At 61.4% G+C, this 66,547-nt stretch overlaps 4 protein-coding genes across 9 annotated transcripts in view; 2 read left to right on the plus strand and 2 right to left on the minus strand.

The window, feature by feature from the left end:
* Window positions 1–23,817: 23,817 nt before the first annotated feature.
* Window positions 23,818–36,749, minus strand: TMEM130 (transmembrane protein 130). Of its 2 annotated transcripts, none has more exons than XM_045826018.1 (8): window positions 36,446–36,749; window positions 31,793–32,098; window positions 29,933–30,092; window positions 29,217–29,383; window positions 28,910–28,994; window positions 27,551–27,753; window positions 25,523–25,635; window positions 23,818–25,055 (listed from the first exon to the last, which is right to left on the minus strand). In XM_045826018.1, exons 1-8 carry the CDS (start codon window positions 36,528–36,530, stop codon window positions 24,906–24,908), a joined length of 1,269 nt encoding a protein of 422 aa, XP_045681974.1. In that variant the 5' UTR covers window positions 36,531–36,749; the 3' UTR covers window positions 23,818–24,905. The 2 variants fall into 2 exon arrangements, with proteins under 2 accessions (XP_045681974.1, XP_045681967.1); XM_045826011.1 differs by having other exon boundaries at window positions 23,818–25,091.
* A 1,888-nt stretch (window positions 36,750–38,637) lies between these two features.
* NOP16 (NOP16 nucleolar protein) lies at window positions 38,638–42,213 on the plus strand. Its single transcript, XM_045826317.1, has 5 exons — window positions 38,638–38,841; window positions 38,926–39,034; window positions 39,700–39,769; window positions 41,157–41,263; window positions 41,790–42,213. Exons 1-5 carry the CDS (start codon window positions 38,735–38,737, stop codon window positions 41,931–41,933), a joined length of 537 nt encoding a protein of 178 aa, XP_045682273.1. The 5' UTR covers window positions 38,638–38,734; the 3' UTR covers window positions 41,934–42,213.
* A 2,533-nt stretch (window positions 42,214–44,746) lies between these two features.
* ARL10 (ADP ribosylation factor like GTPase 10) lies at window positions 44,747–52,376 on the minus strand. Its single transcript, XM_045830188.1, has 4 exons — window positions 52,096–52,376; window positions 51,268–51,469; window positions 48,122–48,297; window positions 44,747–46,526 (listed from the first exon to the last, which is right to left on the minus strand). The coding sequence occupies exons 1-4, from the start codon at window positions 52,276–52,278 to the stop codon at window positions 46,353–46,355; spliced, it is 735 nt and encodes a 244-aa protein (XP_045686144.1). The 5' UTR covers window positions 52,279–52,376; the 3' UTR covers window positions 44,747–46,352.
* Window positions 52,377–55,592: 3,216 nt separating this feature from the next.
* The window catches only part of KIAA1191 (KIAA1191 ortholog), a 12,746-nt gene continuing 1,791 nt past the window's right edge, over window positions 55,593–66,547 (plus strand). Inside the window, exons 1-7 of one of the 5 annotated variants that reach the window (XM_045828945.1) lie at window positions 55,593–55,795; window positions 56,736–56,848; window positions 57,147–57,251; window positions 59,847–60,025; window positions 62,564–62,690; window positions 64,651–64,775; window positions 66,517–66,547. The exon at window positions 66,517–66,547 is cut by the window's right edge and continues 73 nt beyond it. In XM_045828945.1, the coding sequence (XP_045684901.1) occupies window positions 59,876–60,025; window positions 62,564–62,690; window positions 64,651–64,775; window positions 66,517–66,547 (433 nt within the window). In that variant the 5' untranslated portion in view covers window positions 55,593–55,795; window positions 56,736–56,848; window positions 57,147–57,251; window positions 59,847–59,875. The remainder of the gene's footprint in view (window positions 55,796–56,735; window positions 56,849–57,146; window positions 57,252–59,846; window positions 60,026–62,563; window positions 62,691–64,650; window positions 64,776–66,516) is intronic. The other 4 variants (XM_045828944.1, XM_045828946.1, XM_045828947.1 and 1 more) reach the window with 4 other exon arrangements.

The raw sequence follows: 66,547 nt of genomic DNA on the forward strand, positions 1-66,547 counted from the left end.
ACCAGGAGAGGAGGGCGGTTCCCTGCAGGGAAACCCCAGGTGCCGCCGTTACTAAAAGAGGGGACGGAATGGCCACTGTCGGGCGGCGCTGCCAGCTCTGCTGGGTGAGCCACACCCCCCGGAGGCTGAGCAGAGGGGACCCCAAGGGCAGCCGTCACACTGAGTCGGGGCTCAGGCAGGGACGGGACCTGAGACACCCCTGCACATTCCAGAGCCTTCCAGAACCCCATCCACCATCTCTCCCCCAGGTTGGTGGGAAAACTGTGAACGCCAGCAGGGTCGAGGAGGTCAGGGGGCGACGGCCGCAGAGACAGGCTTGGTCTCGAGGAGACGGGACAGGTGTTGGGGGTCAGCTTTAAGAAGGACAGGAGGCTCAGTTCTGGGGCGGAAACGGGAGGGGCGTGAGTGAGGGCGGGGCCGGCCGAGAAGGCCCGCAGTGGGCAGCCTGCACACCATCGTCCGCTACGGGGACGACTCTGGGAAGCAGATGGATAAGTAACTGAGGAACCAACGTCCACCAGCCAGGCTAATCTCGACAAATGGGTCTGCACCTGTGCCCCCCACAGCCCCAGAACCCAGAAGCACCTGGCAGGCCTATCCGTTTGGCGCCTTCCACAGCTGGGCCCCGGTATCCCCTGGTTCGGGACAACGAGGCATTTGGATTTTTTTAAGTGACAGAATCTGGAAGCTAATTAGGCCATTACTCTTCAAAGATTTAATTTGCTTTGATGGGCCAATCTATAATCATATTTCCAAAGAGCTTCTATTTAATTACTGCACAAAATGAATAAGGTCCTCCAGCAATTTGTGTTTGATAAACTCACCTCCCGTTTTAGCTCCTGAGACAAAGGAAGGCGTGGGGGGGGGGGGGGGGCTGATGGGCGGGGCGGAGGCGGGAGCTGACACCATGGGGACAGGGGTGGGGACCGTGTGGCTGAGCCCTGAGACCACCGCAGGGAGGGCCGGTGGAGAAGGTGAGGCCCCGCTTCCCTCTGGAAGGGATCTACGGGTGTTCGGGGGCTTCTGTCCCTAGAATGGGAGCCCCACGTGGGCAGGGATCTGACGCCCTGTTTTCCTGCCATAGCCCACGTGTCCGAGCAGAGCAGCTACGGCAGCTCAGCAAACACTGCCGACCCCTCGGTCAGGAAGACCCCACTGAGGTCTGCGTGCAGCCTTGCCACCCGAGGGAGACCGGTGCGGGGGAAAGCAAGGTGTTCATTTGGACCGTGGCTCCCGGCCACCTGAGCACCCAGGGAGTCCCTCCCAGGGTCTCCGGGGCTGCGGTGTCGAACCGCCCAGCATTCACACTCCCTCTGAGAATGACGGGCACCCTTATTTTGTTTCGAGGGACCACCCCGCCCCCTGGATTCTGTCTTGGTGGGTGTTACGGGCTGAACTGTGTCTCCCTCCCCGCTACCCACAAACTCATGTGTTGAACCTCTAAGCCCAGCGCTTCAGTGTGTGACCTCATTGGAAACAGGGTCGCCGCCACCGATGGCATTAGTCACAGGAACGTCGGGGAGTAGCCCGGGCCCCCGATCCAGAGGTGCCCCCGTGAAAAGGGGAACTCTGGGCGCAGGCACACACTCGCACACACACACACACAAGGCCGTGTGAACACTGGGGTGAGGCTGCCGCAGGCCTAGAAACCATCCGAAACTGGGGGCACGGCCCGGCGGCACCTCGATCTTGGCCTTGGAGCCTCCGGAACTGTGAGACAACACATTTCTGGCATTTAAGCTGCTCTGTTTGTGGTGTGTTTCCTGGCGGGCCTGGGAAACCAAACACAGTGGGGGTGTCCATCTCACTGCCCTCACCTGCTCGGCCAGGATGCTGCCCGGGCCCCTCCCTGGAGTGCACACCCCACGGCTGCCAGTGAACCTGGCCGGCCCCCCGGTGGGCAGGGTGACTCTCCCGCAGGAACCTTCCTTCTACTTCCCCTTCAACTCTGTGAGCTGCCCCCAGACTCTGCTCGTAAGGAAGGCATCTTACCTCCTAATAAGGTGGTGGGGAGGGATTACTCTATCAAAGTTTTTTTCTCTTGCTGGCGACCCCACATTCCTGCATGCCGATCAAATGCCAGAGCCACAGCGCTGCTCCCCCGTCGGGTCTCCAGGTGGGGAGGGTGGGCACGTGGGGGGAACCTCCCTGCACATCCGGGTTGCCCAGGGGGGGACCACCCTCCCTCTGGCCCAGCCGTGCATGTCACGCCACTGGTCTTGGTCACACGTGTGTGGCGGGGATGCCGCCATGAAGGAGGCGGCACTAAGAGAGAGGGCGAAGCAATTTCTATAGAGCAGGGTGAGCGTGGTGACAGGGAGTAAAGTAGGGGGGCCCGTGGAAGCCCCCATGGGAGACCCCTAACTCAGTGAGGGCAGGGAGGTGGTCAGTAATGGGGAGGGAGCAGGGCTGGCCAGGTGGGGCGAGGTCGGACCCAGGGTGACCAGCGTCCGGGTTTCCTGGGCCTGTGCCGGGAAGCCCCGCACTGCGGGCCCGGCTGATCTAGCCCTCCTCTTGGCTCCCTTCACCCCTGCATTCCCAGGGGAGAGGGGGCCGTTCGAGGGAAGGAGTCTGGGCCACTGCGTGACTGCATGGAGTAGAGCGCCCACACAGCCCACGGCGGGCTGAGGCGTGAGCGAGAAGTGAACCTTCACAGAGGGAGGTCACTGAGGTGCGGGCGCCTCTCGGAGGCCAGGAGGAGGCGGCTGAAACAAGGGCTTCCAGCGGCTTCTCAAGCACAGGCCTCAGCCAAGCAAGGAGAGGGAGGGAACGTCCCTCCCTCAGTGCTTCCTGACGTGGGCACCGAGGACCCCCAGGCCTGCTGGGTGCCTTCGCAGTGTGGGGGTCCCACAGGCGGTCGCTGCGACAGAGGCAGGCCCACACCGTTGGCATTCAGCAGAGCACCGTTTGGGGGCGTGGGGTTTTGAGGAAACGAGACTGGAGGGGACCCCACGGCCACACCCCTGTGACACGCAGAAGATGGTGGTGCCGGAGCCTTCACTACTCCAGCACCGGGAGAGGGCAAGTCTCGTCTGTTTGAAGCCACCAAGCTTGCGGTCACTCATCGCAGCCTCAACGGGCTGACAGGCACATCCCCACTTTACAGATGAGAAAACTGAGGGCCGAGCACACATCCCTAAGCGGAGAGTCGGGATTTGAACATGAAATGTCAACACCCCAGCTCAGGCTATTGTCTGCTGTCCTGCCTCAGAAGGAACGCCCACTCTCCAGGGACACCGGGGGTGGGACAGGCTGAGCCCTGTGTCTATCTCAGTCCGGGTGTTCCAGGAAATGGACCCCGAGACAAGACTTGGGCGCTAACGCCCTCCTGGCAGGTGCGGCCCCGGGGGGGGGGGCCCGGGGCGGTGAGAGCGAGGATGGAGAGACCTAAACAGAATGGCCACGGGGGAGGCTTCCCGACCGGAGCCGGCTTTCCAGGGAGGAAAGGAGAGAGTTCATCTCCCAGCTCCATCTCTTCTCCTATCTCCTTTGGCCAAAGTGGCTCCCATGGGGGGTTAACTCCCCCACACCCTGGGGGCGTCAGCTGGCACCTCCGGGTCACTGCCCGGCAGGCCCGAGGCCACGCACTCACTGCAGGAGGCCAGGGTGGTGGCGTGGAGGGGCAGCTGCCTACATGGTGTGGAGCGTGGAGCAGCGCCCCTGTCCCAGGGCCCAGCAGGGGGCCCCCAGGTGACGCTGTGGGCCACCGTCTGACGACAGTGCCCGCGGGGCTGTAGGTAGGTGGGGTGGGGAGCGCTGCCTGGCCGCACCCAGCCAGCGAGGGGACTGGTGGGACGGTGGGACATCTGCTCGGGACGTCTGTTCGGCAACAGTGGGTGAGCGACTCGGCGGTGATTCACGTTCTGCTTCCCTCGGGGCTGAAATCTGCCAAAAAAAAAAAATCCTGCGTGAAACACCAGCGGGCAGTGACTCGGAGCAGCATGAGCACCCTCCACGCTCGAGGTGCGAGGCGCCGGGGGGGGGCGTGGAGGCCCTGTGGGGGGCCACAGAGTGGGGGGGGGCTCCTGTTCCCAGCCGCCCCCCCCACTCTGTCCCCTCCGAGATATTTGCAGCTTAGACTTGCACACTTGCTGTGGGAGGCAGCGGGGCCCAGAGACGCCGCCAGCTCGCAACGGGGCTGCAGCACGACCCCAGAGGCGGCCCTTCCGATGACGGTCGGTCTGCAGGGACGCCGAGCTGTGTCAGGACAGTAAGGGGGCTTCTCCGAGGAGAGGTGCCCACCCTTGCTTGGTGTCAGGGACAGGCCACTCAGCCCACGCCCCTGGGTCCGGGTCCACAGCTGCTGCCCAGCCCTGCACTGGGGAAGGGCTTCGGGCAGGGGCCGGGCCCACACCTGCACCGAGGGGCAGTGGTCCCCACCATCAAACAGGCACCTGCTCCCAGGAAGGTGCCCCCTGCAGCCCCTCTGGTGGACATGGGTCCAGAGAGGACACAGGCCCACCCAGCAGCGCACAGCAAGGCACAGGCACGGCCCAGCCTGCAGCTAGGGCTCGGTCCCCATCCCAGGCCCCCCCTTGCACCCCAACATGGCTGCTGAGGTTGTCCAGGGAGGAGGGGTGGGGCCCGTGGGCACCGTGCTCCAGGCTGGACCCCGGAGGACAGAGAGGAGCAGGAGAGCCGCCCCCACGCAGTGCCCCGTCCCCCCGCCGCCCCCGACGTCGAGCACAGCTGGACGCGGTCTGGCTGGCTGTCGTGGTCGTCATCGGCCCTGGTAACGAGCCAAGGCTGATACTCGAGTGCCATCGCCATGGAAACCGTGAGTCGGGGCCACGCTGAGCAGCGCCAAACATGCCAGGGGCCCTCCGGGCCTCTCGCCTGCCAACGGGAAGGCGACACCTGGCTGGAGGCATCTCCTGGGGACTCATTAACGGGGTGGAGAGGGGGCGGCAGGGAGGGGCGGGTGGGGGAGCAGTGGGGAGGGGGAGAGAGGGGACGAAGGTGGAGCAGCAGCACAGTCTGGGACCAGCCCGGACGGCCAAGCTCAGACCACGAGGGCCGAGGGGTCTCTCCTGCCACGCAGCCTGGTCTGCCCCTTGGGGGACGCTGGAGGCCAAACCCCCAGAGAGCAGCGCTCCAGGCGGGGCCTTTCAGCAGTGATGGGGAGTCGGGGGGCTCCGGATCACGGGTTCAGCCTGCGAGGCCACCCGGAGCAGCGGTGTGTTTCCTGGGGTGCGGGGAGGTTTGGGGACTGGCCTGGGATCCTGTAGTGGGTCCTCGCAGGGGCCAGGAGGCTGAGAGGGGGAGAGCCCTTCCAGCCCATAAGCCCCTTCCGGCTCGCCCTCAGCTGGTGCACAGGCAGGAGCCCGGGCCTGGGCCCAGCCGAGGGCAGCCCTGCCCCCAGCCCTGCCCCCAGCCCCGCCCTGGGCACCCAGGTCGTGCTGGCCAGTCAGCCCCCGGCTTCACGGTACACGGCTCACCCAGGTCAACCTCGTTACCACACCCTGCGGTGTTTCCTTCTGCCCCGAGGTCCGGAGCCTGACCCTTTGGAAAATGAGACAGAGCCCACCCCAGAGAGACCCTGGCTGTCTGCAGACCCCCAGCCCGCAGGCGAGCTGTGGGTGAGGGCTCACTCGGGTGACATTCCTCGCGTGTCCTTGCGGATGAGGGCTGAGGAGGGAGGGGCTACAGAGCTCGGAAGGGGGAGGACTGGGCTTTGGACCCGGGACTTGGTGATTCCGGAGGAGCACTGTCAGCTGCTCTGCCCCGGAGCTCGGCCAGGGGGCTGGGCCACCTGTGGGAGCCGCACACCTGGACACAGTGCGGCCCCATTGTGCGCAGGTCTGCAGGCTCCCCGAGGCCAGGGAGTTGCGGAATGCCGGGGGACAGCCCCCTTCTGTCCTGAGCCGCAGAGTGGGGGACGGGCCAGGGCACTGAGAACTTCGGGGTGCAACCCCTCAGCTGGAGGAGAGGTGCTCCGACCCCCCCTGCAGGTGTGCCGAACGAGCCACAGAAACTTAAACGTCCGCACTGCAAGGAGGGAGAACTGAGCTTCAGGTGCCGGGTCCAGGAACAGAACCGGACCCCCTTGCCCCACGAGCCGAAGGCCCGAGTCGGAAGTTGTAACGAATTCCTTAATCAGAGCCAACTTCGTGCTCGGCCGCCCACCCACCCGCCCGCGCGTCCCACTAAGCCTGCACGGCGTTGTTGTGTTGCTGCGGCTGCGGCGGGCGGGCTGGAAGAGCACATCCGAAACGAGATTACATCTTATACAAGTTTAATGCGCCATTCTCGCCATTTACAATGCGGCTCTATTAAAATAGCAGGGAGGGGAAAATTGACTCTCCGAGCGCGGTGTGGAGAGAATAGATCACTCGTGAAATGAATAATATATTAACAGAATAATGATGTTGCTTCTCATATTAATCGTATATATCACAGGATTCTCAGGCTGTCAGCAGAAGTTAGTTTAAAAAAAAAAAAAGGGGGCGACTTCTAGTTTTCCAGCCGGAGATGGCTGAGGCCCACGGGGGTGTGGCCCCTGGCTGCCTGGCGGTCACGTCGGTTATGGAGCAGGTTTTCGGAGCCAGCCGACAAGGCAGCTGAGGACCTGGGGCCTCCCCGAGGTCGCGGGGATGTTGTACGCAGGCTGCACCTCGGTACCAGCCCGTCTCCTCTACCAATGCCACCTGTTTGCCCTGAGGGTACGAGAAACACAGTGGCAGGGGATCCCCTGCGCACCCACCAGTCAGTGCGGCTGGGATGAATGCAGAAGCTCCGGCACGAGCAGGCATGGGCCCCCCAGCTGGGCCTGCACGCAAGGAGCATCCAGCTGTGTTTGTGTGTGTTGCAAATGTGTGTTGGATGAGCGTCTGGCGAATCGATATTTACTCCCCAGCACTCTAGAGAGAGAGAGAGCCAAGCTGCTGTCGAGCACTCACAGTAGGCCAGGGAGCACACACAGTAGGCCAGGGCGATGGGGGGCATGGTGGGGGGGTGGCGATTATGGGGCCTACCCCACCTGTACGCACAATGTCCACACAGAGGCAGAGCGCGGAGACCTCGGTCCTCAGAAAACATAAACCAAGGTCAGGGTTCAGGGGGTTCTCCCTGGGGAGGAAATACAGGTGAGGAACGGCCTTCAGGGGGACAAATTAGACATCAGGGGAGAACACCCCAGAAAAATTCCTGCCGGAGCCCTTGGAAACTCGTGCCCTCAGCATCTGGCTGCCTGTGCCCCTCCTGCAGGCCCGAGGGGACCGCCAGGGTCTGAGCTGGCCGGGCTGACATCTGATTGTTTAGAGCGCGGAGAAGAAAGGCCCCCTCCCCGCCCCACCCCTGCTGCTCAGAGGAGGAGCAGAAACCTGGGGGGGGGGCAGGGAGCCCCGGCCCTGTCAACTGTGACTCGTGCCCCACGTTCTCTCAGTCACAGTCAGCTGCGTGGGCGTGCGGCCGGCACCCTCCCGGCCTCGTCTCTGCTCCTGCTCCCAGCCAGTGGGTGGGGGCTGTGAGCTCTTTCCCACCTCAGAGATGAGAGAAAGGACCACAGACAGCCCGGGAAGGGTTTACTCCACCTGGGAGGTCATCCCTCGGCCAGCTCCGGTGGGGGGGCAGAGGAGGACAGGTGTGTTGAGTCAGGTAGGGCCTCCGGGCCAGGGGTGAGGCTGGACCAGGCAAAAGCGTGAGCAGGTGCTGAGCCCGCGGGCTGGGGACTCACCTTGTAGGGTACAAACTGCTGGGTTTTGCCCCCCTCTCCAATGGCGGAGGATTCGGAGGCGGTGAAACACGCCCACTCCTGACCCACGCGCACTCCTGACCCACACAGCCCTTCCAACCACCGCCAGAAGTCATGTCACCTGAGATCATCGGTGGGCACTGCCGTTGCGCCGTCCAACGTGCTCAGGGGCGGTGTCCCCAGGGTGTGGGCAGCCCCCTGTGGCTGCGGCCCTGTCTCCAGCAGCGCCCCCCGGGGTGGGGCTGGGAGGGTGCTTGGGGCGGGCATGGAGGTGCTCACGGAGAGCCCATCTGGGTCGCTGTGACTTGGGGCACAACCCTGGACTCTCCCGTGCGACGGAGCCTGCCGGCCGTGGGTGGCCGGGACCACGTCTGAGCGAGGAGCCCCGCCCCGCCGGGCCGGCCCCACCCTGGGAGAAGGGGGGCAGCAGGACTCGGGCCGAGGGGTCAACCCCGTCTGTGGCAGCCTAACCTCCCCTCACCCCAGGGAGTCCCGGCTCCAGTGTCCCCAGCCACTGCAGGGCAGCCCAAACCCCGGGCGTGGACCAAAGTGGCTCGTGGCCACGGAGCACAAGCTCCCTGGTCCCCGGGCTGCCGTGCAGCCGGAGGCAGCCAGGAAATCAGGCCGAGCACCGCGGAAGTCCCCTCGCCCCTCCTTGCGCGCTGGGAGAAGACGGCCCCCAAGGAGGTCTCAGGCCGCTGGTGGGAGTGGATGTGAGCGGAGACAGAGAGCCGGTCTCAGGCTGCGGGTGTGGGCAGCAGGCGCGTGGTCCCAGAGAGTTGTGGGTTGGGGGGGGGGTGCCGTCTCCAGGTAGAGGAGAAGGAAAGAAACCCCACCTCCTGCGGCTTTCGCTGCAGGAGTGCCCACCACTCCTCTGCTCCCTGGGATGGACCGGCCATCGGCGTCCCCCCAGCTGCAGAGCTGAGGACACCGGCTATAGTCCCGCCTCCTGGAGGGACGAATGGGGCAGCTGGGGCTCCAGAAGGACAGCAGCCGGCCTCGCCGGCCCCCGGCGGGGCAGGGCCGCACTGGCAGCAGGACCAGGCTCCCCCGACACCCAGCCCAGCCTCTCTGGACTGTGCCAGTGAAATCGTCCAGGGAGACTGTGAAGATGACGTGGGAATCTCTTGGCGGGGGTGGCACTGGGGTTTTGTCACAGCCTGAGGCCCTTCCCTGGGCGGTCAGGGCCGAGATGCTGCCGCCCGGAGCTCCGCGCCCCACCCGTGGGCTGCACACACCCCGAGAGAGTCTGGAAAGGCCGCCTTTCTGAAGCCGGTCCTGGGCCCTCTCCCCGCGGCCCACCTGGCCGACCTCTTCTCTGCAGACGGCCCCCAGGCCGCACCGAAAGGACCCGAAGTTCTCAAAAACGGAGACTATTCCCCCTCCCCTTCCCCGGGCAGCCTTTGAGGAGCGACCCCTAGCCCCCCTCCTGGGGTCTAGTCTCTGTCCTCTGCTCTGCCCCGGGCCCCTCCTGGCTGTCCTCACCATCCTGGGCGCTGGGCACCTCCGTTCATTTCACCTGCCCCCCCACCCGGCTCGGCCGTGAACTCCACGTCTAACGCAGCCTCACCTCCCACCCCGGTCCTGGGCCTCTGGGCCTGCACCTTCCTTTCCGGGACCGCCTTCCCCCAGGGGCCCCTCAAGGAGCCTGGGCCCAACTGCCTCGCTCGGGCGTCCACCGGGGCTGCTGTGGGTGCACGGCCAGTGTCTGCACGGCCAGGACGGGCAGGTCACCACGGGCAGGCAGGACAGCCGAGGCCTCCTGGGCCCCTTTGCTCAGAAAGGAGCCGGAAGAGGAGGAGACGGGGAGGGGTTAGCTGCCCACTGGGTCTCCGCTGGCGGGACCGGGGCTCCAGGGTGGGCCCGAGGGACTGGAGGAGGAGGAGGAGGGATTCTAGCCTGGTCTCATAAATGGTCCTCGGCTGCTGCCGGACCCGTGAAAAGCCTAATTCCCACTCACCTAGAACTTTCCTGGGCTCATCCCAGCTATCAGGCATCAGACAAGCCTGCCTGGGAAAGGGTGGGCGGTGGCTTTTGTGAACATGTCTTCTGGTGGCAAACGCACTTGTTTTCATGGCTCTGCATGCAGACCAGCCTCACTGGCAAGGGGGAAGAGCCTCCTCCCACCCCCCCCCCTGCCCCCCACCGCCGGCTGGGCCAGTCAAGGTTACCGGTGAGGCGCTGGGAGACCAGCTGTCCAGACGCCGGTCCCCGTGCACGGGCCTCGGGGTCTGCAGTGGGTCCCTGTCACATCTGCGGGAGTCGGGGTAAAATTTTCCATCCCAGGGAGCTACCAGCTGACTCTCTCACGGCGCCCCCGCCCCCACGTCCCAGCTGCCCTGCCCTTTAGCCGCGCGCCGGAGCTGGGGTGTATTTTTGGAAACCGGTCCCTGGGTACAGAGCCTGGAGAGTGTGGATAAGGGGCGGGCAGGCCGCTGGAAGGCGGTGACAGGTGGCCCGGGGGGCACAGGACTAGGCAGGCTGTGAACAACGTGGAGGGGGAGGGAGGAGGGACAGATGCTGGGAGCAGAGCGCCCCCCTCCCCCGCCCTGGAGGAGGGGATGGCAGCCCAGACGCGCCCTCCAGGCTGCAGGTCTCCTAGGCCTCCGAGGGAAGTCCTTGGTGAGGACGCGTGGTGAAAACGGGGATCAGAGTGAACCCCCCCGGCTCAGACACAGCCCCGCAACTCCGCCGTTCAGCGGCCTGGAGCGCATGACACAGCCGCTCTGAACCTGGGTGTCATCTGTGACATGGAGGTCGCCCTACACCCCGGCACGCCCCCCGGCTGCCGGGCTGTGGTCCGCGCTCAAGCAGACAGTCGGCACAGGGCAGTTGGCGACGGGCCTGGCCCATACGGGCCCGAGCTCACGTGAGTGTCAGAAGTATCCCCCCAACTGCACCCGTGGGGACGCACGGCAGTGAGGGTGGTGGAGTCACCTGCTGTCCCCCACGCCCCCCTCCGCCCCCGAGCTCCACTGCAGTGAGGAGCCGGAGCACCAGCTCTTCCCACTTCATCCCAGAACCGAGTGGCTCCTGCACGCCTGCTGACCGAACAAACACAGGGCGTGTCCCAGCCCCACAAATGTGGGGAGGGTCCCACGTGTGTCTGCCCGTCCCAGGAAGAACTCCCAAACCACCAGCGGCCGTGGACAGCACTTGCGACGTTACGAAGAGGACAGAGTGGAAGCCCCCACATCTGGACACAGTAGTAGCGACCGTCTCGGGGGCCGTTGTGTGGATTGAAGGACTCGAATCAAAGAACCGGCGGGAGCCAAGTGCTGTGTGCGTGTGCACGGCTCAGAACGTTCTCGCTGGGACTCCGGCTGCCCTCACGAGACAAAAGCGCAGCCAGCCCACCCCCCAAGGGCAGATCCTGGCCCTTCCCCATGCGGGCGGGCGTTACAGAGACAGGCAAAGCCCCCGGGGGGTGCCTGCTCACCTTCCATGCCCGGAGCCTCCTCTGATGCCCGGTCGCAAGACGGGTGTTCCAGGTGTGAGAGGCCTGGGTGACCCTCCCACACTCTGACCCCTGCTGCCCGCTGAGGTCCCCTCGTTGCCACTCAGGTTGCCCAGAGGGGACTCTGAGCGAAACAGGGAGACTCAGAGGGTTTGGGGCGGAGACCACGGAGGTTTTAATCCGTGTAGGTTTTAACAGGCTGAGACGGACAGTGCAGAGACGGGACCCAATCCACTGCAGTAACCCAGGGAGGAGACGGTGAGGACTCGGGCCAGGCCAGGAGCAGGTGAAATGGGAGGAAATGAGCACATGCTGGATACATTACCATGGTTGTCAGAGGCGGTTATTGGCAACTAAGTGCGGCGTTTGAAAAAGAGAGAGTGGTCCAGGGCGACCCCGAGGTTTGGCCTGAAACACCGGAGGATGGGGTTGCCATCAGCTGAGGCGGGAAGGCTGGGCGGGGCAGGGTGCGGGGTCCGAGCGGAGAAGAAACTCGAGCTTCCCCCAGGCCCCCGGTTGGGAGCTGGGTTCAGGAGACGGGCAGCGGAGTGACGGGCAGGGGAGAGGGAGACGCAGCGACCCTGCCCACCCCCTGTCCGCCTGCAGAGACCCCCAGGGAGCCTGCGGCACGGCGCCTTCTCACCGCCAGCAGGAAGCACCGCCCGGAACTCCCAACGCAGCCGCCCCCTAAAAGGCGCCGTGGACCCCTGGCCTGGCTCCGTTCTTCCTGACGGGCGCCCCGTCCTCTCAGCCCCGAGCCTGCTGGGTCACTCTGCTCGAGGGCACGGCTGTCCCGGTGAAGACCCAGAATCCCTCCCCTTCAGGAGTCAGTGTATCCATCCTCCCGTCGCTCCTTCCCCATGCTCAGCATGTAGCTCCAGCTCTCTATAATTCATCAAAAAGGTCGCACATAATGAGCTCAGCTCCCACTCTGCAGCGGGGGCCGGCAGCTCCCCTCAGGAACGCCACACCTGGGGCAGGAACCCTTAGATCCTGTTGTCCTGAGGCGGGCGGTGAATCACCTGTGACTCAGGTGTCAGGCTGAGCCAGTGCTGCCCCCCGCCTTCCGGGGGACCAGCCGTGTGCAAGGGGCCAGGCTGGGGGGCTTTCATAGAAGCCTCTCACTTAATCCTCCCGACCGTGCCAGAGGGAAGGCGCCCACAGACCCACTTTGCAGACGTGAAAACTGAGGCCCCGAGAGGCTTAGCATCTTCTCCAGGGTCTTCTTGTGGGTGTCTACTGAGGAATCCGCCTCCGCCGGAGCCCCTGGGCGGCGGTCTCTGAGCCCTTGGAATGAATGCCCTGCCTGCTAAGTGACCTTGTTTACCCGGGGCCATGGGGCTGTGCCAGAGGGTCTCACCGTGTGAATGAGGGGACCCAGGCCGTGTTAGCCCCATGGAGCTTCGCCTGCAGACGGGCTGGAGACCAAGGTCGGCCGTGTGGGCAATCAGCCTGGGGCCCCCCGGGGTACAGACTCAGGCACCGAGGCTCATGGGGCTTCCCTGGTTGGCCGCATCCCACCGCACTGCCGCAGCAGAAGTGTATTTTCTCACTGTTCTCGAGACCGAGTCCGAGATCAAGGCGGCAGTAATAACAGGGCTGGTTCCTTCCAGGGACTCGGAGGGAGGAGCTGCACCGCCGGTCTCCCAGCTTCGGGGGGCGGCGCCCTCTCTGCGGCCCCTCGGCTTCCGGCCTCGTGATCTCCCCTCCATCTTCCCTGTGCGTCCCGGTGTCCTCCCCTCTTCCAGCAGGACGCCCGTCATCGCATTCAGGGTCCGCCTGAATGCAGAATGATTCCCAACGAAGTGTGTCTGCACAGCCCCTGTGTCCAAACAAGGTCCCGTGCTGAGGTGGGAGTGGGCCACCACCCGGCACTCGCGCCCGATAAAATCCCGCCTTGGCATCTCATTGCGGGGGAACCGCCCCACCAAACCCTCTGTGGGCCAGGCGCTGGGCTGGGTGTGGGAGCGGCCCAGACGTGGCCCGTGGCCTCACGACCCGGGAAACTTGGGGACCGGGCAGGTGGCGGGACCAGGTGCAGATGGAGGTTCCCTGCGCGCCAGGACACGCCCCTCTGCCCTGCGGCCCCGCCTCCCCGGGAGGGGCGCGGTCCAGCCAGTCCCGCCAGAGAGAGCCAGACCCGGTTCCAGAGCCGCGCCCCGGCTTCCCCGGCGCAGGAGCTCAGGAGGCCGACGTGCTCGTGAAAGTCCCCGAGAGACGTCTGCGGGGCTCCTCCCCTCCCCGCCTCTCCGGCACCCGAAATAGACGGAAACGAGCCGCTCCTGGCAGGGCCTGGGAGGAACTCCACGGCGGGAGTGGAAGCTGGCGGCGGCATCCAAGAGCTGCCTGAACGGAAAGGGGTTTCTAGGACAACACACCTCTAGGAACGGGGAGCGTCGGCGGCAAAGCTGGGGGCGCGGGGGGGGGGGGAGGTAAGCCCGCCGCCGGGTGTACCCGTGCACGTCCGCTGACAGACTCGCTGTGCGCGCACCTGCGCGGGTGTGGCAGCTGCACAGGTGTGTGTGTGTGTGAGCGTTCAGGCGAGCGTGGGGAAGGCAGCCAACATCACAGCGCAGGCTTTCTCCTACCGTCCGCCTGCCCGCCAGCCCCTCCCGTCACCCCCACGCCCACCAGCCTGCTGGAGTCACCTTGCCTGTCACACTTCAGCGAAACCGGCCTTGGCCCCTGTCCAGGGCCTGGGAGGGCCGCCAGCCTCGTGGCACTCCCTGGGGATTCTCCGCCGGCTGACCTGGCTCCAGGCCCGCCTGGCGCTCGGTGCCGGCTTCTGCCGGATCCTCCATCTGCCCAGAGACGGGTCGTCCAGTGCCAGCCGTCCCCTGTCCAGGTGTCACCCTCACAGAGCTGCAGGGACTCGCTGTGGGGGCGGCTTTTTCCGGCTCCATCACAGCCTCTGACATCTTTAGACCGAAATAAGGCAACCCTGAGAGCTGGCCTGGGCAAAGCAGCCCCCTCCTCACCCCTGTGCCGACCTGCCGAGGCCCTCTGTCACCAGAATGGCCCATCAGGGGTTTGCCCACCCCCAAAGACAGCCCACCCCCACCCCACCCCATGGGAATCCTGCCAGGTCTTTACGCTTGCTGCACCACTGGGCCGGGACCGTGGCCCACCCCCAGCCCTGCTCAGGGACACCCGCCCAGCCCTTCCCAAGGAAGTCCCTCCCGTGGTCTTTGTAGAAGCTCAGCCTGGAGACACCTGCTGGGGTTCACCCTGACCTCCAGCCTGCGTGCTGAGATTCCAGGGGTGTGTGCGCCGGGCAGCCTGATCCCAAGCCCTTCGCCTCCAGAGGGGAAACTGAGGCTGGAGACAGCACCCGCTCGCCTAAGCCATGCCCTGAGCTGGCGTTCCCAGAGAACGGGGAGCCCCGGTCTCCTGAATTTCTTGGCCTGACACGGGAGGGTGTGCATTTTATAATAAGAGAGAGGCCATGCTTAACTGCAAGGCAAAGAACGTCCTAACTGTGGGATTCCAAGTAGTGTGAGACTCCCTGCCATTCTTGAACATTCACTCATTCGAGAGGTGTCACAGGTTGCTCCCTGTACCCCAAATGCAGCGCGCTGGGCACCGTGGCGCACGAGGCAGGGGTGGTGCATGCCCTGGTGGAGCTCACCATCTACCTGGGCAGAAAACTCAAAGAATTAACTGCGATAAGAATGTCATTGTTGGGGTAGGGAACGAAAGAGGGTGGTGGGGACCACAGAGGAGGGGCAGCGACCTAGCAGTGAATTGATGTTTCCGACCCCACGCAGTCAGGGGGAGGGCGGGCGGGTGGGGGGCAGGGGGGAGGTCAGGCAGAGGGAGCAGCCGGCAGGGCCAGGGCGGGGAGGCGAGGGGTCTGGAGCTGACAGCAGCGGCTTCCCTGCAGGAATCTGCTGGCCACATGTGGCTTTTCAGTTTCAATCAGTGAAAATTAAACAGATTCAAATACGCTCAGCACTCACGAGCCACCCCGCATCAGACAGCGCGAGGGCAGGATGCAGAAAATTATCATCTTGGGGAGTTGGGGGGGTCGGCCTGGCTGGCCCCCGAGCGGAGCTACCCTGCGCAGCAGCCGGTGGCCACATGCGGCGGCTAAGCGCTGGAAATGTGGCTGGTGCCACGGAGGAACTGACTCTCAAATTAATTTTAGCTGAAATTTAAAAACGGATCTTTAATTCAGTCGTTGGGAGACTCTTCATTATATTTGGAACAACGCGGGGATGCGCGTCTATTTTTCCAACTGCATATTTTATGGAATCTAAATCCAGAGCGGGCTCACATGCACCGCGCGAGGAGAACCCACGCAGCGGGTGGCAGAGACGCGGCGTTGGAAACACAGATCAGGACAACAGAGGTGCATCGTCTCCCAGTAAACTTCAGAGTGCCTGCGTGGCGCGGGATGATATGTGATCGGCACCACGTTGAAGATATTATTAAAATAATTTGGCTGGTTTCTTTTCATGTGTTTCAGTGTGAGCATTAGAAAAGGTTAGATGGCATCCATGGCTGGAATGTTCCCGGGAGGACAGCGTGGGAGTGGGGCTTAGGAGGGGAGGGCGAGGGAGGGGCGCTGGGCTGAGAGGTATGCAGGGGGTGAGGGGGGCGGGTCGGGTGGGTCGGCTCAGCACAGAGCTCGGACTTGTTCCTGGGTAATAGGGAGCCACAGCAGGTGGTTGAGCAGGGCAACGGCAGGGTCGAGAGTGTATGCCTCCGAAGGACCCCTCTGGCAGCTCTGGGGAGAATGGGGCAGCCGGATACCCCTGGGGAGACCATGGTCACCGAGTTCACCAGACATGCTGGTGGCTTTGATTAGGACGGTGGCTGCTGGGACATAGTAACGCTGTCTGCCTCCCTTTTAAGGGGAATTTTTGGGCATTTCACCCAAAACATCCGCTTTTCATCTCATCGGCCACCCCCACCTGGTGGGCTCCTGGGTGTTCACGTAGCTGGGCTCGTGGCGGTCCAGAACGAGACAGGGACCACCTCCCTAAGGGACGTGGGAAAGACAAAGGCTGGGTGGGCAACCAGCCACCCGCACCGAGGGGAAGCCAGGAAAAAGACAGAGAGGCCTCCGAGGGGAGCGCGGGGTCTGCGGGCATCCAGAAGGAGGGGCTGCTGCCCGGGGCCCAGGGCTGCCGAGCGCCAGGCAGGGGGTGAGCTGAATGCTGCAGGCAACGGAGCCCGGCTCCCAGGAGGCGCCAGAGGAGCACTGAGGGAAACCTGAGGGAGGGCTCAGCCTGGGGAACAGCAGGGATAACCTTGGGAAGAGCACTTTCAGGGGGCGGGGCTGGAAGCCCGGCTGCCGGGAGCAGTGGGACGGAGGGGAGTGGGGCCCGAGTGGGCGCACCTCTTCCCAGGAGTTCAGCTGGGGGCGGGAGTCAGACCAGGAGAGGGGCTTTGGTGGGAGGCAGGCGGGTGTCCCATCAGCTCTGAGTCCCAGGACCGGGCATCCTTGTTATTGTGTCCAGCCGACAGGTGAGAAGATTAAGGCTTCAAGAGGCAGCCTGATGGCCCAGGTCTCCAGAGGGGCCTGAGGTCGGCACTGGAGCGCGCCCTGACCCCTCGGGCCACCCACGGCCTGCCTGGCTCCACCGCCCCCCCCCCCACCCTCACCCTCTCCCACCCCTTCCCAGCATCCCATTTGTCTTCAATGAGCCGGCTTTTTAATAATCGCAGTCGGCCTTTTATGAACGAAACAAACCAAAACGGCAGGAATTTTTTTTTAACAAAAGAACTCATTGAATAAGCAATGGGCTTTTCTGGAACTATTTTTAAAGATGGAGCTGCAGGCTGGGCTGCGAGGAAAATCACCGAGAGCGATCTCCTGAAGGTCACGCAGCACAGAGGGGACATCCAGAGCCGGTGGGCTCCTCACAGGCCCCCAGGAGGAGCCCCATCAGAAGACAGAGGTCCTGGGTGCAACTCCTAAAACACAGCTCCATCTGGCCCCCCCATCCTCCACCGCGTCCCTAGCCTGGTCCCTCCGGCTGGGCGACTCTGGGGTCCATAAGCCCCAGTCCCCGTGTCCAGGACAAGGCTGGCTTCTGCCACACTCTGGGCTGCACGCTTTCCAAAAGGAGATGCCCTGACTCCGCCCACCCCTCCACGGCTCCACACCGTCCTTTCCCCACCAGGCTCCCACCGATGACTGTTCGGATCAGTTACCCCCACCCTGTACTGCCCCCGGCCCCATGCACATGGCTGCCAGAATTTAGGGCATATTCACCACATACCCAGGAACCAAGAGCTCAGACCTGGTCCCCGCCCTCCAGGAACTCCCAGGAGGAGTGGGGCCAGCGTCCCTGGGAGCACATCCCCACACCTAATTCCCACCCACGTCCGAGGCATTAGCTCAGGGGAAACGGAGGCTCGGAGAGGCCGGTGGCTGCATGTGGCTGAGCGGGGCCTCAAACCCTGGCTTCTTTCTGTCTGCAGGGTTCCAGCCTTCCTTCCACAGTGCGGGGAGCTCCCTCTCCCCCCAGAGAGCTCTGGTTCAGGGGGCTTGGGAGGTTTTGGAACTTGTGTGAGGACGTGCCTGGGAGGTGCCGCCTGCTGGGTTTTTGTCGGCACCAGGTGAGGAAGGGTCACTCTGGCTTTGCGTGCCAGTAGCCCTGGCCGTCTGGGCCCCAGTGTCCTCAGCTGTAGCTGCGGGTGACAGTAGAGACTATTAATACCCACTGGGTCCTCACGGTCACATATATCCCTACGGGGACACCATTATTTTACTCAGTTGAGACAGGGAAAATGAGGCACGTCCCGGGTCACAAAGCTTGCGAGGGTTCGAGCCCAGGCAGCCCTGCCTGGCTTGCCTTTCAGGGCCGTTGGGAGGAGTGAAGAATGGGGGAGACAAGCCTCGAACCCACGGTTCACTCTCTCTGCCCTGCTGTCAGGCCTCCTGGCGCCCATCCTTGGAGCCTGGGCGCCCCCTGGTGGTCAGAGCGGCCCTTGCAGCTCAGCTTCCCTCCTCCTGGTCCTGCCCAGGACAGGTGGGCCCCTCTGAAGGCCTGATGAGCAGGAGCCGGGACCCCAGCGCAGAGCCACGTGGGAGCCAACAAGCCAGATAGCCAACTCCTAGCGTGCCACCCACCCCCCAGCTCTTTGACCTTGGGCGAGCTGCTGGGGCAGGAGAAATCCCTGAGCTGTTCATTGGTTTCCTTCCTGTCGCCTTTCCCCCTACCCCCTCCCCCCGCCCCTGGTTCCGGGAAGAGAACAGGCCTCCCTCCCTCTTCCTGTGCCTCCTGGTCTCTATGTCTCCGATGCGCATCGCTCCCCGGGTCCTTGGGTGAGTGTGAGGGGTGGCTCTGGGACAGCTGGGCTGGGCTGGGCTGGGCTGGGCCGCTAGGAATCACTGGGTCTTGTCTGCTTGGGCAGAAAAGCACTTTCCCCACCCCTGGGGGCCCTGCCTAGAACCCGAGGCAGGTGGCAGGCCTCCGAGGTCCCCTGCTCTGACCTCCTGAGACGGACATGCAGCCGACGGCAACCATGCCCACGTTGCTCGTGCAAGAGCAACGGATAAGGACAGATCCAGACTCAGTAAGAGAGATTTTACACAAAAGCACTCTTGGGAAGGGGGAGTCAACTCTGGCAAGAGGGAGAGTGTTCTAGACACCAGGTCTAGAAGCTGCTCGAGAGCTATAGGCAACAAGAGGTTCCCTTCCACGGAAAGGAAGAAGTGTGTGCGGCAGGAACCAGGGGCAGGGGCTGAGGGATGGATGACCAGGGCGCTCTTCGCCCTGAGACCAGCCTGTTCCTGGGGGTCTGTCTGCTGGCTCCATGGGGGGCCCAGTCTCGGGGGTCTGGAGGAAGGCGAGGAGCTTAACCAAAATTTGGTTCCATCCCTGATGACCGGTGGAAACAAGCAGTTCGGGCAATCGTTTACGAAGAAGGAAAGGGGATTTTGAGGTCTGTACCTGGCCTTGTCACAGGTACACTAGGTCATATGCAGAAGGAGGTTCTTTGCCATAACCCGTTTTCCAGAATAAAAAGGTTCTTTTGAACCGCCGTCTTCCAGGAGCACACGGGACGCAGGTAACACTGTTCTCACCAGTGGGCTGGCTCTGAAAATAGCAGGAATGCCCGTGGTGTCCACAGTGAAATACAAGAACGGGGAGACCACAGGCGCTGACCTTTCTCCTAGTAATTGTTAAAATCTGCAAGAAGCGTGCACGCGGCCACGGGCAGAGCTGGTGTGGCCGCTGCAATCAGGCACCCGCTGGGCTATCTGCTGCTGTCTCTGCCCCCCTCCCTGGGGCTCAGGGTTCAAGAGCGCCTCCCCAGGAAGCCCGAGCCTGGGGAAGCTCCGTGGTTTTCAGCCGGGAAAGCCACACTAGTCACCAGAATGCCCGTCACTGTGGTCTGGGCCAGGGTCAGGACACTCGGCCTCCTCGGCACCAGGCCCCGTGCTGGACGCCGGCCAGGCCTCGGGCTCTGTTTTCCAGGCAGAGCACGAGGGAGCAGCTCCGGAGCAGCAGGCGCTGCCGCCCTGGCCCCTGGCGGTCAGTGGCTGTTGCTGTGGTTCCTGGCTTGCGACAGTCGCCCACAGGATGGGAAACCCCGAGGGGACAGGCTTTGCTTTGTTGGAGGCTGCGGTCCCAGTGACAGTTTGCTGAATGCAGAGGGCTGAGCCCCCAGGGCATTGGGGGTGTCTTCCAACCCCAGGGGGGAGGGGGAATTCTGTGCGCCCAGGGCTGGAGGTATACGTGGGCGGGGTTCCAGTGCCAGACTGAGAGTTTGGAGGGGCTGCTAAAGGTTATGGGGAGGCGCTGAGGGTTTTGAGCAGCAGAGTGAGCTGGTCCTCGGATCAGCCCTGTGTAGGGTCAGAGGCTGCGGTTTCTGTTTGAGAGCAGATGCAGCGCCTGCCCCACCCCCCTCCCGCACCAGCCTCCTCCAGGATCAGGCTGGGGGTGGCCCGGTGCCCGGCCATATGCGTACTGGGGACCTGGGCGCGAGGGGACTGGTCTGAAACTGCAGCCCGAGTGGGAACGACTGAATCTGGAAGGGAGGCTCAACCTTCCAAGTCGATGCTCTGCTGCTGGTTTCCCCTCAGAAGTGCCTTTAGCGCCCCCTGCTGCCAGTGCCTGGAAGCACACTGGAGCTTTCGGGGAAAGAAAATGAAAAGAAAGGCAGAGCGCCCCCACACCCCATCCCGGCAAAGCCGCTGCACCGAGGGCTGTTGGCTAAGCACCGTCGCCAAAATACTGACTCCGTACATGCCTCTCATGACTGAAATGCGCCCGACACGCTTGCCATCCTCGTCCTCTCTGTCCCCGGGCAGCGCTCACCGGCGACCTCGGGTAGGACACTGCGGGAAGCATGGCCAGGCAAGGCTGCCACCTGCTGGTCACACTGGGCGCTGCCGGCAGACGGCCTGTCGGGAGCGGGTGCCTGGTGTCCTGGATCAGAGCTGCGGGGAGCGGCAGCCTTTAGGGCTCCTCAGAAGGGCCCTTTCCTCTGGCTGGAAGGAAGCAGAGTCTCCAGTCTCCCTTGGATCCCTGTGGGCCTCTCGAGGGAACAGCTCCAGGGGCCCGGGAGCCTTTTGGGCGCCACAAGTTGGATTAAGCCCTCAAAGTAATGTATTTCAAAGCATAACATAAAATAATAGGATTACAGAGGAAACCAATTATACTGACTTGTGGGTATCAAAACAGTGATTGTACTGTATCTACTTAGTGAACTAAGCTCCAGCCGCAGGCAAATGCCCGCAGTGCTTTGGGGGCCGCCATCAGCACAGACGACGGTGTGAGATCCCTCCGCAATCAGAATGTGGTGGGAAAACGCCGGTGACTTCCACCAGCGCCAAAGTCATAGCCACCGCAGACCCCACCTCCCCTCTTTGCCTAGATTTATGGTGGAAGGGAATGCCACCATTTCGTTAAAGGTTTTTAACACCGAAGATGCCATTTCTTCCGTTAAAGTTTGTGGATTCTCTCCATGGACCCCTTGGGGGTCAGGCACCCCAGGTTAAGAGCCCCTGGCCCAGACCCCGCCTGGTGGCCCCCCACCCCTCCTCAGCACCCTGGCCAGCTGCCAGGCAGGCCCCAGCCCCAGCTTGCTCCTCCGGGCTCTGGCACACCCTCCACATCCCAGCTGCCCCTCCCAACCTCATGATCCCACCTCCTCGACAAAGAACGAGGTGTCCTCTGCAGGGCCAGCTGTGGCTTCCTGCCCTGGGGACAGACAGACCTCAGGACTGATTTCCGAAATGCCATCACAGTTTGGGGCAGCTCTGGGTCCTCTGGGCAGGGAAGAACACCCCACACCCCAACAGCAGTCCCTCTCTCTAGGGTACAGGCCAGAAGACCTCCGGGTCCCGTCACCTGGACATGACCACGCAACCCAGACCAGAGCTTGCAGGTCATTTGTCCTTCCAGACAAGCTGGGGAGACATCACATCCTTTCTTTAGAATCTTGTCTTTCCTCTCCGGTTGCTGTGAGGACTGAGTTTTTCTTGGGGAGGGGGTGCCATTCTTCACCCTCCTTGCCTTGATGATATTTAATAAGCACCTACTGTGTGCCAGGCATTGTTCTGGGGGCTGCGACTAGAAATAATGAACTCAGAATGCAAGGGCCCTTTTTCTTGGAGGTTTTATTTCATGGAGGGAGACAGATGCAATAAATAAATTCATAAAAGTAACAGTATGTTAGAAAGTGACCGGTGCTTTCTGGGGTGGAGAATGTGGGGTACGTGAGGCGGGGAGTGCTGGGTCAGTGTCACTGAGCAGGTGACGTTTGAGCAGATGTGAAGAAGGCGAGGGGGGAGCCCCATGCATGTGCAGGGAAAAGCCTCCAGCAGGGGGAACAGCCACAGCAAAGCCCCGAAGAACACAGAGCTAAGGGGATGAGCAACGGGAATGAAGTCTTCAAGGTCAAAGGTCAAAGGGTCAGGTCACCCAGGACTTGCAGCCACCGGAAAAACTCTAAGCTGGGAGGTGATTGCGGGTTCAGACGGAGGAGGACGCGGTCCTGGTGTGGTTCTGAGGACACTGTGGGCAGGGTGAGGGGACAGTGGGACAGGAAGGCTCCGCAGGGGCTGGGGAGACCAGAAGTGGTTGTGTACAGGCTCTGGTTTGGAGCACTTCCTGTTGGATGGACTTGACTGTGACAGATGGAGCCACCAGAACAGACACGGGGAAAGTGTACGCGTTTCCCGTGGCCACCGGCACGCCAGACAACGGAAACCTGTTCTCTCCCGGGGCCGGAGGCCAGACACCAGAAATCAAGGGGTTTCAGTGAATCGTGTCCCTCCAGCATTCCTGTGTTGCCTCATCAGCCCCAGCACCCCAGAACACGGAGACGGGGCCACTAAGGGGGGTCAGGTTACAACCCGGCCACTCGGGTGGCCCAGATCCAGCAGAACTGGTGTCCTCACAGGAAGACGAGGTTAGAACACGGACCCACGGAGGGAAGACGGAGTGAGGACCCAGAGAGAAGGCGGCTGGCTGTCTTCAAGCCATGGCAGAGGCCCCAGAAGGAACCGGCCCACCAGCACCTTGATCTTGGACTTGCTGCCCCCAGAACTAAATACATTCCAGCTGTGTGAGCCGCCCAGTCTGTGGTTTGCAGCCGGAGCGGACTAGCACCGTCGGACCTCGGAGGTGCCGTGGGTGTGGCTGCGGAACGCCACAATGAAGCGAGTTGTGACCTCTTCTCCGGCGAAAGATCTGGCCTACCCTTTGTAAAAACCGCAGCATTGGTGACGCGCAGCCAAGTGAGGCGCGATAAACCGATGTGTGCCTGCACGAGTCTGTCCCCTGCCGCCCCCAGCTCTGGTGGCGGACAGCTGCCCACCGAGTTGGTGGGGGTGGGGGGTCAGAGGTGGGCCTCATGTGGCAGCCTCTGCCCCGCGTGCCAGTGATGCTAAAGCCCCAGAAAGTTCCGCAGATGGCTTGTTCCCTCAAAGTGGGGTTTTCCCAGAGTGGCGCAGCATGGGGCAGAGGCAGGGTCCGCTCCCACCTGTGTTCCGCTTGGGGTGCGCCTGCTGGGTGCTGGGTGCTGCGGGTGGTGGGAGAGCAGCGGTAATGAAGAGAAGCACCCAAACCTCTTACAGGAGGAGAAGAGCTTAGGAAGGGTGTCCACACAGAGGGTTCCAGTCCAAGGGTGGTCCTGGGCCCAGCAGGGTCCGCGGGGCTCTTGCTAGAGATGCAGAATCTCGGCCCACACTCCAGCTGCCCTCATGAGGACGGGTCACTGAGCGAGACCTCCCTCGCTCTTCATGTACGTCCGGGTCAGAGAAGCCCTGCCGGAGACCGGGGTTCTCACACCTCACTGGCGCACCGGGGTCCGAAGGCCCGTGGACACAGGGGCGCGGCCCCCTCCCCAGGTGTGGGCGGGGCCTGAGGACCTGCATTTTCAGCAAGGGCCCAGGCCTGGTGGACTGGATCCGCTGGATCTAGTCTGATCCAGTGTCAGACTTGGCTGCACCTTGGTCGCCAGGGGGCGCCTGGACCCTCCTCCAAGAGACCCTCGCCAGACCCTCCTCAGAATCTGATTGGCCGGTGACGCGGAGGGAGCCGCGGTCTGAGAATCATGGACCGAGTCTTGGGGCCCCAGACAGCAGCTCCATCCTGTCACTTCATGGAAGGGACATCCTGCGGCGGCGGAGAACCACTCAAACGGGCGTGCGTGGGGAAGTGAGAGCCCCGGGCCGCCCCGCAGGGGAGAGACTATACACTCACAGCACACACACTTTATTCGGCGATGACGGCGTGTTTCACGAGCATGAGCTGCGCGACAGTGTTTTCTGCACAAAGCCTGAGCGCGGAGGTCTACAGCCGCTGAGTTCCCGCCCCACTCCCTGCCCCCACCAAACTGAGGCCCCGGTTGCTCCCAGCACCCCTGCACGGTTGGCTGGGGCCTCACTGCGTCTCCGCTGCCCCCAGAAGCCGCTCCCTCCAGCTGCTCCGCCTGCCCCAGCCACTGGGCTGCAGGCGAGAGCACCCGGCTCGGTTCCCCTGCCTCTCCCTTCTCGGACCTCCAGGGGGCAGCGGGGCAGCAAGACCACCGTCCCCTCCCAGGGATTCCAAGTCCCCACCAGCTCGACTTCTCTTTGCTTCAAGGCCTTCTTCTCAGTGGGAGTTATTAGCGTGGTCTCAGTGTAAGAGGGCGCCATTTATAAAAGCACTTTGCACTCGCCAAGTATTAGCCCCGCCCCCACCAAGCAGGCAGGGAACAAGGTGTCCTTCCGGTGGGACCAGGGAGCCGCAGGGACAGTGCACAAAGGGACAGACCAGGACCCAGGAGCTGTTGGGCCCAAGTGGAGAAGGTCAGATTTCATCTTAGTTCCAGTTCGGAGTACGTCCCGGCGACCGACTGAACTGATGCGGAGAAAACCACTGGAGATGTCCTCGCGACACACGTGTGTGTGCCCACCTGTCTCTACGCGTGGCCTTTCACGATGCATCCCTAGCCGTCTGTCACCTTCCTCCTAGCTCTCGGGGCTGCCTGGGGGCGGAAGGCTGGAACCCCACGTAGACGGCGGACGTGCCAATGCGCGAGGGTGGGGCAAGGGGCAGCCAGGCACGCCCGGAGCGAGGACGGGCCGCGTCAGAGCGCAGCGTCCGCCCACTTGGGGCCTCTTCAAAGGTTGGGGCTTATGTTGGTGGCTGCGCTGCACAGATGAACAGACGGCTGGGGGTGTGACGAGGGGGGCTCGTGGCAGCGGCTGGACTGTACAGATGGTTGGTCGGCCGGGGCGGACCCCTCCTGCTGCACCCAAGCGGCCGGCTGGCAGTCAGTAAAGCGGAGAGGGGCGGGGGGCGCTCACACCGTGTAGGTTTTGACCGGCTTGTAGAGGGGCGGCAGCAGCCCGTGGCTCTCACGGACCACCTCCAGGTACTCGGAGGGTGTCTCCAGCAGGAAGGGCCCACAGCACATCTGGCAGCACCTGGCCCCCGTGGGCGGCTCCGGGTTCTTGTCAGACACGGGGGAAAAGTCAAAGTCAGCCACCTGGGACGAAGAAATAACCCCACGGGTCAGTCGCCCGCCCACACAAGGTGGCCTCCCAAGCTTGGCTGCCTGGCGGCAGCGTGCACTGAAACACCTTTCTGGTCCCACCTAGCGCGTCACTGTGCCCTGGGCGTTTCTGCTCCCCGGGGCTCCCTCTGCAGGTGGCCCTCCCCCCGCCAGCTCGTGGGCCCAGCTGCCAGGCAAGGGGCGAGCACAGGGGGTAAGTCAAAAGGGAAGGAGCCAACTCAGCCATTTCCCCTGGTTTGCAGGTGCCTTTTGCGTACGCCTCCCCGAGCCCCACGGCCTGGCGCTGGGGTCCAGACCCCTCCCACGCCCTCTGGCCCAGCCCCCAGGTCCTCTCCACACACCCCCGCTCCATCCTCATCCTCTCAGGGCCCGGGGGCCCAGCCCCCACCCTCCCGAGCACCCACCTCCACCATGTCCTTCTGGTGAGTGGAGCTCCTCAAGGTCATGTACATGATGAAGGCCAGCATCACGGTGAAGAGCGTGGCACAGGGGAAAGCGAAGACGGCCGGCTGGATGCCTGGGAGGGAGAAAGCAGAAGTCACGGACCTCGGTGTCCGGGCTGCACGCCGGCTCTCGGGAGGCCACGGTGGGGGCGGGGGGAGAGAAGAGTCACCCCCACCCCACCCCACCCTGGAGCTTTTTCCTTAGGGGCCTGCCTCCCAGCTGGGCAGCTTCGAGAGGCAAAGCCAGGATTCCACGAAAACCAAGTCGGCATGGGTGAGGGTCGTGGAATAGGGTGCGTCCACAGGTGTGGACAGTAACCTCCAAGAGCTGCAGCTCAAGTCCCCACCCCTGGGTGCTGGCCGGACTTCGTGACTGGCTCCTAGTGAACAGCATAGGACGGGGGTGGCGGCTCAGGACTTCCCAGTCCAGGCCACGACAGACATCACAGCCTCCTCCTGGCTCTCCCTCGGCGGCTGGCGGTGGGAAGGGAGGCCACACTGGGAGGGCCCCGAGCCCCGCCCCCCACTGCCCTCCCCTCTGTCGCAACTTCGTGCCCTCTGGACGCCCTGGGCTCGCTCACCGATCCTGGCGTCAGGAAGCCTCAGGGCAGAGCAGGAAGCGCCCGGGGTCTAAAGGTAGGCGGCCCTGGGTTCAAATCCTGCCTCTGACCAGGCTACCTGATGCTGACGCCGCACCTGGAGCCTACCACGGGGATGCGATCAGGTGAGGTGCGAAGGTGCCAGGTGCACGGCAGGCGATTAGCAGGTGCGAGTTCCCCCTCACTCTCCGCTCGCCTCCGCCTGCTGGGCGTTCCCTGCCTACAGACACCAGCATACACCGTGAGGGCGTTTCCCGAGCAACGGTGGTATGGATGACCCAGACTGCTGTCTTGTCCACCAAATTCAGGGTTTTCCTGGGAACTCAGTACCCAGGAGGCGCTGGGGGAGGCAGGGCCCCAGGCCCCCAAGGGCTCCCACGGGTCAGAATCTGCCTGTCCCGCCAGCTCAGCCAGGGCCTGGAGTGGGGTGCGGGGCCTGGGGAGACTGGAGGGGCCAGGGCCGCTGGGAGGGCTCCCCCCTTTTGTACTATACAGGGGACCTGCCTGGGCTTCTGGGAGATCATCCCCGAGGGGTTTGGGACCCACCCCTCTACCCCACGTAGGGAAGCACTCGTCTTGGGTCACAGAAGAGCCCCCATGGAGACCAAAGGGAGAACCTCATGCGGTCACCCGCGGCTGCGGCCCTGAGCCAGCGTCTGGGCCTGGTGACGGCTGGGGGAAGGGTGCTCAGGAGTGAGAGGGACCGTGCCACGCACTTCCTGAGCCGCTCACACTCCCCGGGGACCCACGACAGCCCCACGCGTCCCAGTCACCCCTGAAGATGCTGGCTTGAGTGGCGGTGACCCTTCCCTGGCGGACAGAGACCCTGCACTGGGCGGGGGACGGATGGGGCTGCATTGCGGTCATGGAGGCCCATTCCGTACGGGAGTGTTCACGTTGGGGACATGTGTGGCGTTGGTAACGTGGAAGGGACGTTGATGGCAATGCTGGGGACAGCAAGCGAGCAGAGAGGCTGGGGTGGCATGGCGGGGGTGGCATTGGTCCAGTGGCCAGGGGCTGGCAGGAGGGGCGTGAAGGAGGGTGCGGATGGGAGTGGCGATCATGGAGCTGCCTGCTGGTTCTGGACGGAGCTGGAAGAGCGGTCAGCGGTGCGTGTGGCCACGGCGGCAGCAGTGCCGCTCCAGTGGCTGGTGGTGGCTGAGGCGGCTGTTGGTGCTGCCGGGGGTGTGGTGTCGAGGGTGGCGCTGGCAGGAGGATCGGTGGTACCGGTGGAATTGGCCCAAGAAGGGTGTGGGCAGTCGGCCAGTGGTGTCGGTTGGGGTCAGTGGGGCTATTGATGATTCTAGCGTTGAAGGGGGTGGTTGTGGACGGCTCGGCCCGAGCGGCCTGGGGGCAGGTTGGCCCTGAAGCGGAAGGGGGGGTCACTTACTGGAGGGCCACACCCGGATCCTGTGGTACTGGTGCGTCTTGCTGATGACATTCTCAGCCCAGATGCTGAAGCAGTAGTCCCCGGGGGCCCGGAAGACGTGGGTCAGATTGTAGGCCGTGCTGGCCACGGACACGGGGTGACACTCCCCTTCTCCCAGCGGGAGGCACTTGGGCTTGAGGCGCCAGCACACGGTCAGCGGGGGGCTGCGGGGAGATGCGGGCGGTGGTCGGAAATGGCTCCGAGGGGAGTGTGAACACAGGCCAGGTGCGAGAAAGGCCAGGTGGCCATGAACTTCGGTGTCCTTCCCAGGACAGAACAGCCAGCTGTCCTGGCCTCCACTTCACACCTTTCAGACCGGGGCAGAGAAGAGTGTCTGGAGACGGCCTCGGGCCCCGAGGGGATTCTGGGCCAGCGAGACAGACAGAGCCACGCACAGACGGCTGGACGAGGCAGCACGGATGCCCAGCGACACGCGTGGTGTGCCGTGTGTGCGTCTCCCAGAGGGGGTGACACCTGCGGGGGATCTGAGAGGCCGCCTCGGCTGGCGGTGGGTGTAAAGGGGACAAGAGCGTTCCGTGTCACCTGCCTGCCGCAGCAGGGGCTCAGATGCCGCAGACGCAGGGCCACCTGAGGAGCGTCCAGTGGGAATTCCCGTCTTACCCGACGCCTGGCTCGAGGGAAACACACGCTCAGCACGCCCACGTGTCCTCCCACCCCGTCTCCGGGCGGGGGGATGGGGTTCCTGCCTCCAAAGTGCCCCCACCAAGCTTTAGTAGCCACGCCAATCCCACAGCAGGTCTTTCTCCTTCCGCGGCCACGGCCACGCTGCTCCTTCTCCGTCCAGCCCCGCCTCCCTTGGACACGCCCCCATGGGGCGGGGCTGGGGGGATCGTCCCCACCAGAGTCCCTGCAGGGCTGGGCCCTGACTGCTGCCCCCTGCAGCTCCTTCTGTCCTCGCGAGGCAAACCCTCCCGGCCTCTCTGTGTCCTGTCGCTTGCTGCAAACTCAGTTTAATGCCTTTCTTGCCAAGAGCTGGGCCACATCCTACGCGAGATGGCTCGCTTTCCAGGCGCCTGGGACGCAGACCTAAGTCACATACAGAGGGCCGTTCATTCACAGGGGTGGTCCCTCACTGCCATTGCCCTGAGGCCCACACTGCAGACAGCCCCGAAGGGCCCGTGCTCCCTCCCCTGGCCCCTGAGCCCACAGCCCCGGCACAGACGAGGGGCTGGGGGGCATCATCCCTCTGAGAGCCCCCAGACATGGGGCGCGTCAGGGTGAGGAGGGTCTGAGGATCTCCCGAGGGAGAGAGTGGGCTGGGCTGCGGGCCACACACAGAGCCCTCTGGGGTTCACTTACCTCCCCAGGAAGTTCAAGGTCACTGTCATCTTTTGGAAGGTCTGAATTTGGTTGGGCCCCAAGACCTGGATGCCTCGAAGAGTCTCTGAAAGGCAGAGGACCCCATTCACCCTGGTGGCTCAGGGCTCCCGGAGCCCGGACTGTGGGACCGCCCCCTCCCACTAAAGCCAGGGAGAGATGGGTTCCAGTGTCCCTTCCCTGCGCAGGAGACCGAGGCACAGTCCACTGTGCCTTGTGCCCTGGACCAGAGGCCGATGTGGCCAGGCAACAAGAAGCCCTCCGCCCGCACCAGCCCCCCGAGACCCACCCTGCAGCCTCAGCGAGGCGGAGAAGTCCCCCGTCTTCTGCACGACGCCCTTCCCAGCGTGCAGCGTGGCCTGCTCCCACTCTGCCACCACCTGCAGCCTCACGGTGAAGGTCCCGACGATGGAGTAGTTGTGATAGACCACCGGGTCTTCCGTCACCATCTGGGTGCTGGAAGGCGACAGGGAGGAGTCAGAGGACAGGAGTGACTCATGGGACTTCTCAGAGTCAAGGGTGGCTGCACCGTGACACGCCCTGGCTACCGGTTCCTCATGACGTACGGGCTCAGCAGTGGGACTGGGGGCACTCAAGCGGGTGAGAGGTCTCCCCTGTGCACTGCCCTTGCATGAACTTGAGGTGTCTGTGACCTGCCTGACCCCCGCTCCCCGACCTGCCTCCCGCAGCCGGGCTTGTTTGGAGAGACGTTTGGGAAATGAAGCCACAACGGGTCCCTCCAAAGTCAAATGGGGAAAAAAAATCCTTCCTACCTTGACCTTTTTTAAAGGGCCATTTGGGGCACCAGCGGCCTCTGTCAGCTTGCAGGCTCACCGCTGGTCCCCGTGCACCCCGAGCTCAGCACAGAGCAGGGGCTCGAGGAGGGCTCGGAGTGGGAGTGAGCGGGTGAGTGAAGGCGGGGGGCAGTGCAGAGCACCCCGCCTGGGAGGACAGGGCCACGACCTCGGGCCAAGGCCTTGGGGCTTCCTGGGGGGAAGGACGTACCCGTCTCCAAAGTCCCAGCTGTAGAGAAATGAGGCCGTCTTGAAGAAGCTGCTGGGGTCGTGGAGGAGGAAGGACACTTTAAGGACCGTCTTGGTGAGATAGGAGCTGGGTCTGGGCAAGGACAGGTTCTGGGTGACAGTGAGGTTCCCCGCAATGAACTCTGGGAGAGAGAGGTGGAGGGAGGGTGAGACCACTGAGATGTCGAGAGGGCAGAGCCAGCAGTGACCTCACCTGCCCGCCTGCCCAGCAGCCTCCCCCACCTGACCTCCCTGTCAGAGCTGGGTGCCTGTGAGAGGGGACCCTGCGGGTCGCTGTGCACAGAGGCCCCTGTGTCCCCGAAGTCACTGCGCCTGCTGTGCGGACCTGCTGAAGACATACAGCAGGGGTGACATGCATCGCTTCACGCCTGCACCCCTTTCACGGGGACCCCGAACTTTCTGGCACAAAAGATGCCCAGAATCAAGAGGAAATGCACAGGCTTTGGAAAGGAACTTCTGGGAAATATGTCAAAGGATCAGGTGAGCCTTAAAAATGTGATCAGCCTTAAAAATGTGATCATCACGGATGCATCTCCACACCCAGCATTCAGGGCCAGGGAAGGACCTCCGCTCTGTGTCCTTCTCTAAAACAAACAAAGAGAAGCCCTGGCTGGTGTGCCTCAGTGGACTGAGCACCGACCTGAGAACCAAAGGGTCGCCAGTTCAATTCCCAGTCAGGGCACGTGCCTGGGTTGTGGGCCAAGTGCGTGAGAGGCAACCATGCAGTGATGTTTTTCTCCATCTCTTCCTCCCTTCCCCTCTCTCTAAAAAGGATAAATAAAATCTTTTTTTTATTGAAGAGCTGATTTTTTTAACCACAAAAGCGGAAAGTAAGGTGTGCTTAATCATGCTCATTTGCAAAATGCTGAAAAGTGGGATGAAAAGCAAAGAAGCACCCTAGCACTCAAACACAACCATTGTTGACACTTTTGAAGAACTGCAAAGTGTTGGTGTGTGCATGTGTATATGTTTATTAAACACACTTGATCAAATTAGTGATACAATTTTGTCTTGCTTTTTAAAGTTTGACGAGCATGGGTGCTCTCCAGGACATTACAAACTCTAGGTAGAGGTCATTGTTATTCATGGTACAAATTATACCAGGATCCTTAACCCTTTCCCCTGTGACTGCATACTTAGCTTGTTCCTGTTTCCCTCTACTATTATTAACACCACTACAATGAACACCTTTGTGCATAAGGCACCACCCAAACGGAAGTTTATTTCCTGAAGATAAACTTGTTAAGAGATTGTGAACTCCAAGAGAGCAGGAACTTCTTAGAAGGAGAAAAGAGGGTGAGGGAGAGAGAGAGAATGAAGGTGAGTGGGCTAAAGAGTAGAATAATGGGCCCTGGCTGGCATAGCTCAGTGGATTGAGCTTGGGCTGCAAACCAAAGCATCGCAAGTTCGATTCCCAGTCAGGGCACATGCCTGGGTTGCAGGCCACGGCCCCCAGCAACCGTACACTGATGTTTCTTTCTCTCTTGCTCTCTCTTTCTCCCTCCCTTCCCTCTCTAAAAATAAATAAATAAATAAAAATCTTTTTTAAAAAAAAGAGTAGAATAATGGATCCCCGTGAATCAGCTGCTCCCCAAGGGGCTGGAGTAACTTGCACCCCCAGTGGCAACAGGCACGTGATGTGGCGGTTTGAGCACAGCCCTGCGGCAGAGGGCTCCACCGCATTCCGATCCTCTGTTAACTCGACTGGTGACCGAGGGGGACCCACGGGTCTCCTGTGCGTGCCTGCGATCGCTCACGGGGCTGGGTGTTTTCTCTGCACCCCGAGTCTGAAGGCAGATTAGCAGACAGGACCGGTCCTCACCTGTGATGGAGAGCACGAGGGCACTCCTCGCCACGGGCTGGCACCTCCAGCAGCTGGCGGCCGTGACCCAGACGGACACGGGGAAGTCCCCGGGCACGCTCCCCACAGCACGGATGGAGGAGCTGAAGGCCTCCTCCGTCTTCCCCGTGAGCAGCAATGGGGAGTGGACCCAGTGGAAGCGGTAGAAGTGAGTGTCGGTGGGCAGGTCCAGGCTGCCGTTGTCACTGGCCACCAGGCTGGCGGTGACGGTCACCTCTGCCCCGGTGGTGGCAGGACTATCCGTGACGAGGTGAAGCTCATACAGGCCTAGGAACCAAAAAACAAAAGCTACCTTTCAGGAGGGGCACATGGCAAGGAAGCCCACGGCCACCCTCTGAGCTGGCCTCCATCACTCTGCTTAAGAGTGGAGAACCCGAGGCCCAGGCAGCCCAGGTGACTTGCCCAAGACTCATACGACGAGTTCACCCTGAAGCTGGGGTTGCAACCTGGGCCCAGCTGACTCCGAACCACACGCCCTTCCCGGGGCCCCCAGTTTACATCACAGGGCATGTGTGTGGCCCGGGCCTGCCCCGCCTGGACTGCGGCTCAGCTCTGATGCGTGCCTGCCCGCGCACATCTCGGGAGGAACCCCGGCGGCCGCTGCTGAGAAACACCCGCCGTTCCCCGCTGCTGGGCACTAGTCCGCGTCCGCAGAACTCCAGCTCGACACGCAGAGCTGAGCCCGGCCCCTGGCACAGGCTGGGCGCCTGGATTGTGCAGAAGGTCCACCCTCATCCGAGCCAGGACCCCTTCCTTCCCTCTCGGTCTGAGTTTGTCAGCCGAAGATGTGAGAGGTTCTAGATCGGCACCACCGAACTCGGGAGCAACCAGCCACCTGTGACTGAGGGTCACTGTGGTGGACAGGGTGGACCCAGGACCCTCACTGCTGCAGAGGGTTCCGTCGGGCTGCGCTGCTCTCAGCGACCTCCAGGGGTCCCCATGGGGCAGATGCTGGAACTCTGTGATTCCAGGAGGGTCGACTGACTCCTCGGAGAAATACGCGGGATGCAGCTCTTAGGGGGAACCCCGGCCTGAGTCTTGCAGGCTGCCGCAGGTGAGCGGGACCTTCAGCGAGTGGGATGCAGACCTTCTAAATAACACTCCCCTCCCGACCCCCGCACTGAAGGTGAGACTAAAGGCAACCTGCAAATAAAGTATAAAACAGAAACTAAAAACTATAGTTTATGAGAGCCCCAGCTGGTGTGGCTCAGTTGGTTGGGCATCAGCCTGCAAGTCGAAAGGTTGGCGGTTCGACTCCCAGTCAGGGCACATGCCTTGGGTGCAGGTTTGGTCCCCGGTCAGGGCACATTCGAAAGGCAACCAATCAATGTTTGTCTCTCACACTGATGTTTCACTCCCTCTCTTTCTCCTTCCCTTGCCCTCTCTCTATAAATACATTAATTAATTAAAATATTTTATTAAGAATTATAATCAGTAACAATCATTGTTACCAGATTTGGGCATTTCCTTTTTTTTTTAATCCTCACTCAAGGACATAATTTTTTTCCCATTGGTTTTAAAGAGATGGAGAGAGGAGGAGAGAGAAACATCGATGCAAGAGAGAAGCACGGATTGGTCGCCTCCTGCACGTGCCCGGGCCAGGGTCACGTGCACCCAGACCGGGAATCGAACCCACGGCCCAGGTATGCGCCCCAACCGGGAATCACACCCACCCCTCAGTCACAGGACGATGCTCCTACCCCTGAGCCACACTGGCCAGGCTCCTACCGTTTGTTAACCCTGCTCTTACTCTGGGACTGTGTCGTCTATTGTTCTTTTCAGTGCTGAACCGCAGGCATTTCCCTAAGTCGTTATTCTTCAGCTGCTTTAGAGAGTTGCATATTTCATCACACAAACAAGGTAAGACTTTAAAACTAAGGCTCGTTTCCATCATAAAGCCCGTCCGTATGCATAAAGAGTATCACGAATGTCCTCCCAAAGGATCATCCTGTCTCTTTCTCACGCATAAAAGTTTTTTAGTTATAATCACACTCTGCACACCATTTGGAATTATTTTAGCCATTAGCACACAGTAGGTGCTCAACAATGCTGGTGCTGAGTGGCACCTGGAGAGAAGGGTGGGGCAGAGGGGCCAGCCGACCTGGCGAAGTCCGGAGACACAGTTCACCTGTCCCTGGGCCGCACCCCCACAGGTGTTAGGGGACCAGAAGTGCAGATGTGCCTCCTGCCCTCAGGGAGCTCAGGAGAGACCTGCTGGACTCAGCAAAACTGGGAGGCGCATGAGTGTGACCTCAGCTGTCCCCCTTCGCCTTGTGGCAATGCTGCCTGCCCCCACGGCTCTAGCCTTTCCCCTCACCCATGTCCCAAAGAGGGAATTCCAGGAGCCGTTGGCCAAAGCTTCCCCAAGAAGATAAGGTGTGTGTTTCACACTGAGGGACTGAGCTCTCTAAGCCCCCTGGGAGCACACCGCCGCCTGTGACCACAGAGCAGGTCAGCACCGCCAGGCTGGGTCCTGTTCTCCCTCCCTCTGGCCGGGGGGCAGCGTCAGGCCGGGCTGCGCAGAGAGAGGTGCTCTGATGGGAGGCCATCCCCTCCCTTCCCCCTCTCGATCCTGCCCACCCCCAGGCAGCGGGGTGTGGGCCAGAGTGAGGCTGGCGGGTGGCGGGAGCCACTTGGCTGGCTGCAAGCTCATGGCCATCCAGCATCTGCAGAGAGATGGGCGCCTGTCAGCGTGACACAGAACTGTTGCCCGGGGAACGGAATCAGGAGGGGCTGCAGATGGGCTCCAGGGGAGGATGATGTGGGGTGGGAGGGGCCGAGGCTACAGCAGACGTAACAGGCAGCCGCTGGCGCAGCTCCTGGCAGACCCCAACCTGTCCAGACACAAGAAGCCTCCAAGGGCACTTTTTCGTAAGCATTTTTTTTAAAGCAGTTGTTTCCCAGTTCCTGGGCGGTGCTGCCCCTCTTCCTTGGGGCTCTGGGAAATGTCCGGGATATTTAGGCTGAAATGGACCGTGAAGGCTTTGACCTGTGTGGCTGAAGGACCCAGGCTCAGGTCCGCCACCCTCCCCCTCCAAACCCATCTTTGCAAGTCTGAGCCTAACAGTGCGGTCACCGCACGGCTGAGAAGGCACCACAGGGGCCCCCAGGGACCCAGAGCGGAAGGGGCCAAAGTGAACAGCAAAGTGGCAACGGCCGCAAAGCTTGACCCTCAGGGGCGACGCCCAGGAGCGAGCTCTGGGGCTTCCACCCAGAGCTCACGTGTTTTCTCGGACAGCACAGCATGCAGGGCCCTGAACGTTCTGGAAAATGGCCACATCAGCCTTTTCACTCTGCACAGGTAGACAGCCCCACACGCTCCCCAGCGAACCTCTGAAGTCTGGACGGCGCCGCCTGGAGTTACCGATCTGGGAGAGAACTCCCGACCTCAGCCCCCGCGGCAGGAAGCAGGCCACTGGGTCTGACCCAGACCCACGGATGAGGGGTGGGGGGGGGCGCATCTGAGGAAAGGGCCTCTGATCCTTTACTTTTCTCCTGTGGGTTTTCCCCAACCCCATGCCCAGCAGGTCTGCCCATGTCATGGGGGCAGTTGGCCAGGCTGGGAGCGACGCATGACTTTTAAATAATACCCCCCCTTTTTTTTTTTGAAATTTAGGCCACATTAGTCATTTCTGGACACAATCCTAGAGGACAAGAAACCCCACTTCTCTTTGCACCTCTAGGGGCGGGCACGATTCCCACACAATTCTCTCATGTCATCCCTGAGATGCAAGCCCTTGTTTTACCTCGTCACTTCGATTGCACCAAACCGCCTTCCTTTCTCTCCCATTCTTTTAAGATGAGGAGGGGGTGGGGGAATGAAATTGTTGGGTAATATTCAACACCCCCCACTGGCTGCCCACGTCCCAGCTGTCCCCCAACAACCCTCCAATCTGGGCCCTTTTTTGTCGCCAAAATGAGACAGAAAAGCTGGTGCTGGCCTCCCGGCGGTGGGGCTGTGGGGGCCGTAGAATCGCGACCAGGGACACGGGGTGGCACCCCGCGGGGGAACCTGCGCGGGGTCCATTTTGGAAACCATTCCCAGAGAGGAAATGGCAGACTGGCGTCCTGGGCTTTACAATCGCCTCCTATCCGGAGCTTACACAAACACGGGGAAGAGGCTCTCCAGACAAGGCGGCGTTTTAAAGCAAAAAATACTGCTCCGAGGGGCGACCTGGCCAAGCTCCCTGGGGGGTTGCGGCGTGACGACCGACGCCCCCCCCCCACATATCTGGTCTCCCCGCACTATTCTCACCCACCCCCACCGGCTGCGAGGTCCCCAAGAATCGGGATGGATTCTCGGGTTACCGCACGCGCCAGCGTGCGTGGTTCCCAGGGACGTTCTAGAGACAGCAGCAGGAACCCAGGGGTGCGGGGAGGCCCCGCAAGTAGCGAGGCGATTACTGGGCAGAGCGGCGAAGGGAGAGAGTAGAGGGCTTCGCGGTGCCCAGCTGCCCGTGTCCCTTCCGCAACGCGGTGCAGGGACTCGGGGAAGGAGGGAGGTGTGCTCAGGGGGCACGGCGCCAGCTCTGCAGCTCAGGCTCTGGGCGAGGCCGCGGCGCGCTGGCGCTAGGGCTCTGGGAAGGCGGCCCGCTGGCCCGGACAGCTCCTTACCTGCAGCCACTACGGCCGGGGCCAAGGGCAGGAGGCAGGCGAGCCAGAGGATGCCACTGACGCGCGGGCAGAGGGCCAGGGCCATGGCGGCTCCCGGAGCAGCAGTGGCCGGAGAGGACACGCTGGCCGCTACTCTGCGCGCGAGGCGCGTGCTGTGCGGGGAGGTGAAGGCTCGGCGCTCTCTCTTCCTCGCTTTGGGACCCTGTGTTGCTGCGCGCAGCCAGCCGCACCGACCCTGGCCCACGTCAGCTGCTCAGCTGCCCCCCCTCCCCGCATCCCTTCCCGCGCTCCCCCTCTCCCTGTACTCTCCTCTTCCTCACGATCTTCCCCTCTGCTCCCCCGGCGGTACTCCTCCAATCTGCCCCCCTCCTGCGCCCCTCTCTCCCCATATTTCTCCAGTCTGCGCTTCCTCCCCCCATCCTCCGCGCCGCCTCTGACTCAGCGTCCCCAGAGGCGCGCGCAGCACTGCAAATGCGCAAGCAGCCCCTTTGGGGTCTTCTTCAGGTGCCTTCTCTGATCGTAAGGCATACGGCTTAGAGGTGCAGTTCTTCATTCGAAGAATGAAGCGCCTACTGTGTGCCAGGCTCTGGGCCAAGGGCCTGGAAACACCTTCCTTCCTTCCAGAGAGAGGGACTTGAGCGCAGAGATGCATGCTATTCCTCAGTTTACCTTCTCTGTGCTGCTATGAAATTGAGTGTGTGCTCCAACCTGGACCCGCAGCCATGTTAACAAAGACTCGAACAACCGTGACAAGGAGCGACCAGACTGCTCTTGGGACACTCGCTGCCCTAAGCAGCCCCTTCCACCTGCCACACTGAGCAGAGGGTGTCTTTCCTCCGGGACGGTGGCCAGGCCTCGCTGGCCCTAAAGGTGGGACACTAACAGCCTGGGGCCGGCTCTGCGTCACTCTGCACCTGGGCAAGGGGTGGAGCCCAGAGGGCAGAGGTCGTGCAGCTGAGGTCAAGCACAGCCTGCCAGGCAGGACTCTGAGGGAGAACATTCCGGACCAGAGGATTAGCTGCAAAGGTGCTAGGTGGGCATGAGGCACAGCGAGGCCATCGTGGCTGGAACAGGGTGCGTGAGGCTGGAAGGTGGGCAGGGCCAGGTAATGAGAGCAAGCTGAAAAGTCTTCGGAAGGTTTTATTTAGAAGGGAGGAGTGATCTAGTTTACCTGTGAGAATGACAGGGACCCGGTCCCCGACCTCTAGTTCAGGAGGTAGGCGATAAAACCGTTAAAGACGGTAACAGCATGATGGGGGGTGTTAGGGCCATGCGGAAGCAAAGGGATTTCCGCTGTGGTAGGTCTAGGCCTAACTGTGGAGGTCTTTATCCAAGGTAGGTAAGGTGCAGCTTATCAGAAGATTTGTCTACAGCTCCTCCCCCTTCTCCCCATTGATATTAAACGACTCAGCACACTGATTTCAGCCCTCAGATTTGTCAGCCTTCCCCGACTCCGGACCGCCTACTTCTGGGGTTTTGGTGGTGGAGGAGTGGAGAGGATTTTGTCTACAAGTGGGCCACTTCTTCCAGGGGGAAGGAAAGGGTGTTCCGACCCATTTTGTTTCTCCTGGGGAAGAAATGATTGGCACTAAATACATCCACTCACAACCCCAGCACTTCACTGGTGGAGACATGGAACGAGCGAGGAGCGTGTTTCCCGCCCAAGATACCTTTCCTCCAGGGTATCGGCTGGTGTTGCAAGTTCTACTTAATGCAAGATGTGAAATGTATCTGTCTGGGGAGGGAACACAGAGATTTGTGGGAGTTCGCGATGATGGGGAGTGGGGGCTCAGCACTGTCAGGAAGGGGCGGGGCATGGAGGCGGGTCCTGGAATTCGTAGAGGTCAGCATTTTCCAGCTCTGTGCAGCTAGCATGGTAACCGTGGGTTACACGAACAGCTCATTATTCAACTTCTCCCATAGATGGAGTCTTTAGGTAAGCCAATGACGGGAGTGGGAAGCTAGGGTGGTTCAAATGGTGCCTCTGGAGTCACCCCGCCAAGGGACGCCGTGTCTTAGGTAACAGCGGTAGGAGGAAAAAAGGCCGCTAAGCCCCTCCTTCTGATGAGGTCATGAAAGGGGCGGGGACTTTGCCGAGCGACGTAGCAGGCGCAAAGTTCTCATTGCATTCTGGGAGTTGTAGTCATTAGCCTGGTAGTGCTACCGGGAGGACTACATTTCCCAAGAAGCCTGCGAAGCCGTGCGTTCACACGCCGGAAGGAGTCCGCTCCACGAGGATTTAGGAGCGAGGGGCGCGGAGTCTGAGTTACCTGTGCAGTGGCCAGCGTGATGCCTAAGGCCAAGGGGAAAACGCGGAGGCAGAAGTTCGGTTACAACGTTAACCGGAAGCGCCTGAACCGGAATGCTCGACGGAAGGCAGCCCCGCGCATCGAGTGGTGAGGGTGCCGGGGTTCAGGAGGCTGCGGGCCTCGGCCGGGCCGGCCGGCGAGGTGACAGTTCCGCGCTCTCTCTGTCTTTAGCTCCCACATCCGACATGCCTGGGACCACGCCAAATCCGTGCGGCAGAACCTGGCCGAGATGGGGTTGGCTATGGACCCCAACAAGGCGGTGCCCCTCCGCAAGAGAAAGGTACTGACACGGCGGGCTCCCGGCCCTGGCCCCCGGCCCCCGCCGTCGTTAGCTGGGTGTGAGGACTGGGTCCTGCCCTTTGCCTCCCTCACGCCCGTCCTCGTTTGCGACCTCGCCACGGCGAACTCGGCCAGCGGCTGAGGGTCCCTCTACGACCTCCGCCCTACACCCCAGCACGCACTGGCCCTGGGTTGGAGCTTCTCCTTCACTCATTTTTTTTTCTCTGAAATTAACTTGCTTGCGTCCACTGGTATCTAAATGATATTTCCCAGGACTTACCTTTTTCTGTCCTTAACTTTCATCATAAGATGAAAGATCCCCAGGTTTTGGGATCTTTACTTACTGTTCGTTACCTCTCTCCCTAGTCATCCAGCCTCATTGGTCTGAGGCTTCTCTGGGGCCAGTGTCTCCCAAGGAAGGATTCTCTGGGCCACCCTTTTAAAAAATAGCGCCCTTTCACTATTCTTCCCTGCATTATTTTACCTTGCAGCACTTGTAAATACCCGGTGGTGTGTTACCCATTTGTTCATGTTTCCTGGCTGGGCCTCTTTTCCCCAACATAATCTCCTTGGGGCATTGGTGCTGGGATGGGCAGGAGCCTCTAGAAGTTTCCCTCATCCAGGGTCCACCTTTCATCTACAGCTCTCCCTGGCTCTTCTCTGCAGGTCAAGACCATGGAGGTGGATGTGGAGGAGAGGCCTCAGGAGCTGGTGCGGAAGCCCTATGTGCTGAATGGTGGGTTGGGGCCGCATTCCCCTGGGTCGCCATCCAGCGTGGTCAGGTCTGGAAAAGGGCAGGTGGAGGGACTGGGGGTCAGGGGGAAGACCTGAACTGGTCCCGGGCCCACGGGGTCAGGGCTGTGTCCCTGGTGGGAACGTTTACAGTCTGCTCACCAGACTCAAGTGCATGAAGTGCGGTCAGAGGTGTTCAGGGAGGGTGGAACCCGCTGCCTGGGAGGCTAGAAGGGAGACCATCAAGTCTCAGGCGCACATTTCAGCTTCTCCGGAATTTCAGGATGAACGGATTTTTTTAGAGATTTGACCGTCTCATTTCATTTTCCCAATGACCAATCTGTTCCATGTTCATTAAGGCGGCAGAAACTGAATATTAAAACAGAAGAGTACAATCCGCGGGGAGGACGGATAGTCTGGGATCCTCCACGCATCCTTCCTGTTACCTGAGATTTTTAAGTTCCGAATGTAAAAGGGTTTGAGTGGCCAGATGTTTGGCACAGAGTTCCTTGAGGCCCCGTCTGTAGCGGTGACTCTCATGAGAAGCACGTTGCTAGCTTGCACATATAAAATCAAGTACTTACTGTAGTTGAAGCTAACTTCAAGTTTTTTTACTATAAGCACGTTTAGCACTTAATTCCAGATAAGATTTGACCACCTTGTCTCCGCAAGCTCTGTCTCTGCCTTCGTAGATGAGAAATGAGAAACGTCTACCTCGCTGTTTCAGGAGTGAAAAGCCAGGCTCCCCAGCTCCCCAGCCTGGCTTTTTCCCTCCCGTGGAACAGGGAAGAGCCGGGGTCCCGCCTGAGGCCCTGTTTCCCATTTGCGCAGATCTTTCCGTTTCGTGCATCAGTGTCACACTTCAAGAAAGAGGTCAGCCCTGGCTGGTGTGGCTCAGCGCATTGAGTGCTGCTGGCCTGCGAACCAAAGGGTCGCCGGTTCGGTTCCCAGTCAGGGCACATGCCTGGGTTACAGATTAGGTCCCCAGTACAGGGAGCATGCGAGAGGCAACCACACATTGATTTTTCTCTCCCTTACCCACTCTAAAAATAAATATTTTTTTAAAAAGAAAGGTTCTTTGTTTTAGAGCTGGAAGGGGGGTCCTGTCCCTTGATCTCTGCCCTCAGGACCTGGCACTAAGGAGAGATCAGTTTCCCCCCTTCCTCTTACCCATCTGAGACCCAAAGACATGACTGCATCGCAGGCAGAGCCTGGGACCCGAGGGGCTGCAGAGGGAGGTTTTGGCACTGAATGTGGGATGGAGAGGCAGAGCCCATCAGATGGCTGGTGTAGCAACTTTGTGGCTTAGGACCGCGTGAAGGGGTGACCGGGCAGCTCAGGTCGCGCAGAAAGCAACGCCTCATCCCGTCTCCCGGCTTCTCTCGCCCCAGACCTGGAGACAGAAGCCAGCCTCCCAGAAAAGAAGGGAAACACACTGTCTCGGGACCTCATAGACTACGTGCGCTACATGGTGGAGAACCACGGGGAGGACTACAAGGTGAGCGACTCGGGCTGGCGGAAGGAACCTCGTGGGCCTGTTGGGAAGGCGCCCTGGGCCGGTGATGACCCGATCTGCTTGCCTTGTGCCCATTTCCTGTGCGGGAACAAAGGGAGGACTCCGGGGGATGGGTCCCGCTGACGACAGTGCTCGTGGCTGAGACAGACTGAGTGGCGGTCCCATGGGGGTGGTTTTGCTTGCATGGTCCTTCCAAAGAACTTGAACTACTTACCTTTGTAGTTACGGGAGGGCTCAAATCGAAGTCCCTATTTTTTTGGCTTCTGTTAAAAATGGAGAGGTCTAGCTACATGGGACCCCCGAGTCCAGGGGGACTGGTTGGCTGTGGGTGCAGCATGAGCTGCTCAGCCGGCCTCTGCGGTGTCTGCACCCACGTCCCCCCATCACTGCGGCTTTCGTGGTGAGGAGTCTGAACCTCCAAAACAGGAAGTGGCTTGCCCACCTTCAGCGGACCAAGGATTTGAACCTTTGCCTGTCAAGCCCTCCAGTGGCCCTTCTCTCTCCTTAGGCTATGGCCCGGGATGAGAAGAATTACTACCAAGACACCCCGAAACAGATCCGGAGTAAGATCAACGTCTACAAGCGTTTCTACCCAGCGGAGTGGCAGGCCTTCACCGACTCTCTGCAGAAGAGCAAGATGGAGGTGGAGTGACCGGTTCACGCCTGCCCCAGGCCGCAGCCTCTCCTGGACCCGAGGAGCTGGAGCCGGGTTAAGGCAAGGACAGGTGTGTGGCCGCAGGTGAGGCCGGCCCAACCCCATGCTCCGGGCCAGGCCTGCCTGGTCTGGGGGACACGAGGAAGTGACCCTCCGCAGCAGGATCACGGGCAGGGTGTGGCATGGGCACTGGGCCCTTTCTTAGCCTGGAATACTTTATCCTCAACTGTCAATACAGAAGTCCCCTGCTCCTAAGGTTGCTCCTGCAAGCACCTAATGTGTCTCTTCTCACTGTTCTTGAGGAGGGCCTCGAGTTTTCACACGGTCCGTTTCACATAAAAAACCCTGGAAGGGAACTGAGGCTCGAGAGGCACTGAGGGTTGGGGGACTGAAGTCCTCTCTCCACGACTAAGTCTAGGCTTTCACACGCTGCCCTCCACCCTGGCCCCCCGGACGCTGCGCACCCAGCCCACTGTCGGGGCAGGCTGGGCGGTCCCGGCCCGACTGGCCGCAAGGCATGGCCAGCCCAGCCTCCAGTCTGCAGCGGAGCTACACGGTCTTCGGTGTTTGGCCTTGTGACTTTGCCCTTCACAGCATCCCAGGTTCAGGCCTCTGCCTAGGCTGGCCCTGACCTTGTTTCTCTGGCCAGTTCGGGCACGTTTTGGGACGCCTTCCCTACCTGCCACCATCCCCTGCCCCCAGGCCGTGGAAGGGGCCTCTAGTCCCCACGTCCAGTCTTCCCGTTAGCAAGGCCCGTCGGTCGGGTCTGCCTTTCCCTCTGCTCCACGTCTCCCACCAGGAGGGGCGAGGGCAGGGACCTTGCCCGGAAATGCTCGGGGAGTGGCCTTCGTTCTGACCTCGGGCGTGGGGGCCGCCGGGTGACATCCTTGCTCCCGTCTCCATACCTGGCTGACGGGGCCAGGGCCAGGAAGTGGGAGGAGGGTTTGGACACGCCCAGAAGGTGCTGAGGCCAAAGCTGATGCTCCCTAGCACCCCACACCCGAGTGGGGCCCGGGGCCCGGGGCCCAGGCCTTGCTGTTGACAAGCCAGATCACGGGAGGTGTTCTAGGGCCACCGCTGTGGCTTTCCCTCACGGGGACTGGGAGAGCCCGGCACCCGTTCCTCAAAGTCAGAATTCGAGTGCAGCCACGCACGGGTTTTTGGCATTTACTGTGCAGCCCCTGCGGCTCCGCCAGCCCTCCACCCCACGCCCCGTGGGTCTGGGGCGCCGGGCAGGGGTGGGCGGCGAGGCCCCTTCACCTCCAGCGCTTCCATGGGAGCCTCCCCCTTGCCCCTTAACGGCCCGTCTCCTCCCGGAGGCGGCAGACGGGGAGAGGCCGTCCAGAGCGGCTGGGAAGGACTCGGGGACACGTGAGCAGGCGGCCGGCAGGAGGGAGAGCCGGCAGGAGGGAGAGGGTGCTGCTCAGCCTGCCCCGGCTCCGAGGTCGGGGCAGCGGCGAGAGGGTGGCGCCGTGGGCGGGTACCAGCGGCTGCTGGGAGGTGCTGGCAGGTGCCACCAGACTGGCCCACAGGCAGAGGGGTTTTCAAAGGCGAGTGGAAACGTGTCGTGGGGGCCCAGCGCCCCCTTCAGGCAGATGGGCCCACGCTGGGAGGTTTCCGTCGGCACCTCTGCAGGGACCCGAGAAGGACTGGCCCCACCCCTCCCCGGTCTCAGGGGGGTTCCTCTGCGCCAGCAGTGCTGGTGGCATGACACGCCAGAGGCTCTTGGGATGGGCAGTCGGTCCAGGGTGGTGGTGCCAGCAGCCTCAAGAGCCCCTCGCCCCGACCGTCCACGTGCCCCAGCTCTGGGCTGGCTGGCCTCTCCCCAAAGGGACGGAGGCAGGTCAGAGAACGTAGTATCAGAGGCCTTGACTTCATTTAAATCACTTAAGAACAGGTGCCTTGGGCCAGGGGAAGTGACCCAGACACAAGTTCGCAGGCAGGGGCCTCCCTCCCTCTTGAAGAGTGGGTACTGCCTTCCTCCGCCGCCTTGTTAGGAGAGCCGCCAGACCCTCCGTCCCTATCCCCACGCTGAGGCAGGCCGGGGGCTGCAGAGTCGGGGCAGTGGTGGGGCCGCAGGGGGACCCACGGCAGCCCGGGAACCTCGCTCGGGGTGAGATGAACAGCTCCACGTAATGCCTGGTTCCTCAGAGCCGTTACCTGGCCCCCCTGAAACAAAGTCACGTTCGGGAGCAACTGGTCCGAGCGCCCCAAGGCCAGGCAGCTAGCTGTTCCTAAGGCCACTGTCCTTCGCCCAGCCTGGTCCCGGAAACCGGAGCAGGGGGCTCCGTGGCACTCTGCTGGGAGCACAGGCCAGCGTCCCCACTGGGAGCACAGCTGCCAGCCGCGGGCGTGCGGAGGCACACCCACAGGCCAGGAGGACAGCTGTGTCCCATGCAGGCACCAGGGAGGGGGCGCAGCGTGGCCCTGCAGTGCCCCTCATCCACATGCGTCTTCTGGTGCCGCTGGGCCCCATCAGTTCTGGGTGCTCTGTGAAAGGAGGTCAGCGACAAGTAGATGAACTCTATTCAAGTTCACCTCCCCCACTGGGGACTTGAAACATTGTAGCACACAGTGATAATGGACCACAGGCAGGTGTGAACGAGGAGAGGAGGGTCCCCTCACCAACGCAGGTCCCAAAGGTGACTGTCAAGCACTGGAAACCAGGTGGGGGGCGGGGCTCCTGGGACACAGAAGTGAGGGTTCTCTGCCTTCCCATGGCAAAGAGAAAATTTGCCAGAAGAGTTTCAAAGGCTCCTCTAAACCCCAAGTCATTCATTAATTATTTAAAGTAAAAGCAGACAACTCAGTTAATGCACGAAGTTAACCAGAGTTTAAAAGGCAGGGATGTTGGCCACCCGCAGCCCAGAGCAGAGCGGTTCAGTCCTGCCATACGGGCACAGACCCGGAGCACGGAGTAACCGTCACATGACACAAAGGCACGTCACCTGTTCTCCACGAGAAGGCAAACTGAGTTGGATAGCTGCTCAAAAAAACCCCCACAAAAGTCCACCTGTGACTGTTGGTCATTCCATGGTGCCGACAGACAAATGCCCGTCCTCTGCCAGCACCGATGAGAGGTGCCCGATGCGCAGACAAGGTGGCCCTCGCCCCGGCTGGCTGGTCCCGGGGAGGAGGGGCGTGGATGCGCACTGGAGGGGACACCCGGGACTCCGTCCCGCTGGGCTGGGGCCGGGGCACCCTCGGCCCAGAAACGCCGAGCGACGGGCCCCAGGCTGCCCTCTGGGCCGGTCGGCTGAGCCCCACTCCTGTTTGCCTGGATTCCCACGACTGCAGTCGCCTGTCCCGGAGTCTGCTACCCACTCAGGATCGGTCCGACCCGCTGACAGAGCTGCGGTTCCCGCGCAGCCGAGTGTGCGAAGGCGGGGGAGCCACAGCTTCACAGACTTCCGACACAGGTGGCTTCCCACCGTGTCACTCGCGACTCCCGCCGTCCTCCTCGAAGGTCCGAGTTTCCCCTGGCAGTCGCCTGGAGCTTTGGTAGCAGCACCCAGAAACAGGCTGAACCTTTGGCCTGTTCCTTTATAAATAAATAAATAATCACAGCGCAGGTCTGGGTGGCCGTCCAGCGCCCAGCTCTGGTGGACGGTCTCCGGTCCTCCAATCCGGGAACGGGACGCCTGTCCCCTACCTGTGTACACACGGGCTGCGGCACAGTCTGTGTGGGAGCAGCAGCTTCAGTCTCCAGAGTTGGGGGGGTGGGGGCACCACTCACTCTGGTCACGAGGGGCTGGCGGGCCAGGCCTTGGCTTGGGGAAGCAGGGAAGTTTGGGATCCCCGCTAGGATCTCCGGGCCAGTCCTCACGCTTCTTACCTCTGTAAGCAGGTAATGCATCTTCCGGTCTCGTTTGAAAAGTCCACAGAAGTCAATCACCTTGCAAATGAAGGCCCCAGGGCCAGAGAGGAAGAGACCCGTCAAGACTGTGAGGCAGATGGGCAGCGCTGGGCTGGAGGCAACGTGGACCCGAGAGCCAGGGCCCCGCAGCCGCCCGGAACCGCCCGCGGGAGAGTGGCATGGAGTTGCCGGGAGCCACAGTCCAGACCGGGAGCGCTCTGGCACCCGTCACGGTCCTCAGCCACTCCGACCTGCAGGGAGGGGGCACTGAGCCCACGGAGCAGCTGACCGCACAGGCCAGGAGCAGAGGCCTTCTCTGGTGAGAGCTGGGCCCACTCCCAGCCCAGAAACGGCCACTCCGGGCCGCCCTGTGCCCCGTCCACCTCCCCACTGCGGCCCCACGGACACCTCACCAGGAAGGCGTCCGCACGGTGGTCCTCAGCCTTGCCCAGGCCCTGCTCGTGGGGACGAGCTGCCGCATGGCTCCTGCCTCGGGCCACTGCCGGAGATGGAGCAGCAGCCCTGGGCTCCAGGGCCGGTCGGTGAGCGGGAGGGGCAGCCTAGGAGAGGAGCTCCAAGAGCAGTTTCCAGACGTGCACGGTGCCGGGGTCTTCAAAGCCGGGCCCCTCGGGGGCGATGCTGGCCCCCAGGAGGAAGAGCTCCCGCTGGCTGTCCACGGCGTGCAGGCCCAGCTCCTGCTGCAGCTGCACCACGCTCAGGGCCTCGCTCAGGTCCTGTGGAACAGCCGACAGTGTTCCCCACGCCCAGGAAACAAACCCTGGTCTCCACCCTCCCTCGTCTCTGTCTGCCCTCTGTGCGCGTCCCCCTCCTTCCCATCGCCAGCCCTGTGGTCGGAAGCAGCACTTCCTACGCGCTTGCTGCGCAGTGACGGTGACGGGCACTGAGTCTTAATTCACAGTCCACACTCACCTGACGAGGAGACCGGCTGGGCGGGGGGGGGAGTCATTTAGCCAGGCCTCACACTCGGGCTGGTGTCGTGCCCACGCTTAGGACCCACACGGGAGCCCTGGCTCAGCCTCCTGAACTCAGAGTGCACCGATCTTACAGCGAGGCCACCTCCAGGCGAGGGCCGCACCTCCCCCACCCCCAGGCCCTGGCTGAGGAAGGAAGAGGCCACTGCAGCACACGGCTGGGGAGGGCGCAGTTTAGTTTCGGCCCTGGTCTGAGATTAAAAGGATTCTTCCTGGAGCAAGAAGGTCCCTCATAGAATGCTGGGACCTTCCATATTGTCTCCTGTGGGTTCAAAGTTGCTACAAACGATAGTTTATATGTAAGAGGATGATGTAATTCACTGTCCAAACTGGGCTGCTTCTGAGACTCAAAGTGTGCACTGTTAGCAATTACACTACAATAACGAGTATGAAAGGGGACTGTCCCGGGCAGACCGACACTTACAGTCCCCTATTTATAAGTGTCAAGTCCCAGCGGGCAGGGGGAACCTGAGGTCAAAGACATAAGCCTCTCCCCACCCAGGCTGGAAACACAGCCCGGGACTCTCGGGGCCGTGGGGACAGACCACAGGGAATAGCTCCAGGACTCCGTACTGTGGCCGTGTCACTGGTACCGAGAACGGGACTTGTGGTCTGTGATGCCAAAAGGCCCAAAGCCCCTCGCTGGCACCCAGGAGAGGTGTGGTGTAGGGGTTAACAGCAGAAACTGGGGACAGTCGGAGTTCAAGTCCTGCCTCTGCCACACACCGACTGTAACTGGGCACTCAGGGCCAACGGCGAGGCCTGTCGTGGGGTCTGTAGGTCATGTCGTCAGGGCCAGCACTGTGCCTGGCGCACAGCGAGCGGCACACAGTAAAATCTGGGTACTATTCTATTGTACTCCGTCAACTTCTCGTCACTTCCCAGCTCCAGTTCTTGGATCTAGAGCCCCAAGTCCAAGGACACGGCAGAGCACAAAAGGCGTAGGTGCGGGGTAAGACATCCCGGTTCCACTGTTTTCCAGGCGTGCAGCCCTGGGGGGATCACAGCCCCCCGAGCTTCAGGCTCCCCGTGTGTGGCGCGGGACTAGCGCTCCACGCCTCGGAGGGCCAGCGGAAGTGTGATGGGAAAGGTCACTCAAAACCACACCTGGCATCCAGCGGATACTGAATAATTCCGTTCTCATTTCTCCAGGGTGACGGGGGACAGGGAGGCACCAGGGAAGGCAGACGGGATGGGGACGTGGGATGGGGGCGGAGCACAGGCAGAAGGGGGCGGGGTCTCCACCGAGTGCCCCAGGCTGTGCCCCGCCCCCCGTCCCTCCGCAGGGTGCCTGGCCCCGCCCCCGCCCAGGTGCCTGCGATCAGCCTGGCCCTCACCTGCTTGTTGGCCACCACGACGACAGGCAGGTCGGGGTCCTTGTCCAGCAGCTTGTGCAGCTCCTGCCGCGCCCAGGGCAAGCGCAGCCGGTCGGCCGAATCCACCATGAACACCAGCACGTCCACCTCATTCACAAACTCCTTCCAGTAGAAGCGCAGGTTCTGGCTGCCGCCGACTGAGGAGGGGAGGCCGGGGGCCAGTTCAGCGCGGTCCTGGGCCCCGAGCCGCTCCACCAGCCCCGCCCCACAGAGCCGACCGGATGTGGGGTTCGTGTCGGCTGACAGGGGGGCATCCCCAGCAAGCTGCTACCTCCAGACATCAGTCTCCTCTCACTGAACTCACCCACCAGCAAAGCCCCAAGGTGCAAACACGCTGCTCTTTTCTGAACGCCGGTGTGTAGTAGGCGCCTCCCGCCAGCCCTAGCCTCCTCGTGGGTCTCTGGCAGCTGCGGCCAGAAGCTGGGGCTCCTCGCCCCGCCTGTGCACAACCACCCTCCATCCAGCTTCTCCCGTCCAGTCCGGGCACCCCGTTTTCTCCCCTAGAAACGCCAAACTCCATCCTGCCACACGGCCGCCCGCGCACACCCCCGCCACGGGTGGCCTTCCTCTTCCTCTCTGTTCTGTCCCTCTGCGCAGGCCCCATCGGTCACCCCGCATCCCAGTGTTTTTTTTCTGGTCCCATGTCTGACCCTTGTGCACTCGGAGCTCTTGGAAAGTAAGAGCCGTTTATCTCTGGATCCCCCCAAGGCCCTCAGCACAGTGCCTGGCACACAGCAGGCACTCAACAAGTGTGGACTGAGTGCTTGCTAGGTGCCAAGCGCTGATCTGGGTGCTGGAGATGCAGAGGTGAGCACGGCAGGCAGGGGCCCTGCTCTCAGGGAGCTCCCTCCGCAGCCAGGGTGGACACGGCAATGACACACAGACACGCATGTCCAGAAAGGAAGGACATGAGACAAGCAGTGAACGTGACCAGGGGCATGGACTTGGATTGGGTGGTCTAGGAAGGTCTCCCCAAGGAGGCAGCGTGCGAGCCAAGTCTGGGGTGATGGAAAGGAGCCAGCCACGGAAGAGGCAGGGAAAGCACTCGAGGCAGAGAGAAGAGCAAGCTGGACAGAAGGTGGCCAGGGTGGCTGAGGTCCTGCCAGAGGGAGGGAGGAGGGAGCCATCCCAGCAAGGCTGGCCCGGGGACAAACCACACAGGGCCTGTGAAGTCACAGTGAGGCTTCGGGAGCCCCTTACTAAGAGCGACACGATCTGAGAGAGACCACTGGCTCACTCTGCGGACAGGAGCGGAAGCGGGAAGGCCAGCAAGGAGGCGGTCACGGCACCGAGAGAGGACAGTGGCTCGGACCCAGCAGGCAGTGGCGCAGGTGGGGAGCAGCAGACAGACCAGCATCCAGAGAGACAAGGGCACAGCTGGCAAATGGGGACTGGACGTGGGGGAAGGGAAGGGCCACGGAAGACCCACGGCCCACACTCAGCCGGTGCCGGGCCTGACGGGGTGGGAGGCCGCAGCACAGTGAGCTGTGCGAGGGGACAGCCCCTGACTTGGACGGCGGGTCTGTGGTGGAATCCAGGCCGAGGGACCCTTTGGAGACTGGGTGTTGTTACTGGTCAGACCCTTGGGTACCATGAAAACACCAAACCTCTCCCCCAGGGCTGGAGGGAGGGGCACTCCCGCCCCCAGGCAGAGTGGGTCTCAAGTGCAGAACCCCCACTTGACCTTTCTGTGTCCCTGGCACAAAAGAGGGAGATGGGGAAAGCTTGCTGCGGAGCCCGAATCCCAGGCGAGTGCCAACGTTTGCTATATTCAGGGAGGAAAGACGCAGCCACATCAGACCCACAGGCCAGTGCCTGAGATCGGAGGACCTGGGCCCCGTCAGGCCAACAGCCGGGCCCTGAGTCCGAGGCCCTGCCTAGCACTTAACCACACCCACCCAGTCTTCCCGGTCTGAACTTTGCTGGGCAGGAAGTCTACCTGTCCCACTGGACACAGGTGGCCAATACTGCTGCCCTCTCAATCCCCTCTCTGCCATCCTTTCCCAAGGGCCCAGGCAGCTTGGCGCCGAGGGCAGGGCGCTGCTCAGGCCCTCTCCGATCACTCACTCAGCCAGCTCTCCCAGGCACCTGCTCGGGGATGGGCCCTAGGGGCCGGGGCCAGGGCTGGATCAGACCCCTGTGTCCCAGAGGCCTCAGCAGGGGCACGGGCTGGGGTGTGGCCAGTACTGCAGTGGAGGGGGAGCCCAGAGGGGCAGCCCTACACCTGGCCTGGGGGGCAGAGGAGGCTCCACAAGGACATCACGTTTGATGTGACTCTTGAAGGATGCGTTTATCAAGGGGAGATGGGCTTTCCCGACGGAGGGGACAGCGCTCGCAGAGCGCACGAGACAACAAAGAAAACAGCAAGCAGCCTTCAGGAACAAGCAACGTAGTACGGCGCTCAGCGTCGGGAGTCGGGCAGCTGCTGGCCCGACTTCAAGTTTCCCCATGTATCAATGCGGGGAATCACTGTTTCCGGTTGCATGGAGTTGTCGGATTTCACTAAGTACAGTCACGCGCCACATTAGTGACATTTCAGTCAACATCAAGCCGCATGTACGGCAGTGGCCCCGTAAGATTATAATGGAGCTGGAAGACTCCCATCACCCAGCGGCATCCTGGTGCAACGCATCACAACTGTCTGCAGTGTGCAGGACAGCAGCAGGCTGCAGAGGCTCGCAGCCCAGCTGTGCACCACCTAGGTGTGTGTAAGTGCAGGCTGTGATGGTCGCACCAGGATAATAAGGTCACCTAATGACGCACTGGCGCTTGACTGTAACACCTGTCACGTGAATGGCACACGGACAACTAGCGGGGGGTGTCTGTGTTGGCCAGGTGGGCTTCCGCTGGAGCGAGGGTCAGGGCAGAGGGGCCCGCTGGTGCCTGCTGTTCATGAAGGGAGCCCACGCCGGAATACGGAGTTTGTTTTGTATCCTGTGTCCCCAGAAGCTCGGGAAGGAATTTATACAGGGGCGAGCTCTGCTTAGATGTGCATTTTGGAGCCACCCCCAGGCAAAGAGCCCAAGCGTGGATCCAACTGAGGTGATGGGGAGACGGTTACACGGGCAGGGTTGTGGGGGTGGGGGTGGGGGTGGGGTTCTGCTCACTCTCTAGCAGGTCCACCTCGAAGTCCCTGGTGGGCAGCCGCACAGAGTTGAAGCCCCAGGTGGGGACATGGCCTTCCAGCGGCGGCTTCCCGGACAGCACACGCAGGAACGTGCTCTTCCCGGAGCCATCCAGGCCCAGCACCAGCACCTCGCGCTGCTCCAACTCCTCCAGCACCGGCTCTTCGTCCTCCTCGTCCTCGGGCTGCGGGGCACAGGTCGGGCTGCGGCTTCACCCTCCTGCCTCGTTCTTCCCGAGGGGAGGCCGCAGGCACCAAACCGCCCATCCCCGCCCTCCACCTGTTCAGGGCAGGCAGCGCAGCCAGAGGCAACGGGAAGAGCGCGGCCTCGCAGTCCCGAGTCCCCAACCTCATTCTGCAGGTTCTCCCTGCGTGACCTCGTGCGAAGGGCGAGCCCACCCCCACCCCCACCCCCCTGACCTCTAGCACGTGGGCAAAGGGCGAACTCCCTTTGCCCACGTGCTAGGGCCGCTACGACGACGGAGTGGGGAGGGTGACGCCGCGCAGCCACGAGCTCCCGGAGGGAACCCTAGGACCTCTCGCGACATCCCGAGCCGCACACCGCGCGCACTGCGCAGGCGCTGGGCGGGCGCCGGCTGCACCAGGTGCGGCCCTGATACAGCTCGGGAGGTAGCTGGCGTCCAGCGGCGGCAGTACCCCCAGCCCCCACCCCAAACCTCCACCCGTCCCTCGGTTCCGCGGCTCACGACGGCCCGGCTGCCCACGCGGGGCCTGCGGGCGGCAGCTCCAACCCTGGAACCAGGCCCTGCCGTGGCTCGCGGGGAGGCGCCGATCCCAGCCCGACACTCACGTCCCACTCGTCCCACTCGGGGAGGCGGACGGGCTCCACGCCCCACCAGCCTTCGCCGCGGTCCCAGCGCCGTTCCTGTCCGCGGCCGAAGTAGGCCTTCCAGAGGATGAAGAGCACCGAGCCGAGCACGGCCGCGGCGCCGCCTAGCGCCACTACCAGAGAGCTCAGCGGCCGCGGCGCCATCGGGCCGGGCGCGGGTGCTCTGGCCGAACCAGCCTGCGGGCCGAAGATGGCCCCACTGCGACTGCTGCAGCCGCGCCCACCCACCCAGCCCAGCCCCGCACTACAAGCCCCACAATGCACCACCGCCGTCGCGACTGGCTGCCCGCGCCCCGGCGGCGGGATTGGGGGCGCGGGCCGAGGTATAGGGACCTCCGGCCCCCGGTGCTAGGTGCGGGATGGAGCGAGAAGCTGTGCCAGAGCAGGGCCGGAGGCGGTGATATCGGCATCTACCGAGTTCTTGCTGCGTGCCAGGGAGTTAGCTCGCGGATGCTCTCGGTTGCTCCCGAAAACAGTGCCTCGTGGGAGGGAACACCGCCGTTCCGGTCGCACCGTAGTGCATTGTCAGAGCTTGCATGAAAACCCAGGCCACCTGTGTGCTGAGCATCCCTCAAGACCTCAAGGAGGAAAAGGCTGCAGTAACCTGTCAAATTTGTGGCTAAGGACTTTTTTTAAGGTGCCCTAAGATGCTCACTAGGGATTTATTTCAAAGCGAGAAAAATACCTCCAAAATTGCTTTCAAACGCCACCTTTATGAAAAGTATATATTGTCATAAGCGAAGTTGACATCATAATCTGCGGATAATGAAACATAACTGCATTTGATAATGCAGGCTTTTAACAACATTGGACCAATTATTTTACTTTTAGGTACTCAGAGACTTTTTTTGTGGGTCCCTGAAAAGCCGGTAGACAGTAACATTCGGAGGTACTGGGGGCTGGGACTTCATATGAATTTTGGTAGCACTCAACTCGGCCCAACACAGCCAGAGACTGCTCCTGTGTGTCCCGAGCACCCAGCACAGTGCCTGGCGAAAGGGAAGACACAAGAACACGTTTTCTGGCTAACCAACTGCTCCACACTGGCTGCGTGACGTAGGCCTGGTTCCTTCCGCACCTTAGTTGCACCGCCTGTAATACCAGGTTGGATAAACTGGTTTCTAAGGACAGTCACAGTCTGACTGTTGACTCAGCCAGGCCAGCATCCTTAATCTCTTCAGTGAAATATTTTCTCCCCCTCACCACTAGAGGGAGATGTTGCTTCCCATTATTTCTTCTTCCGGAATGTGCTTTCAACCTGTTGCCCGCCCCCGGCCCCCCCCCCCCCGCACCCGCCCCGGGGATGTAACGAGTGGAGGAGCTGAGACCAAGGGCAGCCAATAACTAAATTATCCGGTAGATGCTCAGCCCTGGGCTCTGTTACTCCCTGGCTGAGGTACCTTTGCCGAGGGCCCCTTGAGCGTGTTAGTTTCCTCTGCGGCCAATTGGGCAATGGAAATGGACATTTCTGAGCCCTGCCAGGTGGAAAGCCTCATCTAGGATAACCAAAAAGGGGGCAGGCTTCCAGCTAAAGCTCTCAGTCTAGAGACCCCAGAAGTGCAAATGCCCCTCTTACTGCCTTCCCATGACCAAGCTCCTGTTTGCTGATGGGTCGTGCCAACCAACACTGGCAGCTCTGTCTGGGGAATGGGCCTTTCTGAGGGCTTGGCCTGGCCAGAGAGGGCAGACGTGCACAGGAAAGCAGGTGCCCCCTCCCCTGTGAAGTAGAATGCAAGATATGGGGCGTCCAGGGAGGATGCAAGAGAGATCCTGGTCAATTCTAATTTCTGAGGTTCCAAGTTTATGAAAGCATGCCCAAGTTTATGCCCAAGGAACTGCAAAAAGACAATTCAGGGGCAAAAGCATTTAGAAAATTAGTGTCCTGGTAAGTGTATGTTGTAAGCCTACATCAAAAGGCAACCAGATCCCTTGGTCAGCCACACACAGGGTCCCTTGGCTGGAGTTTGCCCCAGAAAAGAACCATACAGCCAGATCTCAAAGAAGAACTTCCCCCAAGATGCTGCTGCCTGTGGGGAAGTAAGGTAGCTGTGCAGAGAACTGGAACCAGGCTTGGCTAAGAACCAAAACCAGAGTCAGGAAAAAAGCACAGAAGAGGAGTGGAGGGGAACCTCTGTGGCCACAAGAGGCCCCCACCCCTTCCCAGGAGCTGAAAAAGAGCCTGAACTTAACGGCTCAGATGGTGCCCTTCTCGGACCCGTGGGTCAGTCATGACCGAATCCTCCTTGTTCAACCAAACCGTCTGGGAAACTAGTTTACTTGCAAAAGGCTTTGAAAGCTTTGGATGAGTAAGACCCCCAGTTAAAAACAAACAAACAAACAAACAAACAACAAACCACAATACCCATTTAAAGAAGAAAACCCCATAAGATGGTAAAGTTTACAAATGTATGGTTAGGATGTTCCTCGTGGAAACAGTGGTTTTCTCATGCGGCTACAATCTGCCTCGGTCATGCTGTGGCTTCAGACAGCAGTGCTGCAGAAGTCAGGGGTAAAGTCGTTTCAGTCAGAAAGCTAGTAACTTCCAGGAAAGGCTTCCGTTTTTCCTTGGGGTCGGGGAGTTGGTGGAAGCGTGGGCTAAGAACCAACAAGGCAATCCTGTCTTCTGGCTTACATAAAGATGCAAAGTGCAGTTTCCTCCCCTCCTGGCTGAGGCGTGACCTGCACTTTGCCCTTCTGCCGGGGGAAGGCGAGTGTCAGGTCTGCTTCCACGGAGGGCAAACAATTGGGGCATACGGTATTTTAAAATTTCCAAATTAACAAAGTAACACTTTTGACACACACACACACACACACACACACACACACACACACCCCATCCTACTGCAATGCTATTCATAAGCTAGTTATAGAATTTAAAGGACTAATTCTCAGTGCACTCTGGCGCAGTGGCCTGGGAAAGGCACTCCTGGGGAAAAAGTCTCTCCGTGCTGCCGGTAGAACTGGCAAGTGCCAGATGCCGAAATCTAAACATGAGATCCACTCCCCGGCACCCCAGCCCCAGCCCCAGCCCCAGCCCCGAGTTCCCTCCAGAGATGAGCCTTGATGGCAAGCTTGGCACGTGGGGGCAGAACCGTGTTGCTTTATCATATTAGTAAACCCAGTGAGTGGGGAGTGGGGGATACGTCTTCTTTCAGGTTGTGATATCTCAGCTGGCGTATCTTCAAGCGTCGCTTTTGTTTGCGGAAAAGGGAAATGACATTCGGACCACCTCGTCCAGGGGAGGCAGGTGAAGTTTGCTCCCCGTTCTGGCTCTGCTACTGGCATGAACCCTGCCTGACACGGCTCTTCCTGGAAGAGGGGCCCCGCTCCGTTCTCTTCTTACTACCAGTGCCGAGGAGGTCAGGGTCGGGGGGCGCTTTCCGATCGTGGACTACAACTCCCAGCATGCCGCGAGGGCCTTCCGGGCAAAGTCTCGCGTGACTTCGGAGGCCCCGTAGGCTTTATCTCGGAGGCTGCTGGTCAGCCTCGCAACTTAGGCTCTGGTCCCTGCCGGAACCTCTTAGGGATAGCTGTAGACACAGCGCCGTTCACACCATGAGTTGGGTCTCCACTGCGACACAACCTCTAGAGACACGTGGGTCCTCGGCGCCTCTTTAGGGCCGGGACTCGGGCTGCAGGCAGCTCCGCGGCGGCGAAACCAGTAAGTAGACGGGGCCGGGCCGGCCTGGTCCTCCCTGGGGCCACAGCCTCCGCTCCCCGGCCCCTCCATCTGGGCCCTGGCCCGAGTCCTCTCCCCGTCCCGAGGCTCTGGGGTGCCCCAGTGGGCCTCGCCTCTGCTTCATCGGAGCTGCCCAGCCCCCTCACCTCTTAAAGCCTCTTACTTGCGCTGCCCTCGGGGAACCTTCGCCTAGTGCCAGGCCCCGACCCTCGTCGCCCTAGTCTTTCCCTGCTCGCGGGGAGGGAGGGGGCGTTGAGTCAGAGCTGGCCTTTCTCATCTTGGTGGCATCGTACGGCATCCGGTGTAGGGGAAGCGTGAGCTCTGCGGGGGAGGGGACGGGGGCGGGAAGGGATGTGTCTGGGTCGGTAAGCTCCCCAGACCCGAGGCATGGCTGAACTCTGGTTTCTGCGATGCTCTTTAATGAAGAACTAGCTAGTTTGCCCTCTGAGCTCCATCAGAACAGAGGTGTCAGGTAGCAAGTTGCAAGGCAAGTAACAGCTTTCTCAGGGCTTGGCGTGAACCCCCCTGTACAATGGGGATGAAACTACCCATCTCATAGCGGGGCCACTTATCTGTGACCCTGGACGAATCACTCATCTCCTGATCTTTAGTTTTCTTTCCAAATTGGGGATAAACAATGCCTGCTTTGCAGCGTTCCTGCGAGGCTTACAACACAGGACAAGTGTTGTCTAAAACCTTTGTAAATATAGTCAGCGTTGGCAATAAAGCAGGAATTTAACCTCTAGCTACGTGGTCCCTTGCTGTGGGCCAGGTTATTTGGACGCTGAGCCTTAACTTACTTAAAACATAAACACAAACTTCGAATCCCTCTCTCAGGGCTAGGGAGCACGGGAATGGTCAGGAGGAGGGTGTTGGGCAGACTCTGACGGCTGGACCCACGCCGCTTGGTTGTTGTTCTCAGAACGTCCGGAACGGATGGCCTCCTCCCAAGCAGCCTAGCTAATGGGCGGCAGCTGAACAATGTTCCTCGTTAATACCTGCCTGTGAGCTTAATCATCACAGCCGTTCTCTCCGGTAAGGTGACCTTTTCACCAGGTATACTGTCTTTGTCGTATCACGGGTTTAGATCAGCCACAGGTGTGGCGAGACCTTTGATAGTATCCCTTTGTGTGTGTGTGTGTGTGTATGCATGTGTGTGTGTGTGCACACGTGCATGCGCGCCTTGGCATGTTTCTCACCCATTGGCTCTTTGTGTGTGTGTGTCTCCGTGTTGTAAACGAGCCGTCCAAGTCTGCGTGCCTGTCGGAAGAACAGCGTTGGTGCCCCCCTTCAGTGTTCACTGTCAGAAAATGCTCTCTGTTATCTTTGTCAGGTGGCAGGGACTCAGCCCTGAAATCTGTATAGGAAAAGCACCGGATCCCAGTCTCTCAATGGCTTCGAGACAATCAGAAGTGCCCGGTAAACTGAATTCCTTTCGGTAAAACCCCGTCTCTCTCTTGACGCCGCTGTCCAGAAACCACTCTTTCTGACCCACGTGCCGATGGTTAGGTTGGCATCCTCTAAGTAGTGTCCTCTGAACCACCCAGCCGGCGTCATGAACCCAGAGTCTAACTGGAGAGTAGTCATTTCACTCCAGGGTATGACAAACTTGTCACTTTCCTGCGGTGTGAAATAAGAATTCAGAGTAAGTTGGGTAGTTCTCAAGGTATGCAGCAAAACTGTAAACTCATCCCCTTTTGTGGGGCATGGGGGGCCGGTGGAGCGGCGGCCTGGGCGGAAAGGCCCCGGCCGGCTTTAAAGGCAGCAAGTGGAACTCAGTCATGAACATGACCACGGCCGCGTGTGGTGAGTCCCGGGTCTCCGTAGGACAGTCACTTCTGGGTTAACGCGGTCATTGACCCTGCCGTGGACTCTTTTAGTGGGGAGGGCATTGATTCTTTAAATCAAACCGGAATCACTTGATTTTAGATCATCAGTGAAGGTTAGATGACAGTGCTTATCTCTCGGGGCTGCCGTGAAGGTTAAATGGAAAATACGTGAAAATGTGAGCTAGAAGTTAGCAATAAACATACATATACTGCCCCGAAAATTTGGGGGTCTGTTTGTAGGACTATGTTGCTTAGTATATATATAAGCCGACTTTATTGTTATTTGTGGGAGGGCTGTTGGGATGGCTCATGGGAGGAGTCTTAAGATGTCTTTGAAATCACTCCCAAATTAAGTGGGGTAACAGGAGTCTCCCCCGTGTCTCCCAACACCGACCCCTCCCTAGTCTCCAGCCTCATCAGCTTGCGTTTGGTCTGTCCTCCATTGCTGTCGTGCTGACCGTGAGCCCTGGTGTGAGCGCCCCGGACCTCAGGGCGTCACGGCTTTGCAGTGTGGGGAGCGGGGAGCGTTGCATGCAGAGCGAGCGCTGCCCGGGGCCTGGGTTCCGGTTCCACCCACACTCGCTAGCTCCGCGTCGCCTGGCGTCCGTGCCTCAGGTCCCTGAGCCAGAACCTGGGAAGAATGTCTATCTGATGAGAGTTAGAGAAGATTCGGGATGTAAGAGCTTGGCAAGGAGGGGTCCTTGGTGATTATTGTTTTTTTCTTTATTTCTTTTTTTTTAAAGATTTTATTTATTCATTTTTAAAGAGCAGGGAAGGGAGGGAGGAAGGGAGAGAAACATTGATGTGCAAGAGAAACATTAATTGGTCACCTTCTGCACGCCCCCAGCCAGGGCCCCGGCCTGCAACCCAGACATGAGCCCGGCCTGGGAATCGAACCTGTGAACTTGCAGTTTGTGGGACGATGCCCAACCCACTGGGCCACACCAGCCACGGCTATTATTTGCTTTTTTAATGGCGACAACTCACATACCATGAAAGTCTCCCGTTTAAAATGAATAACTTAGTGGTTTTTAGTATTCACAAGGTTGGGCAACCATGGCCACTATCCAATTCCAGAACATCTTCCCCACCCCCAGAGAAAACCTCACGTCCCTTCGTGATCACTCTCCCCGCCCACCTACTGCTGCCCCCTGCTGCCCCCCCCCCCCGCCCCGGGGCTTGGCCACCACTAACCCTCTTTGTGTTTCTGTGGGTTTGTTGGTGGTTATTATTCATGTTAGCAGTAAAAATACCGGTAGCTGCTTGGTCCCTTGCTGTTTCGATGAAGTATCTTTGCGGGTTTTGGACTTGCTGCCACACAAGTTGATGTCTTGGGGGGTGATTATATACTTTTAGCAACAGGAAAATGTCACGCCGAAGGCAGGATCTGGGCGTTAGTCCCGCTCTGACGCAAACAAAGTGAGCTTTGCTCCCTGGCCTGGCAGCGCTGACAGTGCCCTTGGAGCAAGGTGCCCGTGTCCCAGCGGGAGGCGCCCCCGGGCGGCCCGGCGGGAGCAGCTCACGGTGCTGGAGGAGAGTGGCCGCCAGCAGGGTCTGTGTGGTAGCTGGCGCTGCCGTTTAAACCCCGCAGAGCGCTGGGACCTGGTGGTGGCGCTGGGCTGGCCGTGGGCTGTGAACGTTCCTGGTCTTCGGGCTCTGGTCCCCCTCGGTGAGGGAGGGCAGGCGGAGGGTCGGCGGTGGAGCCTCCTCGGGCTGCGTGTGGAGTGAACCTGGGCGAGGCCCTTTGCCCCCAGGCCCCAGTTTCCTCACCTGCAGAGTGGGGGAGGGGGAGACCGCCATCCCTCAGCCTTGCAGGAGTGAGAGCCTCGGTGTGGCTGTGGGGCAGAGTCCGTGGCATAGAGAACACAGGCTTTGAAATCAGGCAGGATCGGCTCTGATCCCTTACCGCACTCTGATGTTGTGTGACCTCCTCGGGTGACTTAAATGGGACTCCCAGTTTTTCTGAGCGGCACGGATGCCCCGGGGCTGCTGAGTGGGCTGGGAGGAGAACCCCAGTGTCAGGCCTGGAGGCAGGGGTCAGCACCGCGGGTTCCCGTTCCCCGAGCGGACTCGCTGTTCCCGAACGGGCCGTCCTCGCCGTGTCCCAGGGTGAGCGCTTCCGAGCGCCACCGCCCGCAGGCCAGTCCGAAGCCACGAGCGTGTGTGGTCGCTGCGCCCGTCCTGACAGGTGTCTCTGTTCTCAGCCCTCGAGCCCAGCGGGCCTCTAGGCAAGATGTCCCTGCCCATCGGGATGCACCGCCGGGCATTCAGCTACGATGATGCCCTGGAGGACCCCGCGCCCATGACTCCTCCCCCGGCGGACATGGGCAGCATCCCCTGGAAGCCCGTGATTCCAGAGCGCAAGTATCAGCACCTGGCCAAGGTACCGGACCCCGCCGGCTGCCCCGGCGAGGCGAGCTGAGCCTTCCGTTCCTCTTCCCCTGTGCCAGGAGCCTCAGTGGCCGCAGGGCCCAGAGTCTGGCTGCCGCTGATCCCTGCGTGTGTCTTCTGTGTCTCAGCTGGAGTCGGTGGGCCTTGTGTCCTTGTTAGTTCAAACCAGCGTGGACAGGCCTTCTCCTCCCTGAGATTCTCTTGCCCACCCCGCCCCCACCCCACTCGCGACGGCCTTAGAAATGCAAGCTCCTCAGTCTGGCTCTGCTTGGTCCTAGTGTGCTGCTGCCCCCAGTGATCTAACCGTGCACGTTACCTAAGGTGCCCTGCACTCAGTAGGGTGTTTGATGCTTCCAGGTCTTTGCGTCACTGCTCTGTTGCCCGGAATGTCTCCGTCCCCACCCTCTTCTCCCACCACCTGCCTGAGCAGTGGTGTCTTCAGGTCCCTGTGCAGACATCTCCACTGCGAGGGGTTTCCTTCTGACAAGACTGCCACCTCCCCTCGAGCCCGCCTCTGCACCGCAGGCCCCTGTCGCATGCCCTGCGTCACCTCCCGCTAGCTCCGGGGGGCGGGGGGCAGGGGCCGCGGCCAGTTTTGTTGTCTACCTGCGGTGTCAGGCAGGGGACGTGGCACGGAGCAGATTCCAAACCAAACCAAAGAATGTTCCCGGAGTGACTGGGGGGGGCGGGGATTGACTGTTTCCCAAACACGGGCTGTTCCTTTTCTCGTCACGCTCTCCCACCTGGCACACACGCCTCTCCCGCTGGGAGAGCGGCCTTCGTCCTCGGGCCCCGGCTGGCTCGGGCGCACGCTCCGCGTCCCACCGCGCCTGCTGCTCTCGGCCCGTCCGCGCACTGTGGCTCCAGGGGTTCTCCCGGGCTTGTTGTCACTGCAGCCCGTGCTCTGGGCCCATAGGGGCGGCGTCTCTGTGACTTCTGACTCTCGGTGGTGCTGCCTGCGTACACGGGGCCTGCCAAGTTCAGGCAAGGCCGTTTAGTCTGCAGCTGCAAGTGCACTGAACTTCGAGCTGCATGGCAGATGAGGGCCTGACCTTGGAAGTACAACACACTGAGCCACGACTCGAACAGACCTGGGTGTAAACCCCGTAATGGCCTGTGTATGGGCAATGACTTTGGGCGCACAGCTTCGTCCCTGAGCAACAGTGTCTCCACCCGAGACCCCTTGGCCGTGGCGGGGCCGTGCGGTTAACTCAAAGTGGGTCGTCGGAACACATGTCCGGTGCGTGGCGGACGTTGTGACTCCCGCCCCCGGGCCCGACCCGGACCCGGCGGAGCGGCCTTGGATTCTTCCGCTCTTGTGGGCCCTCCCCACTCCCCTTCCCTCAAGCTGTCAGAGCAGGGGGCTCTCTCTCTCTGCAAAAGCATCCCCTCCAGCTCAGGGGGACATTCGTCCCCGTGTCCTCTACCTGCCAATCCCACGCAGTGAGCTGGGAGGAGTCAACGTCTAGCATAAAGAGGACCGGCAGTACCGGGAGGAAGGGGCCTGGCCCTGGCCGTGCTTCCGAGGGCGGGGCCCCCTTTCCTGTGTGCAGGCCGCCGCTTGCTCGCCGCCGCCGGGGCGAAGAGTGGGCTCCGCCTCGCTGTGGCGCCCCGGCGGCTGGAACAGCTGACACCCCGGAACAACTGCTGGTGGTGGAGAGCTGGGCGGGCCCCATTGCAGGAATTCTTCCATTGTCCCGACCGTCCCCGCCCTCCGAGTGAGGAAGCACAGACGCCAGCTTTGCCCCACCGAAGCTGCAGCTGAGAGCACAGGCCCTGTTTTGTAACAGGGACCCGGCATGGCGGTGCTCCCGCCCCCTCCTTGCTGATGGTCTTCATCCGTCCCTTTGGGGAAGCAGGAGGCAGAGAATAAAGCCGGGCCTCCCCTCCCTGCCGGTCCCGAGCACGGCGTTGGGGGTTTGGACGCCAGAGGGCGGCGAGCTCCCAGCTCTCAGGTTCAAGATGAGGAGTTACGTAGAGTTGTCTGGTTCGTTCTAAAAGACCGCTCCTGAACCCCAGAGCTGCGGTCCTCGTGGTGTGGTTTTGGGGACCAGCAGCGTCCACATCACTTCAGAATTTGTTAGAAAAAGAGCAAATTCCTGAGCCCCGCCCCAGGCCTACTGACCTGGCCCTGGGGTGGGCCGTCCACGGCGTCCGGTGCTCAGCATGTCTGGGGTCTGCTTCGAGCCTGCAGCAGGGAGCTGAACTGGGCTGGTGTGGCGCCCGGTGTGGGGCCGGCACTGGGCAGGAGGCCTGGATCAGTCCAGGGGGTAGACGTGGCTGGGAATCGGGGGCCCTCAGCTTCACACGCTGGCTTTCCCACTTTTATACATTCAGGCTACTTATGTGTCTTTATCCGTTGTCACTACGGATGATACCCACACACCTGATCGGGTGGGGACGCCGAAACCCCTGCCTGTAAAGGTGTCCTTCTGTATCAGGTTCAAGGTGTTCCCGAAGCCGCCTCCCCAGAGGAGTGGGTTCGGGTGTGCGGCCCTCCTGCTGTGCTCACGTCACCTCTCTCGAACAGGTGGAGGAAGGAGAGGCCGGTGTCCCCTCCCCTGCCATGACCCTGTCATCGGCCATTGACAGTACGGACAAGGTCCCCGTGGTGAAGGCTAAAGCCACCCATGTCATCATGAACTCTCTGATCACAAGTAAGCGCTCTGCACCCTCCTGGCGGAGCAGGGGTGGGGAGCGGGCGCAGGGTCCTGCAGGCGCGCCGGCCTCCGCCCGCGCCCACCGTGCCTGGCAGGGGCCGGCTGGGCTGCCCGCCACCAGCGAAGCCACACGGACGAGAGGATTGGCCAGACTCGGGGCATCTCTGTTGACAGAGGTGCATTCCTGTGGGTCTGCTGGTACAGCCTTACACGCCCACGTGCGTGTGTGTCGCCTGGGGCAGGTTCCTTAACCGTTGAGACTGTTCCCTCGTAACGGGAACAGGGAGCCTGGCTGGCAGGTGGAGAGAGGGTTAGGGGTCCTGGGGCTTGGTGGCTGGGGGCTGCTGCTGGGAAAGAGGCACTCGGGGGCAGCCACCACCTGCCCTGTATGTCTTCTTCTCCTTCATCTTTTTTTTTTTTTTTTTAATTAAATGGCTCAAAGCTTTCCCCCTTCCTGGACGTTGTTGCCTGAAGCTTCTGTATGCGTTAGGATGTGTGATCTGTGGTCCTAATGAGACTGGAAACGGGAGAGCTTGCATTTTTCTGAACCGTTGGTTCTGCTGTGAACAGTTGGTTGTCAGACACACAGCGCGGCGTGTCAGCAGCGGCAGCCCCTGCCAGCGACGAGGCCCTCGGAGGTCCTCCTCGTCGTCGGCTCGGTCTCAAGGTCGGGAGTCCTTGCTTCTCTGCTCTGGGAGGGGGTCAGTCTGTCCGACCTGTTCTGGAGAACTCGCCCAAGGACCAAAAGTCCAAACCCTCCTTGGACTTTAGTTCACGGGCACACACCACCCTTTGAGTCAGCAGCCGCCACCCGTCCCTTGTAAGCCTGAGAGAGTTAGAGAGAAAGCTCCCGTCCCTGTTCCTCCAGCCCAAGACCGCTTCTGCGCTGGAAATGCCCTTCCCCCGCACACCAGAATGTTCCGGCACCCGGAAGTTCTGCTGTTGCTCAGGTGCCGCCTGGCTTGCTCCCGTGCGCTCGCGCGTGCAGCTCTGCACGGCTGGCTGCAGACAGAGCGGTCGCGTCTGTCTGCCAGGCCTCCTCGGGCGCTGCTGTGGTTTCACGTTTTTAAAAACAGCCGCGTTTAAAATCCTGGTCTCGGTGTGCCATAATGCACGACATTCCTTCCCGCCTTTCACGTTGTTGGGTGACTACCTGGTAACCCAGGGAACTAGCTTTATACATTTTTTTTTTTTCTGTGCTTCTGGTTCTGATAGAAATAAAATAGTTCCTTCAGCGGGGAGTGACTGAGTCCTAGAGGACTTCGGGGACCCCGACTTTCGGCCCAGAGCCGCCGCATCCCCGGACGTGGGGCTGCGTCAGGCAGTGCGTGCACAGAGTGAGCAGGAACGTGGGTTGTGCAGGGCCGTCCCGCGGTGCAGCCGACGCGGCGCTCACCGAACACGGAGCTGCCCGTCGGCCTGCCGTGCCGGCACCTCGGAGAGGCCCCCGGGCACGCAGGAGAAGTCGGCCCTGGGGGGCCTGGCCGGTTGGGGCACGTTCTCTGGGGTTTGGCTCTGATCGGTCCCTCGGTGCCATCTGGCCAGAACGTGGCCCGTTTCTCTTTGGTGAGGGTCTCGGTGAGGGTCGTGAGGGTGGCGAGTCCCTCTCGGGGACCGTATCTGCAGAACGCCCGCCGGTTCTGAGTGTCAGTGTCAGCGGGCTTCCCCCTGTCGCATTTCCAAACACACGGAGAGCGGCGCGGCCATGGGAGGGAGGGAGGGAGGTGAGGAGTTCCCCAGAAGTCGTCCGGTCTGCGTCTCGGTGTGGGGTGGGCTTCCCTGGGGCCCCCCCGAGGACCTCCGTGGGGGGCTCAGGTCCCTGCTGCTCCAGGGAACCGCCCCCACAGGGCGGCCGGTGTGGTCTCCTGCTCCCGGGAGAACAGCGGGTGTCCGAGTCGTCCTCCCCGGTGTGTGCAGGGACGGGGACGGGCATGACCGTCGTCTCCTCTGTCCCCAGAACAGACCCAGGAGAGCATTCAACGCTTCGAGCAGCAGGCGGGGCTGAGGGACGCCGGCTACACGCCCCACAAGGGCCTCACCGCCGAGGAGACCAAGTACCTGCGCGGGGCAGAGGCGCTCCACGTAAGCTCCCGGCTCGGGGACTTAGTCGTGGCTCCTGTCGGGAGGAGCGGCCCAGAAGTCTCCAGCTCAGCGAGGCGGGGGCTGTGGGGGGTGGTGGGGCTCTCCTCCCCGTCAGTCCAGGGTCCAGGGTCCAGGGTCCAGGGCGGGCGTCCGGGCGGGAGGTGCAGGAGCCCGGCTGTCCTGTCCGCGTCACCGGCGCTGAGGCCGGGTGGGCCCCGGGCGCAGCAGGACAGGCTGCACCCAGGGACGGGGGGCACGGGCGGGCAGCCTCCTCGGAGGTGCCACCAGCTGGAAAAGAAGGTCGTGCTCGAGGTTTAATGTTTTTTAAATTAAAAGGTAATGTGGAATTGGGATGTTTTTGTTCTTGTGTTTCTGAAATTGGAACAAATGGGACTAACTTTTGGTAAGGTTAATAATGCCCAAATAGCTGCACGAATGCTGTCAGTTCAAGTGACTTTGGTCCAGGGAACGACACTTCGGGCCCGACGGCACTGTGCAACTTCCGGGGCCCTCGCACTCGCTCCCCCGGTGTCACCCCGTGAGGCGGGCCTGGCTCCGTGTCCTGTAGATGAAGGGGCCGAGGCCCGAGGTCCTGCGTTCAACCAGCCACGGCACCTGAGCGCACGTCTCCTGATGCCCTAGTTCCTGCTGGCATTTTCCCCCACGTCCCAAAGTTGTCCGAGACCCTGACCCATGGCGTGGGGGGGGCTCCGAGGAGGATCATGAGACACAGGGTGTGGAAGGAGGATCAGTGTGGCTCTGGTGGCCTGCGGGGAGGGGTGCCTGACCTTGGGGACTGGGGCGTTTCATGACGAGCACCCCCGGGGACGTTCACACGCTGAGAGTCAGAACCACTGCCGCGGGGGACCGGGGGAGGGCTGGTGGCCGGTCTAAGCTGTCAGATGGGACAGACGCTTCCAGAGAGGGGTGCTCTGGGCCCGTGACATGGACCTTCCCAGGGCACGTGTGGGTCAGAGTTCCCGGGGGAGCAGTCAGCCCCGAATGGTGCGGGGCCGACGCTGGGCCGTCTCCTGCCCCTCGGCCACGGGAGCAGAACAGGCGGCTGGCTGGAATGCCGGCTCACGCAGGCTGACAAGGGGAGTGTTGGGAGTGTGGCCGGGCTCGGCTTCGGCGCACTGGGCATGCGGCGCAGAGACGGCCGGGAGCCTCGCTCTGGAAGAGCCGGCTAGTAGGTTGAGCTGTCCCCCAGCAGACGCTCTTCCGTGTTAGAGGTGTGTTGGCAAGGCAGAGGGGGCCCAGCGTGACTGGTCGTGGGAGGGGAAAGGACAGAACGGGGCAGGCCTCACGGAGGAAGTGGGCAGCTGCAGAGGGGGGGCTGCCCGCCCCCCAACCCTGGCGTTGTGGCTTCGAGAGACACAGTGGCGGGTTGTCCGTGGCAAGAGAAGAGGTCCAGGCCGTACTTGGAAGGCCCAGGAGGCTTGCGGCTGGAGTTCCGGCTCTTCCGCTTGCTGGCCGGCAGAGGTGGGGACACTAAAAGATCTAGTGTGGTATTTAGCACAGAAACGTTTAAGGTGCGTTGTAGAATTAGTGCATTTTTTTAAAGAGGTGGAGCTCTACTTAGTATGGCAAAATCAAAGGAATATGTATTCCTTTGACTTGAGTGTTCTATAATCCAAAATTACCCCACCTGTTAATGTTTCCCTTTTGCCTGGAGTTGGTGTGGACCAGGTGGACCCTACCCCCACTCAGCCAAAGTCTCCCCTCTTACCCACCCGGACAGAAACTAAAGCTGCAGAGCGGGGAGGCAGCGC

The sequence above is a fragment of the Phyllostomus hastatus genome, unplaced genomic scaffold, assembly GCF_019186645.2.
Source record: "Phyllostomus hastatus isolate PE091 unplaced genomic scaffold, TTU_PhHast_1.1 phas_contig_150, whole genome shotgun sequence".
NCBI lineage: Eukaryota > Metazoa > Chordata > Mammalia > Chiroptera > Phyllostomidae > Phyllostomus > Phyllostomus hastatus.

Excerpts from the sequence above, each read along its gene's own strand:
- TMEM130 (XM_045826011.1), bottom strand. The coding sequence starts at position 36,530 with ATGGCCCTGGCCCTCTGCCCGCGCGTCAGTGGCATCCTCTGGCTCGCC. Across the intron at positions 32,099-36,445 it reads CCCGGCCGTAGTGGCTGCAG|GCCTGTATGAGCTTCACCTC; the intron begins GTAAGGAGCTGT and ends TTTGGTTCCTAG. Across the intron at positions 30,093-31,792 it reads CCTCGTGCTCTCCATCACAG|AGTTCATTGCGGGGAACCTC; the intron begins GTGAGGACCGGT and ends TCTCTCTCCCAG.
- NOP16 (XM_045826317.1), top strand. The coding sequence starts at position 38,735 with ATGCCTAAGGCCAAGGGGAAAACGCGGAGGCAGAAGTTCGGTTACAAC. Across the intron at positions 38,842-38,925 it reads GCAGCCCCGCGCATCGAGTG|CTCCCACATCCGACATGCCT; the intron begins GTGAGGGTGCCG and ends CTCTGTCTTTAG. Across the intron at positions 39,035-39,699 it reads TGCCCCTCCGCAAGAGAAAG|GTCAAGACCATGGAGGTGGA; the intron begins GTACTGACACGG and ends TCTTCTCTGCAG.
- ARL10 (XM_045830188.1), bottom strand. The coding sequence starts at position 52,278 with ATGGCGCCGCGGCCGCTGAGCTCTCTGGTAGTGGCGCTAGGCGGCGCC. Across the intron at positions 51,470-52,095 it reads CCGAGTGGGACGAGTGGGAC|CCCGAGGACGAGGAGGACGA; the intron begins GTGAGTGTCGGG and ends TGTGCCCCGCAG. Across the intron at positions 46,527-48,121 it reads TCGTGGTGGCCAACAAGCAG|GACCTGAGCGAGGCCCTGAG; the intron begins GTGAGGGCCAGG and ends GCTGTTCCACAG.